The sequence below is a fragment of the Bidens hawaiensis genome, unplaced genomic scaffold (genome assembly GCF_021521415.1).
Source record: "Bidens hawaiensis isolate Kalapana, Puna unplaced genomic scaffold, B.hawaiensis_p1.1 tig00008152_1, whole genome shotgun sequence".
In the NCBI taxonomy this organism is placed as follows: Eukaryota; Viridiplantae; Streptophyta; class Magnoliopsida; order Asterales; family Asteraceae; genus Bidens; species Bidens hawaiensis.
Window position 1 is genome coordinate 840,688 of NW_027491581.1, and position 60,948 is coordinate 901,635.

A 60,948-nucleotide genomic window follows, 5' to 3' on the forward strand; every position below is an offset into this window, starting at 1 on the left:
GATTCAATTGTTGGTGTTTCTTTTGGTTCTTCAAGACTTTGTCTAACATATTTTTATTATTCTTAATGTGGGCCCTTGAATAGTAGTTGGCGGACCTTGACTTTGTTGTGGTCTTCATCTGCGAAAACAAACAACAATTATATGTAGTAATAATTAAAAAAAATGTAGATCATATAATTCTCTTTTTATAAGTAAATAGACACTTTACACATTAAGTAAAAATAGTTATATGAAGGATCATAAAAATTGATATAAATAATATAATAAATTCGACCCTTTACTCGTTTGTCTCATAATTACCAAAAGTACTCTATTCTAGCTCGTTGTTTCTTGAAACCTTTAAATCCAAATATGAGCCAAATAGAAATTTAATTCAATGAAACCAACACAAAATAACTAATCAAAAGTGTAGAAAATAGTTATAATATTTATATATAATTTAGACCACATTAGGAGGCATAAGCTATGACCTTACCCAGCAACATATGTAAACAACTAAATCCTTGATAAGAGGCATTTGAATAAATTACCAATTCTTCAACTCCTCTTGGTAGAGTTAGTACTGGAGATGAGTTAGACGTTTCTTTAGTTTCTGGAAAGCCTTTCCTTTTTTTTTTTGGTCATTGCCCCATACATAATAACCTTTTTTTGTTAATTTTGTAATGAGTGTTTCTAGCATAGCAAAAATTTGATAAATCGTAGTTATCCTAAGAAAATTCTTGCTTTAGCAGGTGTCTTGAGTTGTTTCCATTCAATTATAGGTTCTTTCCTCATGGGATCTAGTTGTATCCCTTGAGAATCTATTACATGCACTAGGAACTACACCTCTTGTAACTAGAATTCACAAATAAAAAAAACTTGGCATACAGTTTATTCCTTATTAAGGATCCTAAGGTTTACCATAAGTGACATTCGCGCTCATTACAACCATTGGAGTAATACCAGAATATCGTCCATAAATATGATACAATATTTATCTAACATTGGCTTACATACCTGATTAATCATGTCCATAAATGCAACTAATGTATTTGTTAATTCATAGGATATGACTAAGAGTTCATAGTGTTCATACCTAGTACGAAACATTGTCTTTGGAATATCTATGTTCTTAGTATTCAACTGATGGCTGACCGTAGGTTAATTTTAGAGAGCCAACATGCTTATTATCAATGGTCAAATAAATAATTAATCCTAGGCAATGGATACTTATTCCTGGTAGTTAGCTTATTCAACTTACGATAGCATAGACACATACTAAGACTGCCATCTTCTTCTTCTCAAATTGTACTGGTGCACCCAAAGGTGAGATACTTGGTTGAATAAATCATTTGTCAGGTAACTCCTATGTTTGTATCCTTAGTTAAATCGTAATGGCATGTATCAAAGATGGTTTTCAGTGCGGCAATCTACCTTTGACTTTCTAATGGTCCACTCTTCCCTTAACATAAGGTCTTTGTACTTGCACTTAGTTGATCAAATGTCAATTCATGATGTTGACCTTTCACAAAGTTTTATTTATTTATTTCTGACACACCTTTGTGCCTCTCGATGAAACTCCAAACATCTAAGAGAGTTGTATAACTCGGCTAGAAAGGGAATGTTGGCTTCGTACGTCTTTTCTACCTCTACTACAATTTGACTACGGATCGACTATAGGACTTGTTTTATATTGTTCTTGAGGTTATGTGGAGACACCGGTTTCAGATGGTTGCCTTCACATCAAATCTCTGAATTTTGCTTTCCTACCATGATCCCTTGTCGGTTACCATATACGTTTTCTCACTCAGTTACTCAAAACACATGCATGGAATATTCAGTTTAGGCTTTATACCATTCTACAAGTTAAATACTATGGGATTTCAACTAAGGAAATTATATATGCATATTTATCTATGCATTTTCGTCTTCTTGCCTACTATCTGCTGATTTCAGTACAATACAATGTTTGCGAAATCATAGTGATGCCATTCATTAACCTTCATACTGGCCAGGCATGAAAGCAATCTATGATACACACCATGATATTCCCAACTACTATATTGTGCCTCATCATACAAAGTTAATCACATATAACATTCTTTCTTTCGACAACCTTAGGTTAAATTCCGTCTAAGAATCCTTATTCATATATACTTAGTTATAGTCAAATCTTAATATCTCAGTCATTGCCACTCTTGCCCCCTAAGGTATTCTGGTCAAAGCCTAGGTATTTTCACTAAATATCTAATTCGCTAAAACATGTGGCTCTGATACCAACTTCACACCCCTCCCAGGATGGGGTATTTACAGTGACCAGTTAGCACAGACTTATAATGGAAACGTAATTTTATATAAAAATTAAAATATATGTTACATATAAAAATTAACTATTACGCATACTACAAAACGTAATGGTAATAGGATAAAAGTCTAAGCTCTTCCAACACTTAGCAGCTAACTCCATGCCCTTATTTATCAACTGTAAAACATGCTTGGGTAAAAATACGTCAGCACAAAGCTGGTGAGTCACATAAACTGACATATTTAATAAACTGACACTCAAAACAATTTCATTGATCAAGTATGAGCTCATTGCATGTCATGCCATAATTATAACCCGCCCACTTCACGTTAAAGTCGGGTCAGCATTATATATTTGCACATACAGACTTTACGCACGTCTGCTGCTGTATAAAGTGCATGTCCCATCGGGAAAATATAATGATCATTATAATATGTATAACACCTTGGGTGCCATACCATATGCGCCATGCAAATACAAGATCAATCACAGTCCAAACAGTTTTATGAGCATGTATCAAAGATTTGAAAATAGTTTAAGTAACTCACCTGAACAGGCCTTCTTCAGTTAGTGGGGCTCTTTCCACTTCAACTGAAATCTAGGATTAAATATACTTGTTTATTTATTCATGTCCAAAAAGTAGCATTCAAATACTTATAGGCCTTTCACATAACGACCGTTATTATCGTGCACAACTATTCCAGTCCAGACAGCGCTATGGTATAAACAGCCATACCCACAAATTTACAATTCATGGTTCTCTTAACCATTTATCACCAAAGTGGTCATACAATACCACAAAACTAGTTGTGCGCTAACTAGACATGTTATGCTAAGGTCATACACCTTATTTTAGTGGGTTGTTGCCCTTAAGTCTTCGGATAATTTATTATTAAAATATTAAAGGGTAAAATTTTAGATTATGGTTACTGATGGGTTCCTAAATTGTTTATACTAGTAACTATATTATTATTTTATAAGTATTATAAATTAATTAATAAATAATTTGACTAAGATATAAAGCATACATACCTTATGATGTCGATCTTCTTTTGTTAGAGATGTTGGAATTTTGTATGAAGTTCAAATGAATTACAATATATATAACCGAGGTGTCGGCCGACTTACATCTTAATTGTAAATGAAGATAAGAATTAACTTACATGTACACGTGCACCGATTTTGACATATGTACGTGCGCAGCAAAGTTTTAACAAACTATTATTATTGTTATTATTATTATTATCATTACAATTTCATGTAAACGATATCTTAACAGTTTTATTATATTATATTATTATAATTAATTTAATTTAAATTTTATATTTCTTATAACTTGTAAAATACAATGTTTTATGAAGTTACAAATATTTCGTTGGAACAGACTCATTTTTCGCTATGTTTCGATTTAAGTTTCAATTAAAACAGAACAATGTCAAGTAAAATATATTTTATTTTTATTAAATGGCATCTCATAATACGCATCATTTGTCTTAATACCTCACACCTCAGATAATCATTATAGTCGTTTATCGATTATAGATACTCGTCTAACCATTTTATATTTTAAAGCTATGTTGCCTATAAATAACATTGTTTAACCATCCTTGAGTTTGAACTAAAATACTTTATTTATGTTCAGAAACAGGATGTTACACAAAGAATAATCATACATATATATATATATACCTATATATATTTTCATATTTCTTTTCTTTACTTCTTTTCTTTGTTATATGTTTCTTTTGTTTATCGAGGTATCGAGTATAACCTCGACTTAGGGTATTAAGCCTTTATAATATTTTATTATTATTTTGTTCGGGCATTACTCCTACCTTTACTTGGATTATAAATCCCTAGATAGTCGAGCAGCACTTCGACGGCTCTTTTTTTCACTCTTCCTTGATCAAATACTTCTCTTCGGCACGCGAATCGAAACACCAACTCTTTCACGACACGAACTTCGGGATGATCGTCGGGACTTCACACCAATAAAATATTCTTGCTTATAACATCGACGGGAGGTGTCACGATTATCGAGGTATCGCACGAAAATCGAGGAATCGGGGCACGCTTATCGAGGTGGATCAAGGGCACAATTATCGAGGTTTAGAGAGATGTTAAAGAGAGAGAGAGAGGTATGTGTGATTTGAGTGTGAAAATATGAAAGCCCGGACTTGCTCTTTATAGGCAAAATCTTGGAACCCATCGCAGTACGCGATGGCCTCCTAGGCACCCGTCGCGTTCCGCGACGTAGCCCTGGTGAGTCACACAGTAGGCCTGCCACGTGTCGCCACGTGACAGACGGTGTGCCACGTGTTGACACGTGGCGTGATGTTGTGCCACCGACTGACACGTGGCACACGTGTCACGACCTGTCAGGCCACGTCATCGCGGTACGCGATGACGTTGGTTAAACGGTGATCGTGTATCGCCGTTGACTACTTCAGGAACCTTTGACCAAGCCCCATCGCAATACGCGATGGGCTTGTCTTTTGTCCCGTCGCGTATCGCGGTAGGATAAAAAAACAGAATTTTTTTTTAAACCCTAGAGTTTGGAATTTGACAGAATCGGTCCATTGACTTTTAAAACTTGACATTTTTGACTCGAAATTTCCGTGATGTTACAAAGATGAAGGTTTATAGGGTTGAGGGTGTTTAGTGGTTGAATAAATGTATTGTTTTGTTTGAACCATGTGTCAAATTGGCTTGGTTTTTGTAGTCTTTGATAGCTAATAAAAAAGTCAAAACAAGAAGAACAGGGTAGAAGATGGTCAAAACTGTCATAATAATCTTCTAAGTTCTCTGTTTGGTTGAGAGACTTGGGCTTTGATAGATATGCTTATCTTCTCATTAACAGCATTTATACCAATGTTAGCGCTTGAGAATGAATAGTGAGAAGAAGGTAATTCACAATCAAGCTACGTTTGTCTTCTATGTTGCATGATAATAAGTAGAAGGACCTAAACTGTAGTTAGCCAATTGTGTAGGGACTCAGTTGTAGTTAGCCAATTGTGTATGTTTTAATTATGCTTTCAGCTTACAAGAAATATGAATATTAAAAAAATTGTTTGTATCAAAAAACAAAGATTATGTGAAATAGGTAGCAAATGAGCTAAGCCAAGCCAGCTTGGGCAGGGCTTGACTCGTTTATCCTAGCAAGTTGACATGTTAAAGTCAAGTCGGCTTGTAAAAGTACGCTGGCATACTAGATTTTGAGAGTTTTATCTTTTATGTAACACCCCAAATTCTAAATTTTTACCTAATTGCTTGAAACAGTCACATTATTGTTCAAACTTGAGGGACGTTTTTGACACTTTACTCAAAAATTAAACAGCTTAAACTTTTGTTCATCAGACTTTCAAAACGGTCAACAAATATTTTTCTGGCAATTTACTATGGTTTACGCAAGATAAATCAATGCTGGTAATCAAGACATGGATGTATAATTCAGTTGGGAACAATCCCAACATGGAAGTAAGTAAATCTTATTAGTTTCATTTATACCCTCAAAAACTCTCTAATCGTTAATATACAGGTGTGTGCTGGGCTTTTTCGACTATAGCTTCCATCGACCCTGCATTCACAATGATGACAAGAGGAAGAAATTGACCAGGTTTTTTGTTCAACACTATGTTGTGATACTAATAATCATGGAGCTGAGGATGGCCATGTGGAAAAGGCCTTCAAGTATATTATTGAACAACGAAGGTCATGCTAATTATGTTGCAGACTACCGATATGTTGTCAAACAAGAGGAATGTAAATGTCACACCCTCCATCCAACTGCCGTAATTCATGGGTATGAGCGGATCCTACCACGCCGCGATGAGGAGGTGCTTAAAGAAGTTGTGAAACAACAACCGATAATAGTGGTGATGTCTGGTCGAAGAATTGAAGACTATACAAAACACATTGTAAGTTTTTCAACATCTTTAGAGGTGCAAACGAGTCGAGCCCTAGCCCAACCTCGCACACTAAATGTGACATTCGTCATTTTTCGGTTTTGATTGTATTTGTTTACCCGACTTGGATATGTAATTCGGATCCTCTACTATCAATAAAATTGAGTATTTATTAGTATATATTTAGGTTTAAATTTATTTTATATTGTTATGTCTTCTAATCATGTTAATCAACCCTTAAAATCGCTTATTTTGGGCTATAAATTGCATTTCTGGAAAGTGCACGGACCAAAACTGACAGAATAGCCAAGTATGGGAAATCACCCCTTAGCGTAGCGCGAAGGGGATGATCCTCATGTCTTCGCGTTGCGTGAATAAAACATGCAGATCAATAGTTTTGTGTTTTAGTTTGTTTTTGACTTGTTTAAATCAAATTCTTCATCCTAATCTCGTTATAATTCAAATCTTTGAGTTCCAGAACATTCCTAAGTATATTCTATCATGAACTCATAAATTTTATCATCTAATTTGGGATAAAGATTCAATTTTGGTGTTTATTTTTATACTTTTAAGTTTCAAACGAGTTATCTCACAAGTTAGAGCTTAATTAAGGTGTTTTTCACGGTTTGACTTTTAAAAGTCAAACGGGTCTCGCAATCGTATTTCTTCTAATTCTTCCACCTATCTTTGAGTAAGTTTGTGTTTTTGTTGTTAGCTATCAACCCTTGAACGAAAGCTCTCATCTAATTTAATTGATATTGGGGGATTTCAAGTTCAAATGAATAAAATATAATTCAGGATTTATGTTATGAACTAAATTGGGGTTTTACAGTTAGATCCTGAATTGACCCGAATTAGTTTATGTTCCTTTAACGTTTTATGTTTTCATTTGTGTTTTGGTAGTGTTGGATCCGAATTTGACCTCAAATCAACATTTGGGTCGGACACGAACCGAACACTCGCTTAAAAATGAAGTTTCTGTTTTTTGGTTATAATATCAGATTTTATTATTTATTCTCTTTATTTACCATTATTCTCATTTTTTTACGGCTTTAACCTTATGTTATGTATTTTGCGTTGAGCTTTGTTGTCAATGCGTTTATCTCATAATTCAAGTTATTTTACTATATATCTCTCAACTCGCCTAATTGCAAGGTGAGTAATTCACATCCCATTTTTTTATTATTTGGGGACTACAAGTATACCACACACATCAATATAGTTATTTAACATCTCCAACCAAAAATATAATATATGTGTTTACGTGTATTGCACGATTAACCATTATACGTTATATAATTTACTGTTTATTGTATTATTTGTTGGTGGCCTTATACTTGTCCTCGATAGTAAGATCTTACACCTGTCTTAGTAGCTTGACTTAGTGTCATGATGAATGGATTTTATTTGTTATTGTTTCGATTAGTTGTTCGACTAAGCGTCCACATGAGAATTGAATTATAATTATTATATATATCAAAACCTCATGTATATTTATTTATACATGTTTCAGGTACATATATGAGATGATCAAGACAAGCAAGTAGTTACTGGACTTTAGGATATCAACAAACTAAATAATTATCGTGATGCTTTGTTTGAAGTTTGTTTATCTGGATAATGTTTATTTGAATTATGTGATGTGTTTGGATTTTATGAAATAGAATTAGTTATCGTCATTATTATTAATAGTGTATTATGAGCTATTGCGCCACATTCCGTCCATCGCAATTCGCCTGAGCCCATGCCCGTGCGCATTGGGTGCTTTGCACCTGTCATACAAGAATATTATCGTATAAGCTCTATTTCTTATAAATAGCTTAGAAATTTTGTAATCTATGATGTTTTTGTCCACGTTAAGTGTCCTTGGAGAGAGGTTGCTTCTCAAAAGTAGATAAATTAATTTCGGGTTAACAATTTGCTCACTTGGATCATGAGTTAAAAGTTACTTACTTTAGGATTAGGCTAAGGGTAGTGGGGCTTGATCCAACCCCAAGTGATCCAATATATTTACGCCACGTAGGCGCTAACATGGCACATGATCAAACCCCAGAGGGTGTAGTTACTTACTTTAGGATTAGGCTAAGGGTAGTGGGGCTTGATCCAACCCCAAGTGATCCAATATATTTACGCCACGTAGACGCTAACATGGCACATGATCAAACCCCAGAGGGTGTAGTGGTCAAGGTGATCCAAGGCTTGATTGAATTTATTTTTTTATATTTTATTTTTGTTATACATACAAATATAAATTAAAATACTTCATGAAAACATAAATAAAAAGGTAAATAAAAAGAAAAATAAAAAATACATAGAAATAACGTTTTTATTAATTTGTCGTCAATTCCTCCCGAATACGATCTTTTTCTTTCTCCATTATCGCTTGATCATATAGCGGTAGGTGGCTAAAGTCTTTGGCTAGAAAAGTCAAACTCTTGAAACGGTTTTTTTTATGTCGAGCTTCACCAATTGATAGAAGACCACTTGACAATTCCTTAATTTCCTTTTTATAGTCGTCATCAACAACCGTTTTTTTCCCACGATCCTTACCCGGAGGGCGGCTACAACCTTGGTCTTTCAAATGACCTTCGGACAAGTTTAGGTTGAAGTCAATTTGATTATCCGACCCGCTCGAAGAGACGTATGTGCTGGACGCACTAGTTTTTGTACGTTTTGCCCCTTCGGCAAAGTCCTCCGCACATAGTTGCATCCATTTTGAGCACTTGCTTAACACCTCCCACAAGTTGCCCTCGTCAAACGTCTTCACCATCCGGTACCTCCTCAACACCTCTTGTTGATGTGAATTGGTAAACCGAGAGATCATCGGACCCACTCGGCCGCATTCGGTTAGCATTGCGGTTACGAAGGTTGGTAAACAATCCTATAAATTTACGAGTATCGGTCCACCGGCCCGATATCATATTTTCGGTACGAGCCCTACTCCCCACTTGATTATAAAAACATTCACAATCCTTGGCCCAAAAAACTCGAGCTCTTTGAAAGTCGGCTACATAAGAATTAACAAAAAAGTTAATAATTGCACACAAAACTGAAAAGATATATTAAAAAATAAAATTCACGATGTAAATTACCCGCGTTCCGATCTTGTGATATTTCAATCCAAGATTTTGCCAACGCAAGTTTCTCTTCTTTAGACCACAGAGTAGACTTCCGCTTAGCCGGTGCCGAAGGACCATCCGCTTCTCCGGTTTTCTTCCCCTTTTTGTGGGATCGTTTTGCTGGCTTCTCCGGTGTCGGCTCCGGTTGGTTTCCGGGACCGAATATTCGGATTGTGACATATCCATGTTTGAAACGATTCGTCGTCCAAGTAGTTCAATCATTCGGGAAATTGAGGGTCGTTGATGTTAATATTACTGTAACCCGAGCCCGACATGGTTTTAAATTTGATAGACTTAGAGAGATTTTTAAATTAGAGAGAAAGGGAGTGAGAATGATGTGTTATTTTTATAAAATTGGGTTGTTATTTATAGTGAAAGTGGTAGGATTTGTAATTAAAAAAATAAAAAAATTTTTTGCCTTTCAACAACTATTTTTTTCCCCACACTCCAACGGCTATAAAGCCCCGCGGTCAGCTCCACGCCGGCCAGCCGCGCCCGTTGTCCACGCAAAGGTGTAGTGGTGTGCCCGGCCAGCCGCGCCCCACTACCCTCAGTCTTACATTGATCATGTTACACAAACCAATAAGGTATTTATTATGGTAACAATGTGCAATAATGTATGAACAAGAAAATTACAAGTATAAACAACAAAATTTACTTAACTTCCCAAAAAAGAGAGAGAAAATAATTTGTGTGCACTCATATATACGTGTTGCCATTGTTAAAGCCCTGAATATATGCTCGACGGACTTGATGTTATGATCAAACCAAGTCTTTTTGCAGTCCATGTCACTTTCGACATGCTTCTAAGATGCATCACCATCAACTTTTTCTCATCATCCGAGATTTCTAACCGAAAACCTGTCAAAAGTGACAAAAAAAAAATCATTAAATCTCATTGGCCAAAATTGACAACAAAACATGATATCTAATTGGACAAAAGTGACTAAAGTGCGCACATGCATGAGTTGATTTGGGTCGATGCTTATCAAACTGAACAAAAAATCGAAAATTCGGCTTTAAGGCATTTGAAAATGGTTCAGCTTCTATCTTTTTTTGGTTCTCGGTTTTCACAAGAAGTTCGATTCAGTTTTAGATTTTTAGTTTTGTCATTTGAGCTTAAAATGTTTAGGATGAAAATGGCCCAAATAATTAATCTAGACGTGAAACTTTGGGCCTAACTTTTATTTTTGTTATTTAATATTAATTGAAAATTGCACATTTATATATATATATTTTGGGCTATACCATTTATAATTTTTTATATAAGTTACTAAATATTCAAAATCAAAGATTATAATCTATAAAATAAAAGTAGGTTCTTGAAGTATTTACGGTTTCGATTCGGCTTTTATGGTTAGCTTTTCATTTTCTTTAAGTACTTACATGTCAGTTATTTCGGTTTCATATACACTCCTAATCAGACAATCAGTGCCATACGTACCTGAACTCTTGGAAAGAGAGAGCAAAGAAAACGAAGCAAGAACGCGTTCTTCAATCGTGTTGTCACTGTTCAAACATTGTATCAAATGTTGTATGAGAGTTGAAAACTCAATGCTGTTAACAACATCTCCATCACCAACCGTGTGCACAAATTTGCTGATCCATGCAACTGTCACAAGGCTTGCACGTGCCAAACACGCGAGCCCGTTAGCTATTGACTCACTGAGTGCCCGGATCAGTATTTTGCCCCCACTCATCCATAATGACACTGCAGCTTTCCTTTGCCAGTGCTCTATCTCATCTTCATTGTTCTATATATCACATGTTTGACAAATTCTCATTATTTAACATATCAACTACCAATGTTCATGGTTTGACCTAAAAACATCAAAACCGGACCGTGAATAAATAGTAAAAAACTTTGAATCCTGGTTTTTGATTACCGAGGTTTTAGATCCTTGGACGACATAATATCTGCCATGTAAGCCAACGGCCTCCAAGCTCATATCATAACCGGCTTCTTTTAAGATCCATTTTTCTGCTTCCGGTGTACCCGTGTAAGAATACCTGCTTCCTAATATCAATAAAGATTTGGCTGCTTGTTGTTGAACATTTTCATTACATATTTCACAATCTAAGGATTCGATTATAGCCTCGATTGCCTCTTCACGATAAGCACTACTCTCGAGAGGATCTCCCTGCAATGAACCGCGATTAAATGACAATTTCGTCTAAAACAATGATATAATAGTTAAGAAATGTTTACCATAAGATCAAGCTGGAACATTATAGCAGCAACCAAAGGGCGTGTTTCTCGTGTAGCTCTTTGTAAACAAACTAATAAAATTTGCATAGTGTTCAAGCAGTCCCATCCCCTTAGTAAGTTGTCGAAAAGCTTTGTTCTTTGCTCAAATCTGGTGAATACATGAAAAATAAAGAAACGTATCGAAGCATGTCAACCAGAAGTTGAATAAAGTGTATTTTTAATGCAGAAAACATCCTAACGCATTTTATTTCAAATATTAACTAGACGTCATTGTAATTTTGAAATATTAAAACATTGTAATTATATCTTACATACTAATCATATGTAAATAAATAAATAAATAGAATTAGATAAAAAAAAGTCTCTGATCAGCCCGGACTATTTCTATTTTCTAACATACCCAAGAATAGTTGCAGTTCATAACAAAATATAAAACAGAGTTAAATACGAATTGTCTATGCGGTGTGAGCCAAACTATTTGTACCTATTGAATTAATGTACTTTATTTTTAAGTGAGTCCCAAAGATTTATAATTTTGACTATGCAACACAATAATCTAAGGGTATTTTGGTCTTTAAATAAAAATGTAACAGAAAACTTGAAAGGGGTTAGTGAAATAATTGATATGAACATGCAACAGTTGGACTAAAAAAGTCAAATTTATACTAATGGACTAAAAGAGTTATTTGGGTCAAACCACTGGGACTAAACTCCTATATAACTCTATAAGCTATATTCATATTTTGTTTGTAATAGATATATACATATAGTTTTAACTTATTATAATATTTATGGCACATTTGGTTCTTAAATCCAATCTGACTAGTGGACTAATAAGGCGACTAGTTCGCTGCCTAGTCCGATTCTGAAGACAATGACCAAGAATTACATGTTTTGAACTTTACCTATGGAGACATATTAACTCAATAAGCAAATAGATTGTGGTCTCAATGCAATCTAGCTCTTTGGCATGAACCATGACCTCAAGAACGAGCTCGAGGTTCAAATTATCTGCTAAGTAGTGCCGACACCTTCCATCTGACAGTACACATCGGTAAATGACAGAAACGCCCTTCATCTTCTCTACAATATCACCACTGGTCATTCTTCTCAACAGCAAACTCAACCCTCCAAGTGAGATTACCTGTCTCCCATTCTCCATATTCCGGTCTTGGTCAACCCCGTTAAGAAGTTGGTCAATGAAGTAATATGCTGCAACTTGAGGACTGCAACGAACACTGTATAATGTTTGCGTTTGGTCTCCAAATTCAAGCACACGTAACACTAACGGAATCCATTCAGTTGATACCATTTGTTTGCCTTCTGGCTTCACTAAATGGAGTAAAGATGCTGCTTTTAAAAATAGGCTGCTGTTTCTCATGAGATTCATAAAACCCTCAAGCTGCGGGTCAAAGTTCGTTATGATCTTGCAGTTTGACTCGTTTCTAGTAACGAATTCGGTTAATAATGAGATTGCTAGTTCTAAGACTTCCTCATTGTTGGAAGAAAACAACACTTCTAGCATACCTTGTATTATTAATGGTTTGGATAATGTTTTTTCAATCAGTGGATCGTCTAACCATGCTTTAGCCATGACCCGAATAGCCATTTCGCACTCGGTTAAACTTTGTGAACTGCTGATAGTGGAAATGGCTTGAGTCAGGTCTGATGAAGATGAAGAAGAATTCACATGTAAATTTGTCACATTGGTTTGTCTTTTAAAGCTTTGAGATGGACGATCAGCCAGTCTACTCTGTCAGTGTTCAAGAATACCGATTAGTGTGACAGTTATTTTCGTAGTTTGAATAATAAATGTAAGAGATTTTGATTGACGTACTTCAATATTGATTTGTTGGTTGGTGTTGTAATCATCCAAACAAAGTTCTTCTTCTTCTTGTTCTTCCTTATGTGTTATATCTTCATAGTCAAACTCCATTGATGGTTGTTTCTCGACATCATTACCAAAAATAGCACGGTGTCTTCATGGTTTGTTTACACATGTTATGAAAGACACAAAATAGATTCAGGCAAAATTGATTATAAAGCTTATATAACCATTCTTAACTATATAACTTACTAAGGAAAACTTCATCCAACGGTAACCAAGTTTCTTAAGTGTACCATTAAAGCCACCCAAAGTTTTTTAGTCCATTTAAAGTCACTAAACTTTCATTATATATATTTTGAGTAAAGTTAATAATTTATATTTTCTACTTTTAAGGAAGTAGGTTTAACCGTTTAAGTGCTTGTGTTTATAAGTTTATAAACAACGTCCAAAGATAAAGATTATACCCGTATATCATTATAAACTTAATAACACATGCCCTTAAACATTGATTCTGAACCAACGAAAAGCACATATAAACAGATATTTTAATTGACACTTACAAAAAGTTATTAAACGATGAACTGCTTCGTCTGCGTGTAGACGAAGACGGCAACAAGTTGACCAAAGGCAAAGGCACAAAAGGGAGATTAGCAGGAGGCTGACCACCAGTTTTAAGCCACTCCTTATAATAAAGAGCAAACTGAACCGTACCCGTGTTCAGATGATCTTCATAAACCTTTCTCAAATGTTCGACCTGTTGTTCTTGATCCTTTAACAGACTTTGTGTCTGTTTATTATACCATATTTTAAGATGCAGCAGATGTGGCAGAAAGAAATGATCCCAAAGATCCGGTAGCAAATGTGTCCGTGCTAACTGAGGCGAATCAACAAACACCTGGAGTACATGGGTTGCACATATTCTGTCATTCTTGTCAATCTTATAAACAATGGATAGATAAAGGTGTGCACAAGCTGACAGCTGGGAATTGGATGTGTTGGTGTTGGGATTTCTAGATTCTTTTGAATTCAACAAGGCAACAATCGTTAAAAACCCGATGGAATTCCTCAGCAGTTTCACCTTCATATCCTTGATAGTTCCGGGATGATTCTCAATCAGCTTCTCCACACTCTCAATCCCCAACTCCATATTCCCGAAAACCACATTGTCCGAAAACAAGCAACACTTGTCCCGTAACGAATCACGACACTCCTTGTCTTTCAGGTACCTCCCAGCGTACCCGCTTAATATCGAGATCACGGCTTTTGTGGCGACTTCGTCAATGGCGGGCTCGTCTAATCGTCGGGCTTTCGATGAGGCAACTGATGATAATGACGATCTCCTGTGCTTTGGGAGGTCGAAGCTTTTGCGGCGGTTATGACAGATGTAAATGGGTAAGGCAATTAAGTCGTGATCGGTTACTGTTTTATTGAATTTGACTTTTTTTTTATTTGAATTGGAATTTGTGAATCCTTCTTTTGATAGAAGGTTGCTTAAGGAATCCATGAAGAAGCATAAATTGAGTTGTGGAATAGGAAAGAAGAAGAAGAAGAATAATGGAAGGAGTGGTTATCCTTGTTTCAACAGCTGGTGGTGGTGCTGGTGTTGGTTATCATGTAATGTAATTATATCATCATATTCATGTCCCGCCAAACTTCTTTCAACTTGGGTTGTGTCTCATCAAATTAGATATTTTACTAATTAAGAAGAGTTAATAGCCATTTTTGTCCCTGTGGTTTGCTACTTTCGCCACTTCAGTCCAAAGTTTGAAATTTTGTCAATTTAGTCCTTATAGTTTTAAACATTAGCCAATTACGCCCCCCTGTCTAACGGCGTCCAACTATGCCGTTAGTTTTAGGGGTATTTTTGTCTTTCTCCTGTTTATTTTTAGTTAATGGTCAGTTTCGTCCCTGTGGTTTGATACTTTTGCTACTTCTGTCCAAAGTTTGAAATTTGTCAATTTTATGTTTAATTTAATCAGTTTTTATTTTATTTTATTTATTTATTTATTTATTTTTGCTACTTCAGTCCATGATGGAATTCATTGGTAAAGTGGTCAAGGTAATTACATAAAACCGAACTATACCGAAAAAACTAAAATCATTTCTTTGATTAATGCATAATAGTTAGGGTTTAGAGATTAACATATCGTAGTAAACATTTGGGTCGAAATCAACATCAGGAGGTCGAATATCCCACATTTCCATGTTTGCTCAAGAAATCGATGCACTAAATCGCATGTGTGTTCTTTAAATCATGGTATTGTTCTTGAATTCGTCGAATTCAACCCTAGAATTGTAGTCGATAGGAAGAATTCAAGAACAACAGCACGATTTGAAGAACACACATGCGATCTAGTGCATCGATTTCTTGAGCAAACATGGAAATGCGGGATATTCAACCTCCTGATGTTGATTTCGACCAAGATGTTGCTACGATATGTTAATCTCTAAACCGTAACTATTATGCATTAACCAAACAAACTACTTTAGTTTTATCGGTATAGTACGGTTTTAGGGAATTACCTTGACCACTTTACCAATGAATTCCACCATGGGGAGAGTTTAGAAAATGTCTTGAAACTAAATACGAGGGGGGTATGATTATTGTTATCGACAGAGTAAACGTAAACCTGTTTTGGTCGATACTTGATGGTTTTGGGCTTGGATTATGCTTTTAAGGGCTAGAGACAAAAAAAAACTATAATTAATTAAACATAAAATTGAAAAAATTTCAAACTTTGGACTGAACTAGCAAAAGTATCAAACCACAAGGATGAAACTGACCATTAACTAAAAATAAACATGATAAAGACAAAAATACCCCTTAAACTAACGGCATAGTTGGATGCCGTTAGATGAGAGGACACAATTGGCTAATGTTTAAAACTATAAGGACTAAATTGACAAAATTTCAAACTTTAGACTGAAGTGGTGAAAGCAGCAAACCACAGGGACGAAAATGGACATTAACTCAATTAAGAATAAAATAAACTCGAGTTTAAAACGGTAATTACTCAAGTTATTTATATATTTAATAGGTTAATTTTTTTGTACCGGATCCTACCACTTGCAATAAAACTCAAACTTATTGGGAATACTCGAAACCCCAAACAATTGGACATGTATTATATGGGATGAGTTTGGGATTACTTTTCAAACTTTTATCGGGTTGGGTATACCTGATGGGTTTTTTTATAAAACTAACATGATACCTGATACCCAATGGTAGATTACCATATATGAATTTTGAAATACCTAAACTCGTATCAAACCCGACTCGTTATCATCTCTACCATCTATTTTGTATGTCTAGCTATCTCTGGGATTTCTAAAGCTTTTCATTTACTTCACTAACGTCATCAATTTTTACCGTTAACTGAGTGGTACCGATGTCCTTTTAATAATAATAAAATAAATAAATGAACACCCGCCCCCCGCCCCCCTTCATCTCGATTTTAATCCTGGTGAATTTTCACATATTTGAAATTAAAACTTGGATTTAAATTTTGTTGAACCTGAAACTGTTTAGAAGCTTTGATATTTAGTTGGCTTGAGAAGACGGTGACGGTTCATATCTGCTTGGGGGAAAAACGCGACAGATCGATTATGAGAGATATGTGTGGTGTTGGTGGTCTTCATCTTAAAATATTCACCACACTTAAATCGGTTGTATGACAATTGTTCTGTTTAACTAGTTACATTGATCGCTTAAAGTTCCGACAATTGTTCCGTTTTTGCCTAAAAGCTCGAGCATTGTGGCCGGGTTATATCCAGGTAAGGAATAGCGTCTTACCTTTGATTCTCGGAATCGTTTTGCCAAGGCCCAACTCACAGTGCTCTTCCCCTTCCAGCTACTACAGGAACTTGTCATACCTGTGACATCTGCCCGATCCGACCCGACCCAGGTACCCGTTTCTCTGACCCGATCTCTTTCTTTTATGATTTAGTATTTATTTATACTTATATTTTACTTTTAAAAATAATATATATATTTTCCTTCCCGCCTCTCTCTCTCTTTCTTTCCGCCGTCCCGTCCCTCTCCTTCTCTCTTTCCGCCTTCTTTTCCCTCTTGTCGCCGTCCCGCCCTTAAGCCTTGTTTCCCTCTTTTTCTTCTAACTCTTTGCTTGTCCTTTGTTCCTTCCCGCCTAAGGTTGTCTGCGCAGCTCCACGCGCCAGACTCCCTTACAAGGAATCCTGCGTGAAGACCACCTGTACAGCAATTCGCGAGACGAACTCTTCTCGCAGCGCGCTAAGAATTGTAATTCTTCTCGCAGCGCGCTAAGAACGGTAGTTCTTCCCGCGACGCGCTAAGGATTTGTAGTTCTTCTCGCAGCGCGCTAAGAATCGTAGTTCATCCCTCGACGCGCGAAGAATTATAGTTCTTCCCGCGGCGCGCTAGGAATTTTAGTTCCTCCCGCGGCGCGCTAAGAAATGTGATTCTTCCCGCGACGCGTTAAGGTTGGTTCTGTCTGCCTTCGCGCTCGCGCTCTCTTGACCTTCTGTGTCTGCCTTCGCGCTCGAGCCTTCTCGCGCTAAACCCCCTTTGAGTTTTCTTCTGTTTAATCTAGCCGTTGCTTTTGAGTTGTCTTATCTTTTGAGCTGTTGACCTAATCTGCTTTATGTTTGAAAAGTTACTTTCGGCGCAGCATGCGCACCAACCCCATTGGTTGGCAGATAAAGTGACTGACATAATCTTTTGAGAATCTGCTTTTGCCATGCTTGACCAGTACTTTTTCTGGACCGCCCATGCCTTTTTCTGAATCCTGTCAGCCTTTTTCTCTTTTTCCCTGCTACCATATCTTTTGATATCTTTACTTTTTGGAACTTTTTACTGTTGATATCTTTTCTTTTACTTTTGGAGATCTTTTCTAGGGTTTGTGTTCCCTAGGGTTTGCCTATATATAGTACTATTTTCATAACACATCACACACAAACACTTAATCTCTCCTGTTCTCTTGCCCCTTGCTCTCTCTGCCGCCTCCCTCTCTGCCTCCGTCTTCCTCCCTGTTCTACCCTGCTTTTCCGGTAATATATATTATATATAATAATTTACTTATTAATTATGCTAACTTATAATCAAGACTTAAAACAAATCATTAAAACAACAATCTTATTTATAGGTTAACTTGTGCTTGTTTAAAGTTGGTTCTTGCTTTATCTTACACCGCACCGATTATCAAGTGAGTAATCTCGTACCTAATCCCTTTTTGCTTTTAATGTTTTGGGATGTTCATGTGTTCATACAAACTTAGAGTCTTAAACTTGTTTATGAACTTTAGTCGCGCAGTATCCCATGTGTTGAGGACGTAGACTTGGCTGTTTATTTGTATGTGTGGATCATTAACCGTTTTGTCGGTCTATTCCGCAGTTTTCATGGTACCATTAGATGAACACGGGAGAACTATCGTTTATGATTTTCTCTTTTGTTACACTTGCACAGTTAGTCTTGTTTGTGAGCTCAATTGTGAGCACTGGCAGTCTTGTCTCTTAGAGTTGGTCCCGATCTGATTACACCCTTGTTGAAACCCAGACATACACATGTTGCGCGCAGATTTATTGTTATCTATGTATTGTATTAAACTTGATTTCTCACCAACACGCAAGTGTTTGACGTTTATTTTATCACATGTTCAGGTTTGCAGTAGCTGTTTTGAAGCTTGTGGACACATAGGAAGTTTCTTTATTTTGGACCTAGATTAAAATGTATCAAGACAAGTTATTGCTGTTCGAATATTATGATTTATAATATATTGATTTATGATGGTTTATGTTATCTTACTTTTACTCTGCGCGTGCGCGAATGAATGTATTTATTAAATATTGACACCCAATAGTGTCACGAGTAATGAAACAATATGTGGCGCCCCGATGTATAATCCGCCTTTGGTCGGGGTGTTACAGATTGGTATCAGAGCTCGTTGACTTTAGGATAGGTGGTTAGACGTAACGGCCTAGAATACCTAAGAGTCCCTTCTCGCGCATGAGAGAAATCTCATGTTTGCGCGCTTATTGTTAATTACTCGTTATTTGTGAATATGCTCGCGCTTGCGCAGTATATGATTTTATGTTTTATTTCGCGATATTTCGATTTTTGCTAAATTTCGATTTTTATTGATTTTTCTTACATATTCGTTTGTTGGGATTGAAAATCCGAAAAGTCATGGTGATACATGAATAGTTGATTTTCAATTTCCATTTACGATTATGTTCTGAGGTTGGAGACTTGAAAAGTCATGGTGATACATGAATTGTCAACCTCCAATACTCATTTTCTTGTATGTTTTATATTGAAGATTGAAAAGTCATGGTGATACATGAATCGTCAATCTCCAATACTCGTTTGCTCGTATATTTTAAATTGGGAATTCGGAAAGTCATGGTGATACATGAATTGTCGATTCTTGATTCGAATTCGTTACCTTTATTAAGTCTGCAATTAGGGTCATTTATTTTACTTTAACTTTTGATAGCATCTAACTCCGTGAAACCAAGCTTTATAAGATTAAAACTTTGCGATAAAAACCAAGATATTAACTAAAATTAAAAACTTTTATAGAATGCCTCCGCTATCTCGCCGATTTCAGAGAAGAGAAGCCTCGCGCATGCGTAGACAGCAACGTTCCCAGGAAATGGCCGCCGCGATAGCCCAAGCCTTGAGCCAAAACAATACCTCCAGTTATAACATTAAGTCCTTTAACGCGGGTAACCCTCCAAAGTTCACAGGTCTTGAAGGAGCCACCGTGATGCTCCAATGGCTCGAAAAGATTGAAAACACTTTCCTCCATACCCAATGCCCCTCAGACAGACGAACCCTGTATGCTTCCAGTGTCCTGGAATCTAGAGCGCTTACATGGTGGAATGGAGTAGCTCATGCGCGTGGCGCAGAGGCTGCTTCTAGCATGACATGGGAGGAATTCAAGGAAATTCTTACGCGAGAATTCTGCCCTCCCAACGAAGTTAAGCGCCTGGAGGAGGAATTTTGGAATCTTAAGCAGTACAGCGGTGAAGCGCGCGAGTACGCGACGCGCTTCCACGAACTAAGTTTGCTTGTCCCTCACCTTGTTACCCCTTCCCGCCGAGCCATAGAGAAATTCCTTGGGGGTCTCCCCATGGAAATTCAAGATTCTGTATGGGCCAGAAACCCAGTAACCCTCTCTGACGCCATCGAGTTGGCCGCTGTGCTCAGCGACAACCATGTCAGAGCAGGAACCCTGTTCCTGCGGGGAACAGAAAAGACCAAACTCACCAAGACTGTCACTGAACCAACAGAAACCAAACCTGAACCCTCGAACCGTAACAACCTCAAGCGCAGGCGCAAGGCCTATGCGCTTACCAACCCGCCCATTGTCCAGCAACCCATTTACCAACCTCCAGTTTACACGCCTAACCCACTATCAGCCTACCCAACTCCCCCTGTAGTTCACAACTATGCCCTAACCAATCCAGCACTCCCTGCCCCACCAACTAAGAAACCTTACACAGGAAACCACCCCTTTTGCCCAACCTGTAGATTTCACCACCCAACCCAAACCCCGTGTCGGCTTTGTAACCGATGTGGCCGTACTGGTCACACTGCTGAGAACTGTAGAGTCCTTCTCGCCAATCCAATTGCGCCAACACCACCAGTCTACCCGCAGAACCCACAACCAACCTACCAAAACCCACGACCCAGATCGTGCTTTAACTGCGGTGATCCCAGTCATTTCCGGAACGCGTGCCCGAGACTACAAGTGCAAATCACACAAGCGAATCCGGTGAACCAGATTTCGAACCAAGTGACGCGTGGACGAGCTTTTAATATAACCGCGCACCAAGCGCAAGCGAATAATGACGTAGTTAATGGTACATTTTTGCTTAACGGATTTTATGCTTCTGTACTTTTTGATACTGGCGCCGATCGAAGTTTTATCTCTCGCGCCTTCGAGCAGAAGCTTGCGCGACCGCGCAACGATTTAAAAGAAAATTTTTCAGTTGAATTGGCTAACGGTGAAACTGTTTTAATTAACTCGGTGATAAAAGATTGCACGCTTAACCTTAACGAAAACGATTTTCTAATCGACCTCATCCCTATGCCTCTTGGAAGCTTTGATGTTATCATTGGTATGGACTGGCTCTCGAAGAATCGCGCCGAAGTTATTTGCGCCAAGAAGTTGATTCGCATTCCTCGAGAAAATGGTGATCTTCACATCTACGGCGAAAAACCCTCCCGCGGTCTTAAACTTATGTCTTGCGCCGAAGCCCGAAGACTCATGCGGAAGAAGTGTGTTGCATTCTTAGCCCATGTGGTTAAACCTGCTGAAGAAAAGAAGCTTCGCGATATCCCTGTTGTGCGTGATTTCCCTGAAGTTTTTCCTGATGATCTTCCTGGTATCCCTCCCGCTCGTGAAGTCGAGTTTCGTATTGATCTTGTCCCTGGTGCTTCCCCCGTAGCTAAATCTCCTTATCGTCTTGCACCCGCTGAGATGCAAGAATTGGCAAGTCAACTTCAAGAGTTGACCGCTAAAGGATTCATTCGCCCTAGCTCTTCGCCCTGGGGTGCTCCGGTGTTGTTCGTTAAAAAGAAAGATGGATCGTTTCGCATGTGTATTGATTACCGCGAGTTGAACAAACTCACCATTAAAAACCGGTATCCCTTACCGCGTATTGACGACCTCTTTGATCAACTCCAAGGTGCCTCTTGTTTCTCGAAGATTGATCTCCGCTCTGGTTATCACCAGTTGCGCATCCGCGATGAAGATGTTCCGAAGACTGCTTTTCGAACTCGTTATGGCCATTTTGAATTCTTGGTCATGTCCTTCGGTCTAACCAACGCACCCGCCGTTTTCATGGATCTAATGAATCGGGTGTGTAGGCCTTTCTTGGACCGTTTTGTGATTGTGTTTATCGATGATGTTCTGGTGTATTCTAAGACCAAGGCCGAGCATGAGCAACATCTCCGATTGGTATTGCAAAAGCTTAGAGCTGAACAACTCTATTCTAAGCTTTCCAAGTGTGAATTTTGGTCTGATGAAGTACAGTTTCTTGGTCATGTTGTAAACAAGATGGGTATTCATGTCGACCCATCCAAGATTGAAGCAATCAAGAACTGGTTTACGCCATCCTCTCCTTCTGAGATCCGTTCCTTTCTGGGCTTAGCTGGTTATTACCGGCGCTTCATTTCGAACTTCTCGAAGATCGCTTTGCCTTTAACAGCTCTAACGCACAAAGGTAAACCATATATTTGGGGCTCGAAGCAAGAAGAAGCCTTTCTAACGCTCAAGCGTTTGTTGTGTGAAGCTCCTGTTCTTGCGCTACCTGAGGGTAATGATGATTTTGTCGTGTACTGCGATGCCTCCAACCAAGGTCTCGGTTGTGTTCTTATGCAACGAGGCAAGGTTATCGCTTACGCATCAAGGCAACTCAAGGTTCATGAAAAGAATTATACAACTCACGATCTCGAACTTGGTGCAGTTGTTTTTGCCTTGAAGATCTGGAGACACTACCTTTATGGTACTAAGTGTATCCTTTACACCGACCATAAAAGCCTTCAGCATATCTTTGATCAAAAGGAACTTAACATGAGGCAACGCCGATGGAACGAACTCATCAGCGATTACGATTGTGAGATCCGGTATCATCCTGGTAAGGCTAATGTGGTAGCCGATGCGCTCAGCCGAAAACCCTGCCAGCTTAACTGTATCTTGCCGCGCACCCAGCTTCACTTCGCGCCGATTCAAAACAACCTTGAATCGCGTATTCGTGACGCGCAGCGCGCATCCATCAGTAATGGTAACCTTCGCGCCGAGTTAGCGTGTGGCGCGGAAGCACTCTTTGTCCCTAATCTGAGTGGAATTCTCTGCTATCTCAATCGCATCTGGATTCCCTTTGATGAGAATCTTCGCGCTGATATCCTGAGTGAAGCGCACAAATCTCGGTATTCTATTCATCCTGGCGCTGATAAGATGTACAAGGATTTGCGCATAACTTATTGGTGGCCCGGTATGAAGAAGGATATTGCTGTGTTCGTAGCTAGATGTCTGACTTGTTCTAAAGTGAAAGCTGAACACCAACGCCCATCTGGTTTGCTCGAACAACCAGAAATTCCTACGTGGAAATGGGAATGTGTAGCAATGGACTTTATTACCAAGTTACCTTTGACAACAAGTAAACATGATAGCATTTGGGTAATAGTGGATCGTTTGACTAAGTCTGCTCACTTCCTGCCCATTCGTGAAAACTACCGTGTTGAGCAACTCGCGCAGCTTTACGTCAAGGTAATTGTCTGCCGCCATGGTACTCCTTTGAGCATCATATCCGATCGCGATGGCCGTTTTATATCTCGCTTTTGGAAATCTCTCCAATCTGCGCTAGGAACTCGCTTGGACATGAGTACGGCATATCATCTCAGACTGACGGTCAGTCTGAGCGAACTATTCAAACTCTTGAGGATATGCTCCGATCTTGTGTTCTTGATTTTGGAGGTAATTGGGATTCGCACCTGCCTTTGATCGAGTTCTCTTATAATAACAGCTATCATTCCAGTATCGGTATGGCCCCATTTGAAGCACTTTACGGTCGTAAGTGCCGCTCCCCGATTTGTTGGAGCGAAGTGGGTGAAACTCAAATCACAGGACCCGAACTTGTTCAAGAGACAACAGATAAAATCGCCAAGATCCGTGATCATCTGCTGACTGCCAGAAGCCGACAGAAGAGTTACGCAGATCGCAGGCGAAAGCCTCTCGAATTTCAAGTTGGTGATCTTGTTCTCCTCAAAGTGTCGCCCTGGAAAGGTGTTGTCCGCTTTGGGAAGAAAGGTAAGCTTGCTCCTCGATATGTTGGACCATTCAAGATTCTCGCGCGTGTGGGAAAAGTTGCCTACAGACTTGACCTGCCGCCCGCGCTCAGTAATGTGCATCCAACGTTCCATGTATCCAATCTCAAGAAGTGTTTAGCTGACAAGAACCTTCACATTCCACTTGATGAAGTTCAAGTTGATGAATCTATGCATTTCGTTGAGAAGCCTGTTGAGATTATGGATCGCGAGGTTAAGCAAACCAAGCGCAGTCGTATCCCTATCGTGAAAGTTCGCTGGGAGTCCAAGCGCGGAGCCGAGTTTACATGGGAAAGGGAAGATCAAATGAAGATCAAGTACCCGCACCTGTTCTCTGCGCAACCTACTTCGAGATAAATTTCGGGACGAAATTTCTTAAAGTAGGGGAGACTGTGACATCTGCCCGATCCGACCCGACCCAGGTACCCGTTTCTCTGACCCGATCTCTTTCTTTTATGATTTAGTATTTATTTATACTTATATTTTACTTTTAAAAATAATATATATATTTTCCTTCCCGCCTCTCTCTCTCTTTCTTTCCGCCGTCCCGTCCCTCTCCTTCTCTCTTTCCGCCTTCTTTTCCCTCTTGTCGCCGTCCCGCCCTTAAGCCTTGTTTCCCTCTTTTTCTTCTAACTCTTTGCTTGTCCTTTGTTCCTTCCCGCCTAAGGTTGTCTGCGCAGCTCCACGCGCCAGACTCCCTTACAAGGAATCCTGCGTGAAGACCACCTGTACAGCAATTCGCGAGACGAACTCTTCTCGCAGCGCGCTAAGAATTGTAATTCTTCTCGCAGCGCGCTAAGAACGGTAGTTCTTCCCGCGACGCGCTAAGGATTTGTAGTTCTTCTCGCAGCGCGCTAAGAATCGTAGTTCATCCCTCGACGCGCGAAGAATTATAGTTCTTCCCGCGGCGCGCTAGGAATTTTAGTTCCTCCCGCGGCGCGCTAAGAAATGTGATTCTTCCCGCGACGCGTTAAGGTTGGTTCTGTCTGCCTTCGCGCTCGCGCTCTCTTGACCTTCTGTGTCTGCCTTCGCGCTCGAGCCTTCTCGCGCTAAACCCCCTTTGAGTTTTCTTCTGTTTAATCTAGCCGTTGCTTTTGAGTTGTCTTATCTTTTGAGCTGTTGACCTAATCTGCTTTATGTCTGAAAAGTTACTTTCGGCGCAGCATGCGCACCAACCCCATTGGTTGGCAGATAAAGTGACTGACATAATCTTTTGAGAATCTGCTTTTGCCATGCTTGACCAGTACTTTTTCTGGACCGCCCATGCCTTTTTCTGAATCCTGTCAGCCTTTTTCTCTTTTTCCCTGCTACCATATCTTTTGATATCTTTACTTTTCGGAACTTTTTACTGTTGATATCTTTTCTTTTACTTTTGGAGATCTTTTCTAGGGTTTGTGTTCCCTAGGGTTTGCCTATATATAGTACTATTTTCATAACACATCACACACAAACACTTAATCTCTCCTGTTCTCTTGCCCCTTGCTCTCTCTGCCGCCTCCCTCTCTGCCTCCGTCTTCCTCCCTGTTCTACCCTGCTTTTCCGGTAATATATATTATATATAATAATTTACTTATTAATTATGCTAACTTATAATCAAGACTTAAAACAAATCATTAAAACAACAATCTTATTTATAGGTTAACTTGTGCTTGTTTAAAGTTGGTTCTTGCTTTATCTTACACCGCACCGATTATCAAGTGAGTAATCTCGTACCTAATCCCTTTTTGCTTTTAATGTTTTGGGATGTTCATGTGTTCATACAAACTTAGAGTCTTAAACTTGTTTATGAACTTTAGTCGCGCAGTATCCCATGTGTTGAGGACGTAGACTTGGCTGTTTATTTGTATGTGTGGATCATTAACCGTTTTGTCGGTCTATTCCGCAGTTTTCATGGTACCATTAGATGAACACGGGAGAACTATCGTTTATGATTTTCTCTTTTGTTACACTTGCACAGTTAGTCTTGTTTGTGAGCTCAATTGTGAGCACTGGCAGTCTTGTCTCTTAGAGTTGGTCCCGATCTGATTACACCCTTGTTGAAACCCAGACATACACATGTTGCGCGCAGATTTATTGTTATCTATGTATTGTATTAAACTTGATTTCTCACCAACACGCAAGTGTTTGACGTTTATTTTATCACATGTTCAGGTTTGCAGTAGCTGTTTTGAAGCTTGTGGACACATAGGAAGTTTCTTTATTTTGGACCTAGATTAAAATGTATCAAGACAAGTTATTGCTGTTCGAATATTATGATTTATAATATATTGATTTATGATGGTTTATGTTATCTTACTTTTACTCTGCGCGTGCGCGAATGAATGTATTTATTAAATATTGACACCCAATAGTGTCACGAGTAATGAAACAATATGTGGCGCCCCGATGTATAATCCGCCTTTGGTCGGGGTGTTACAATACCCGCATGCTTTAAGGTGCGGGAGTAAAAACAAAACGAATTCCCCAAAATAAAAGCAATTTACTAATTTATTTTAAAAAAATCTTTTGAGAATGAGGCATAGCCTAGAGTTTTTGTGTGTGTATGATATAATAAATAAATAAATAAATAAATAAAAAAGTTGTAAACACATAAAAATAGAACACATTATGTTGTCAAGTAAGTACGTATGAGGTCCTAAGCATGTTACTAGGGAACCTCTAACGACCTATCTTACAACATTCGAATCTGATACCAATCTGTCACACCCTAACTTACTACGAAAATGTCGGGGCGCGAACCGATTGCTCACAGCTCATAAGGTACTATCATGCAATGTAAATATGACAATATCTAATTAATTATTTATTAAATTCAACATTTCATACAAGTACACAAGTTCAAAGCAAATTAATCTTTAATCCCAAATTAACACAAATAGTCTTGTTTTTATTTTATCTTAAGGCATCTTTATATGTTTCTTCACCTTAGCTTCAAAACAAAGTATAACCTGCAATATGTGTAAATATATATATATATATATATATATATATATATATATTGTATACAATATATTGAGTGAGAAAATCACCAGTTTTCGACACTAAATACAATATAAGATAAAAATTGCAAACCAATATCGTGAGTATCAACAAATAAATGAAAACAAGTAATTGGTGTAAGTTAACTATGCCTCACGAATGGGCTATGGCTACTATGATGACATGCTAGAATCAATGATTGACCTATATGAGTGCTAGAATTAAACAGATAAGCATGCAAGCAAATAAACATTTAATTGATCAACAACACAATAATCATGATTTACTAGTATGGATAACATGTAGTATGAAAAATAAGAATATATACGCATAAAGTCCCTAAAAGTATTTGAAAACGGTAAAATAGGGGAGTGATTACTCACCTTGATGATTAAGCGAGTAAACCGAGAGATAAAATAAACGAGCAAAGTTAACGCGACGATTTATCTGACTCAAACAAACCTGAGGCTTATACAAAGTAAAATAGAGTCAAAACCAATATCATAGCCATTAGAATCAATCCAAACGGGTGTATAGAACTCCGGTTATGAGATTTTTAATAAATAAGCGAGTTGGTACTGACCGGAATCCAAACATCGATTCAGAAGTCGGGTTTTGGTCAGTACACTCAAAATCTCAAACGAAATATAAAAGTCTTCTGTTCCGAAAGCTAGTTTCAGCTAGAAGTGTTAGAAATCGATTAGTCAGTCTTGTTGACTATTTTGCCCTTAAACGGGTCGGAGTCCAATTGACATGGTAAATCCCCTCAATTTGAGAAATTAATTGGGGGTTATTGATTATTGAATAAAAGTGAACAAAATTGCATAAGATAACTTACCCAATCACGGATTAGGATTAGAAGAAACACGTGGTCAAAGAGTCTTGAACTTCAAAGTCAACTTAGTAAATAAGAACTTGATCAATTATTGAAGAAGATGATGAAAAGAGGAGAGGAATTTCGTGGGTTTTGCTTGAGATAGCTGAGATAAAAGGTTTTATGGTTTATGATTGTGTCTTGGTTAAAAATGAAGATATTATAACTAATTGTTTTAGAAATAATTTAATTAATGTAACCGAAAAATGTAATTATGACAAAATCGTTTTATAAAATACATAGATTAATTCTTGTAGAAGGGGAAATGAATGTGGACATATACCATGACTAAAGAGGTTTTCTTGGAGCTTAAAACACGAGATTTAGATTAAACCTGTAATTAACCAAAAAGCTGACCTCAAGCCTTCCTCCACGTGCGGCGTGGCGTGGTGGTGGTGGGAGGGAGGGGGGGTATGCAATTTCTGGTTTGGTTTGTCTTGGTCCCTAATGTTCTAAAAATGCATTTTTAAGTCATTTTAAAGATTTCTAAGCATTGTTCAACAAGTTTAAAAGTTATTAAAATAAAAATTATTTAAACCAAGTTAAATGCTAATTAATACAAGTTTTTATTAATACGAAAATAGGTCTAGTTTAAGCAGCAACTTGCCTTGATAAAATTGCTGTAATTTCTTGTTTCAAGCACGTATTTTTTGGTTTTTCATTTTTTTAATTTAAAAAAAGAATAAAAATAAATGTCCTAGTCATTGTTATCGTGTGGCCCCCACTTACTTTGACGGTCCATTATTATTATTATTATTACTATCTACGTGTCCGCGCGATGCGGCGCGGTATGCATGCAAACATGTCATCGGATGCGTAACCGGTGTTACTGTTTCTGTATTAGTATGCGCGTAACCCGAAAATAATATGTTCGTATTGCGGCATTTGAATCTTAGCCGGTATTAGTAAGCATGTCACACAACGATTGTACGCGTGCAATCAGGTGTCGATGTGCACTTAATGCTGCATTGAACTCGTCTTTACTTGCAACCAGTTCCGTTTGACATTGTTCTAATCCGAAATCCGTTATGACTTGGCCCTTTTCAACCCAAACCCGTCCCGTCCCAAACTAAATTAACCTTTTTGTATCGACTCATTCCAACCTTAACCTTGTAGACCCATGGCCCGAACCCGCCTGATTCGTTTGTCGGTCTTTAATAGTAATCACGTAACACGTTATGTTTTTAAAATAGAAAAAGTATAGCAACACCATACTCAAATTAAAGATAATAAAATACTCGTTTTTATGGTATAATGTTTTTAAAAAAATATTAGTGTGTGAAAAAGTTATAAACGTGTAAACGTCGTAGGGATTGTTGGTTTAAAATATGGGGTATATATGTAACTATGATATAAGTTAACAAAATATGACTAAAGTTAAAGGACCAAATTTTGAATAACTTAAAAATCAACCGTATAATTTTACTTTTGCTAAAAGACAAAATTGTTAAAAGACAAAATTGCCCATAAAATGTCTTAATTTTATGCATTGTAGTTTGTACTAAAAGCAACAAGTTTGGTAAATCTTAAAAAATTAATGTTTTATATATGCTTTATACATAGGATAGATTATTATTATTATTATTGTTATTATTATTATTAATAGAGGAAGGTTCATGTACATTTTGATCTTAACATGAGTATGTAGGAAATAATGTCAATTTATTTAAAAATACGAATGTAAGAAACAATACCAACTACAATACCAATCTACATAAACAATGACTTATAATAACAAAGAAAATAACCTAAAAACTACAACAAAAGAATCAAAATCAATAACAAAATAATAACAACATATATCAGGGAATACATATAACAGCAAAAGAAAACATTTAATAATAACAACAAAATATAAATAAGCAAATACTTATAACGTCTCATAATCGAAAATTAACAAATATAAACAAAAAATAGAAGCAAACAGCTATAAAAATAAACCTAATCATAACAAGAACCGTTTTCATATTTGTTTCATTATTAATATTATTATTATTATTCATAAAAATACAAACTTGTTCAATCGGATTTGGGGGAAGCTTACGAAAACGTTCGTTGAGGTTCATCTTCATCTCGATTTACGATTCATGTTGTCAATTTTAATATTATGCATTGTGAATTTTAATATATATATATAATTATATATGCATGCGAGTACAGGAGATTGTATATATGAAGTTTTATTCAGATGTAAGTAAATTAAGCGATTGATCATGTTTAAGGTTGTTTATTTTGGTGATTTACATTAAGGAGATTAAGTTAAGTGTATAGAATAAGCTTATGATCTTTCGGCATGATTTTTAGTAGAATTTGTTGGCAATTGAACTATAATTATGTTCAAATTTCATTTCAAGCTGTAAGTTTTATGTTTTTGGAACAGAGGTGAGCAAAAACTCAACCATGACCGAAAACCCATCGCTTATGGTTAGGTGAATATGATTAACCGACCATTCGGTTATGGTTACGGTTAAAGTATTGTTGTTAACCGAACCAAAAAATATTTGTTTTTGATAGAATATTTTCCGCGTTAAAATTCTTTTACTTTTGTTGTATGTTGGTCAATGTAATAGAAGAGTTTTCTATATTTAAATTTCTACTTTGATCATATTTATTCTTCATATTTTTATCAACATATCTGATAATGTTTTTTATTGTATGATGAAAGGTGTTAAAAATGTGAAGAAACACATGCTTTCGAATTACACCGACCACTTTGAATCGAATCACCCTTGTGACTGAAATCTGATTCTAACTATCACTCTATCAGTAATAAGGTGTGGAAAATTAAGGTTTAATAGGCATCATAAACTCAAAATGCAACAGAAATAATTAAATAACCATAACTGCCGGTTTAACTGAACTACGGTTAACCGACCGTTGGTTATGGCTAACACTTTTCGGTTAGCTGACTTTGCACACCCCTACATTCTGTATGTGAAGTTAGATGCATACGGTAGTTTTTGCGGTTAGGTTTCTTTTGTAACTTTTATCTGATTTGTAGTTGGGGGAAATTAGAAACATCAGTTAAGGTATTTTCAACCTTTTTCTGTGATAACAGTGGTTTACTTTGTACCTTCATTTGTTATATTTAGATATTGCATTCATCTAAGATAAGAGTGTTTAATCCAAATGTTTAAACATCCTTAATGTATTTTTGTTCTAATATTTATATTCTACCTTAACACATCTATGCATTGCTAATGGGTTATTTACTGTATCAGGTTAAATATGCCTCATTATGATGATCGATATGGTACAACTCGTTTATACGTGGGTCGTTTATCTTCAAGGACGCGTTCTCGTGATTTAGAGTATCTTTTCAGCAAATATGGGAGGTAAGTGTTTCTTCAATCTTCAATCATCTTCTTTCTAGTTTTATTTTGTATGGCATACAAATTTTGATTCATAGAAAATAGTCTTGGGTGAACGCATGAGTGGCTTATATAGTTGTATTTAAATGCTTTAGACTTGAGTTTTTAAGGGTTTGTTTAATCCTAATTGTTGAATGATTGAGAATAGATTTGAAGGAACATTAGAAGAAAAGGAGTGAGAAAAATAGGAGTGACTAAAATACCCTTTAACATGAATGAATATGTTGAAGGTTTTGGAGGTCAAATGATGGGAAGTCTTGGCAGAGTGTTAGGGGACTTATGATGTAGTCTTAGTTGGTGTTTTTATGGAATTGTCAACAAACCAAAAATGGTGTTTAAGTTTTGACGGGCGATGATGATGTATGATGGCCTTATTGTTTCTGGCAACCGTTTTGGCAGAGTACGCGATGTGGATATGAAGCACGACTTTGCATTTGTTGTATGTAACCCTCTGTACCCTCTTTAACTTTCTTTTAAAAAAGAGTTATTTTTGTTATTTAAGAATGATGTTTTTATTACATGATTATGTTTTTTTTGCTCTTTTTGTATTTGTATTTATTTATAACAGGAGTTTAGTGATCCTCGGGATGCCGATGATGCAAGATATAGCTTGAATGGTAGAGACTTAAATGGCAGTCGGCTTCTTGTGGAATTTGCAAAGGGTGTAAGTGATTTCAGTTCATGTATTATAATAATTTAATATATGGTAAGCTTTTGAAAAAGAATTGATATACGAAAAATTATGTGTCAGATTTTCTTTATGTGAGTTTTGACATGTACGGCCTGTTATCTTTGAAACCTTTTTTCTTATAAATTTTACTTAATTTTTCTGATTTGACCTTTCATGGGTAAATAAGGGTGCCAATTGTGTCGGCTTGGCGGGTTGAATTTTTTAACCCGAACACAACCCATATTTTTCTGTCCCAAAAACATCAACCCTAACCAGCACACACATACAACCGTGTAACCCGAACATGGCCCGTTTAATCCATTTATCTAAACGTGTCAAACGAGTTGGCGTGTAGTAATCAAGTTGTAAACATGTCGGTGGGTTGTAAAAACTGGTTTTAAACGGGCTAGTGGGTTGATCTGTTTAACTAATCGGGTTGGTGGGTCAACCCATTTAACTAACCCGGCCGGTTAATTAAACAGGTTAACTTGAACTGTTTTAATTATGCAAACCTAAAACCTGATAATTTTCGGGTATTGTTGGAAATTGTCACCTTTAGTTTTTTAGTTGTAAAAATTCTAATTCTGTATTTACAAAATCCCAATTGTGTTTTGTTTGGTTAGTAGGTTGACCTGTTTACTCGACCCGCTTAAATAAACAGATCAACCAAACCCAACCTGTGTATCAGCAGGTTAGATATGCTAGTCCAAACCCTTATATTTTCGTGTCATGTCAGAAATTGTCATAATATTCTATAGCTATAGAAATTTTGAATATGTATTGATAAATGCTCCCAATTATGTTTCGTTTGGTTATAGACTCCACGTGGGCCTGGCGGTTCTAGAGAACATGTAGGAAGGGGCCCGCCTCTCGGGTATAATCAGGTTAGATATGTCAGTTTAAACTTTAAACCTTAGTTATTTTCATGTCGTGTAAGAATTGTCATCTCTAGGTCTATACTCAATAGCTTTAGAAATTTTTAACCTGTATTGATAAATTCTCCCAATTATGTTTTGTTTGGTTATAGACTCCACGTGGGTCCGGTGGTTCTAGAGAATATGTAGGAAGGGGTCCACCTCCAGGGTCGGGTCGGTGTTTCAACTGTGGGCTTGATGGTCACTGGGCCCGAGATTGCAAAGCTGGCGACTGGAAAAACAAATGCTATCGTTGTGGTGAAAGGGGCCACATTGAAAGACACTGTCAAAATAGCCCCAAAAAGCTCAAGTTAGTAATGCTTATTAAATATTTTTTCATCATTTTTTATTTCTTGATACAACAAATTGATCATATTAATAATGTTAATTGTTTTGCAGACGTACTAGAAGCTTCTCAAGGTCACCAGTTCGGTCACGCTCTCCTCGTCGCTGCCAAAACCGCAGCCCAAGTTACAGTCGAAGCCGTAGCTACAGGTAGAAAATAGAAGTGTAATTATAATTACAAAAAGTATATTTATTTTAGTAATTAACTAGTTTAGTGAATAAAATGATTTCATTGGTCTTATGTGTCGTGGGGTGTAAACGAAATGGGCTAGAGCTCGCCTAAGCTCAACCTTGGCGTGTAAGAGAACTGGAGCTTGGCTCGGCTCGTTTAGTATTTATTAATTAGTATATTATAAATTAAAATGCATGTATATAACATGATAGATTTTCAGTTAACTTTGATTATATATTTATATATTAACAGTAATAATATATATCTAGTAAATTTGTATTAAGTATATAAAAAATTATATAACTAATAGGATTCGTTTAAGTTTGGTAGCCTAGTCGACCTCCATAAGTATTGTTTTTTTTAAATCTTTTTGACAAGAGTTAACAAATTTTTGTTCTTGTTTGGTGCCAGTCGTTCTAGATCTCCCGAAAAGAAAGAACGTATTGTTGAACATGAAAAGAGGTCAAAGAGTCCCCGTGACTCCAGGAGCCCGAGCCGCAGTCCCGAGGCACGCGGTTCACCACCTCCTTCAAAGGGAAAGAACCGCAGCCCAACTCCTAATGAAGACAGGGCTAGCCCGTCTCCTGAGCGTGTTAACTCAGAGTACAGCATGAGCCCACAGGGAGCAAAAAGTCAAAGTCCAGCTGAAGCCAATGGTAGGAGCCATAGCCCTAGCCCTGTGCATGAGCAACAGAGCCCGGTTGACCGTGACGTGGATGCGGCTCAGAATAGCCCGGTTGCTGAAGAGGGTCCAGTTGATGAAGAGGGTCCGGTTTATGGTGATGAAGAGAATTGAGAGGTGAGCAAGGTGTCTTTTTTTTTAAGTAGTTGAAAGTAAGACTTTTGAGAAATATCGTTTATGGTTAACGTGTTTTGGTTTTGAGGGATGGTTTAAACGAGGATACATTTTCGTGTTGGTTAATGTTGGAATAATAATTGGCTTTAAGGCACTTGTTTAGGGTAATCTGCGTTTTATTTGATTCTGTTGGTTAGTTTTGGTGGCTTGTCAGGGGTTTCTAGTTTCGTGATGACGCGTTTTCACTTTTCACTGTAAAGTTTTAAAGTGAACTTAAAACAGATTGCCTACATTAATGACCATTGTTATTTGTTTGTGCCAACCACCTGCTCGTTGTCATAGGCATCACCGCCACCTTGCAATCGATGTTGTCCACCGACACACCCACTGTCTTGCAACAGATTCTGCCGAACTACCTGAACAAAATTTATATTTCCATACAGCGACTTGCCAACTTATTTTTACCCGTACTCATTTACATTTTACCCAAACTCCTTTTACTCAGAATCCGTATTGTTGTATTGACTAAACCCGTTTTAACCATCACCCTTGTCTGCCCAGTTTACCAGGCTTAATAAAACCCAACAGATTATAAAAATTCAAAAACCAAAACATCAACTATAAGTTTGACTTTAGCACACCAAATAGCCCTAAGTTCTAACACATTTACTATTTTCTTTTTAAAAAATTAACTACATCCTCAACATATACAGCACTACCTAACCATATCACACATTCACATCCAAATCTATCATTACCATTTCAAATCTATAATCAAATCTACATATATACTGTAACATGTCACAAGTTCAAACAACATTAAAGAAAATTGTTAGATTGAGTCACTAAGCGGACCAATACCCAACTCATCTTCTATTTCATCGGTATCTTCAAACAGTTTCAAAAACCGCGCATGTTCATGCTCTCTTTTCCTTTTTAGCCAATACTTGTAACCAAAAATTAATCCCATGATTAGTCATCATCATCATCATCATCATCATCGTACTCAGTATATCCCACCAATAGCAAAGCTATGGTAGGGTCTGAGGAGGGTAAGATGTAGGCAGCCTTACCTCTACCCCATAGGGATAGAGAGGCTGCTTCCGATGAGACCCCCGGCTCGATAGTAGTTTTGCATCAAGCCTTGGACATAAGGCACATGGCACTCAATCATCGGGACACCGGCTGATCGGTGCATGTACCCTTATCTTTCAGCTATCAACGCCACTACATGATGCCTGATTAACCGTCCGTCACTTTTAACGTTATTTTCACGAGATTAGTAAAATAACGTCAAAATTAGTGCAATTTCACTTTTGCCCACCCGAGGGTTCACACATATATACATCATATGTTCACACATAATCCCATGATTAGTAGTACGGTTAAAACCGTCACACTTATACCAATGATTAGTTTTGTGGACCAATGCATCCCGTTTTCTTCATGAGCATGCGAGGCATTATCCGAGCTCTTGCCCGTGCCTACAACAATTATTTTATTAGTGTCGCAAATAGTCAAACAATTAATTAAAAGATCACTAGATAGTAAGATTGTTGTGGATTTAGTTATGAGTAGGTTGACTCGGGTCATGTTTTATCTCTAACGGGCCAAATAGGTATATATAGTTTAAAAATAAAGGGTTCACATGGGTGAAAAGTATCCTACACTTTATTTTTTATGCATAAAGTGATAAAACCTTATAAATCAACCTTTTCAAGACATTAGTTTATAAAATTATATGAATTTTAATCATATTTGACACAAAATATTTATAAAAAAATGAATTCTACGGATTAAAATAAACTTGTTTAATAAACGAGCCTGAGCTCAAGCTTCACTTATCGAGCTCAAACTAACTAGTGAATCTAAGCGAGCCTATTATTTATATAATTTTTATTTAATGTATTAAATATATATTTATATAAGAATATTTATTATATTTAAAATTATGATAAAAATAAGTAAATAATAATATATAGCATGTCATATATATAAAATGACTTAAAATATACAAAAATAATTGAAAATGTATAATAATGAATTAATAAATAACAAAAGAGCCCAGGTCGAGTTTGAAAAAATGACTCACGAGCTGAAACAGACGGAGGTTGAGCTCACAAAAGTCAAAATGAGCCAAGCTCGACCCACGACCTAGTCGAGCTGTGGCTCGGCTCATTACACCCCCAACAAATTCTATGTCTAATGGGTATTCTAAAAGGAAGCAGCTAAACAAAGGGTTAAATGGGTCAAAAGTCGCCTTAAGAGTATTACTAGTGCATACAACCTTCTAAATACTTTTTGACAAAACATAGAATAAAACAAAACATAAACTTTAATCATATTCATACAAGTTACACATAAACTTCAAATATATTTGACACAATCTGTTCCACTTCCACTTTAACCCAACCCAGTCGGTTTCAAGCCACACAAGGATGCACCTGTTTTTACTTATCACATCTAAATAAATTACATGTTTACATGATATGCATATAAGATATTAGAAAGAAAATACCTTTTTTGACACACTCGTGAGACAAAAACGTTGCATTAAACTCCTTGCTTTTGGCACGAACGTACTGACCATCATCAGATTCAAAATCAGACGGGCAAAATTCCCACTCGTCAAACACATCATCAGATGTAAATCGATCCTCTTCATAAAATCCACATCTTTTGCATTTTGTACTTTCAAAACTCGTAAGCGGCTGAAATAATATTGCATAACTTAAAACTCGTAAGCGGCTGAAATAATAATAAACAACTTAAACTCATTTCAAAAAAATAAAACAGTAAAATTGGTGTTACATACCTGAAAAGATTCTTCACCCTTGAAAGTATATAAATTATTTTTCTTCTGGTAAAAGCGTCTTGTTCTCCCCATTACATTTAAAGTAGACTTTGGGCGTTGATGCTAGTATTTCATAGGTTGTATATATTTCAAGAGATTGAAGTGTAACAACTGCTGATAATAATAGTTCTGCAAACAAATTGGGAATCCATGAAACCAACAGTTATATACATAAATCTTCAACGCATGATCATATTAATTGAAACCCTAGAATTCGCCATTGGAGTAAATCAATCAATCAATCAATCATGGATAGTTGTTGTTGTTATTAGGATATTGATTGACGGAAGGAACAAATTAATCCATCTAACTGTTTCGCCGGACCTTGTGTTAATGGTCACCGTTTTCTTTTCTTAAGTCCACTTAACTAGTTATCGCGGTACGTTTGACTTGGAAATTCAGCCTTCTTAAAATGCTAACATTTTGAAAAAGGAAAAGAAAAGAAGCATTTTTCAAACCAAGCTTAATCATAGCCATAACCGAGCTTCAGTTATGAAAGATTGTTTGACTCTAACCTTAACCGAATAGTCGGTTAACCGTTAGTTATGAGTAGGTTTTGGTTATCTTTAGTTAATTGTGCAGTGAAATTTTTTTTATATATTTCTTACAATTAAAAATGATTTGGTTATTGTGTTCAAAGCTCATTTTGACGATTCGAAGCTCAAATATGTCAATTCCAAAATTGGTTATAGTGTTCCAAGCTATGTTATAATCAATTGCATCGTATACTTATATGTTTGAAGCTATAAATGGACGTATAAAAGATGGAAATAGAGGTATAAAATTTAGATAAATACAAAATACATGGTTAATCATATTATTAGTTGTAAACCAAAAACGTAAAATCAAGAATTGTGTACTGTGTTCTGGAGTCTCATTTAACGAGGGGAGGGGAGGGGAAGGAAATTAGGAGAGCAAATAAATTAGACGAAAAACTTTTTTTTGTGTTCCCGAGTTTAATGAGAAAGAAAGGAAAATCAAGGAATTTACATATTTCATGTGTTCCCGAGTTGAAAGGAAAAGAAAAGAAAGTTATAATTTTACTATTATACCCAATGTTGCAAAAGTTGCTAGGCGGTCCTTAGACGGTTGACCCCCTTGGAGGGAGTACTCGGACATGATAAATATAAAGAAAATTAACTTTTGGGTAATATATATATTTCAAATATCATAAGTTTACTAATACTTATAACGAAATAAGTGAATGTCAATATAAACAAACTAAATACATTTTTGAACACTAAATTATTCTAAAAAATATTAATCGTTAATTAAAAAAATGATATTCGTTCTTTAGTATTATAAAAATACGAATTATGTTGCATTTTTTAAGTTAAAATAGACCCAAGTTAACCGGTTAGATGTGATTCTGGCTAATGTTGATCACATTTGAACAATTTTTAGTAACTAGGCGGCGATAAAGAAACTCTCATCGGCACCCATACCTTGTAGCGAGTACTCGGAGAGTACTCGGCCTTATAGACCTACTTTTACAACATTGATTATACCCTTTAAGTAAAACTAAAATAAATTAGTTTAAAGGGTAATTTAGTAATTGATAATATTTTCTCTCCTAATCTCCCCAATTTGGAAAGATTATAAGATACTCAAATTTTCTAGCCTTTTTCCCTCCTTTCCCCTCACTTCCCTTTCTTAAAAAAATCTATGGAAGACCGGAACATGTTTTTTTTCTTATTTTCCTCTCTTTTGCTTCCCTTCCCCTCCCCTTGTTAAATGAGACTTGGGAACACAACTACATGTGTTCCCGAGTTTCATTTAAGAAAGAAAAAGGAAGGAAAATTTAAAAGAGGTGTTCCTGAGTTTCATTAAAAGAAATAAAAGGAGGGAGAGAAGGGAAAATGATGAGTAAAATAAAAGAATTTGTGTCTTTCCAAATTGGAAAGATTTGGAAGGAAAATAAATTAAAGAGAAAGAGAAGATATCAAAAGAAAATATAAGAAGAGTAAACTTTCTTTTCCTTACTTTTCTTTTCATAAATGAACTCGGGAATATGTTCAGCAGGTCAAGTCACATGAAGAATAATGTTATGCCACACCCCCATCTTAGGCCTAGGAGTGTGACCAATAGTTGGTACCACATTTGTAAATAAATCAGAGTAGCGATTATTAGCGGAAGTCTTATAAAATATAAGGATCGATATTATAAATATTTACATTACAAAATACGAGACGAAAATCTCATTTAGTTTTACTTGTTTATAAGTTTTTTTAAAAAAACATCACATTTAATATTTTAAACAAAAATATCCGAGCCATCGGATTCTTGAGCCCTTCGTCCTTCAAGCTCTATTCTTGGTTTCCTGCAAAATGTTAGAAAATACGTCAGCAACGAATGCTGGTGAATATGCTGACGCTTAAAATATTTTCTTTACTTAATCACCCCTCGAGACCACGTAAGTCTCGGCCCATCTTGGCTTAGGAATAATCAAGATAAAACAAATATCATTATAAATTCGAGTCTCTACACTAGGTCACCTCATCAAAACACCGCAGCGCTTCGACATAACTTAGGTACCATAAATATACACATAGTCAGTCTCACTCGAACGTAACATAGGTCCAGCCCATCGTGGCTGGAGTAGAGGTGCACAAATCGTTTTTTTTTTTAAAACCGGTCCGGTTATTAACCGGATCGGTTTTTTTTGGCCCGGAAAAAAACCGAACCGGTTAATAACCGGACCGGTTAATAACCGGTTTTTGTATGTCAAAACCCTAACCGGTCTAACCGGTTAGAACCGGTTAATAACCGGTTAACCGGTTTTTTTTTTAAAATAACCGGTTAATAACCGGTTTTTTTCATAATAACCGGTTTTAAAAAAAACCGGTTTTTACATTAACCGGTTCGTTAACCGGTTTTGGATCTAAAACTTGTAACCGAAGTACAAACCGGCGGTTTGTAAACCGGTCAAACCGGTTTTTAAAAAACCGGTTTTTGTAAAAACCGGTTTCCGGTTTAAACCGGCAAACCGGTTCCCGAACCGGTTTTTTTGACCATCTCTAGGCTGGAGGTCGTGACCAAGCGTGGTGCGATGTGCCCACCGCATTCCACATATATAAGGATCCAGACAAACGTATACTACAACTTGAAGGCTAGGCTTATACTCTTATTTACAATGTTTTTAGAGACACTTAGTCTCATGTAAAGTTTTACACATAATCAAGTTGACTCATTTGAAATCAAGTTTGTAAAAGTGGGGCGTATTCACCTTTAAAATGGGATCGGCTTCCAACACCGTCCTTGGGTCTTTCCCTTGTTATCTCGCACCTATAGTACGAGTATAACTTTTGTTAGTCGGATACACGATCCGGCTTAAGACCTTTAGTCTTATTTATCTCGATGAACCTTTAGTTCCAAATTCTCTTTTACTTTAAAACCTTTAGTTTTAATAGTAATTTTATAAACCTTTAGGTTATTATTAAACCCTACGTTTCTTCTTCTTTAAGACAAAGAATATAACACACATATATAAATATATATATATATATACACATATACATATATATATACTTCTTTTCTCTTTATTTCTTTTCTTTGTTATATATTTTTCTTGAGACATTGAGTATAATTTCGACTTAGGGTATTAAGCCTTTATAATATTTTATTATTATTTTATTCAGGCATCATACCTACATTTTCTTGGCTCAATAAACCCTACACACTCGAGCATCACTTCAACGCCATATTCTTTTATCAACCTTCCTTGATCAACACTTCACTTTGACACGCTTATCGAGACGCCAACTCTTCATGGCACGTACTTCGAGATGTTTGCCGGGACGTCGGAACAGTATCACCTTCTTGATATACACGTTGTCGGGTTAGTGGCACGAGTATCGAGGTATGGCACGTTTAACGAAGAATCGGGACACGTTTATCGAGATGGATCGAGGGCACGAACTTTGAGGTTTAGAGAGAGGTTAGAGAGAGAGTTGTATGTGTGATTTGAGGTGTGGGTTGTGAGAACCCGTTGGCCTTCTGTTTATAGCCAAAATTTGGACCCCGTCGCGGTACGCGACGGGCCTTGGCTTAGCCTGTCGCGTACCGCGACATAGGCTTGGCCAGTCACCCATTAGACCTGCCACGTGGCGAAACGTGGCAGCGTTGCGACACGTGGCGGCAGACGGTGCCACCATGTGCCACGTGGCACACATGTCAAAACGTGTCAGACAACCCATCGCGGTACGCGATGGGTCTTTCTTCTGATCCATCGCGTATCGTGATGGGTCAGAAAAACAGAATTTACAATTTAGACCCTGGAGTTTGGAATTTGACAGAATTGATCTCTTGACTTTGAAAACTTGACATTTTTAGCTCGAAATTTTCATGATGTTACATGTTATGATCAAAAAATTTATAAATGTAATTTTTAAATTACTTAGTTTTACTATTTAATAAAGGCGCGGTTTGTTGCCCTTTTGTCAATTGTAAGTTAAAACACTTACTCTTTATTTAAATTTTTGAAATAATTGGTTTCGTAAGTATGGTAATAACAATGGTAGAGGATATCACTAGAATTTGTCATTTTTTTATATATGAAAGTATTTTTTTTTATTGAGAAAAACAAGATTCAGCCCCTTTATTGTTTATTGTAGTTGGAAGAGATGGGACCATGTAATAATTCTCTAACTAAAAAGTTTTGATTCCACCATCGTTATTAAAGGGTGCCAGGGTTCTTATGGTTAATAAAATAGAAGTTTTTTACTCTCTAAACTATTCAAATATACAAACAATATCTAAAGAAATTTTTATACAACAAAAATGAAAATTCCTAGGTTTCCTAAAATTAGTTCAATATATTCTTGAAGTGGTTGGTTCTTTTATCAGTTCACCACTTCCTAGTATATTACAGCCTTACATGGTTATGACATGTCCCGTTAATATTTGAACTCAGCCGGTTCGTTTGTCTATCAAATGGCAGCTTCGACACTCCACCCTGTCAATTGATCGCCCGGGCTGAAAACCAGTTGCCCAGGCAGACGGATTTTCTTATTTTGTAAACAAGTTAGTTCTTTTTTATCTGATCAATTAGCTCTTAAGCACTAGACTAACACAATGAAGCAGTTTAACTGATCAAAGAGGTCGTTCAGTTTTCAAAACACTGATTTCAGCATAATAGGCTGCTGTTTGTCCAGTTTATTTTGTTAAAGAGAGTAAAAATGTGCCTTTACTTTTATATTTTATTTTATAGAAACTCTATAATGTTCTGCTAATTCTCTTAAAGCCCAGACCAAACTTGTTTTCAAGATATAAATTCTTAACAAGCTTGTCAAGCTTCTTGGCCCGAGCCATACTTAGCTCGAGCTCCTTCATGAGCCTGCTAGGGTAACGTATCGAGGCTTCTTGAACCTCGTACTTATAAGTTGCTAGCATGACTATCACATAAGGGGTTTAACCTCAATTTGTACGAGGTAAAACCAAAATTTTACACGGCAAAACAAAAACAGCATTTGAATATCGATAGTATGTGATCTATGCCCGTAACAAACTACAGTTCAATTAATGTCTTAACTATAAAAACATCTCATCAGGTCAGACACAAATTGTACATGGTACATAAGATCAGTCCTGTTTGGTGCTTGAAAGTCTAGCACGGTGTTTGAGTTCTGCTCGTTTCCACTTCACGATAAGGTGGCATAAAGAAAAAAGTGTGTTCACCTGCAAACAAAAAGTGTGTTGTTAACTAAGTGTACTTTATTTGGCATGTTTGAGATAACATAACCCATATAACATAATAACATATTGACCCAATCATAAATACCCGTTGGTAGAAATTGCCGCTATCAAAGATTAAAAGTAAACGCCCTGCTTGCGGTGCGCGCATATAATGTATATATGTGTGAACCCTTGGGTGGGCAAAAGTAAAATTGCACTAATTTTGACGTTATTTTACTAATCACGTGAAAATAACGTTAAAAGTGGCGGAAGGTTAATCAGGCATCATGTGGTGGCGTTGATAGCTGAAAGACAAGGGCACATGCACCAATCAGCCGGTGTCCCGATGATTGAGTGTTATGTGCCTTATGTCCAAGGCTTGATGCAAAACTACTATCGAGCCGGGGGTCTCACCGGAAGCAGCCTCTCTATCCCTATGGGATAGAGGTAAGGCTGTCTACATCTTACCCTCCTCAGACCCTACCATAGCATTGCTATTGGTGGGATATACTGAGTACGATGATGATGATGATGATGAAAGATTAAAAGTAAAGGAAATGAAAATAAAACACTGACCAGAATTATGGTTGCAAAAACAAGAAGAGGACCGGACCAGAGCACTGAGAGGAAGACTCCATGGCGGTCAAAATAATTTTGACCCGCAAAGCTTTTCCAGTTATTACTCAACACAGTGTTTAGCCTTTCAGCAAGATACACACCAGCCACTGCACCAATTTAATCAGACAATACAATCAATTCAATATAACCATCATTGATGTTTAGATATGAAGTCAAAGGTTATTCTAATTGTCATTCAAATTTACACAAACTAAAAATTGTTAAAGCTGTTTGCTTGGTTCTATAAATTATGCCAAAAATAAAATAAAATTACTCGAGACATATCAAGTTAGTTGAAACTTGAAACTTTAAGCTAAAAGCCTAAGAGTCACCTATTTGTCAGCATTACAAATGTTGATGGCGTTGTCAAGACTGAAGGGTAGTATAGACATTTGACCAAAAACAATTTCCTCAACTTGTAATATATCAGATACCAACTCACACTCTCTAGATGAATAAGCATCGTTTGAATCAGAATAGGGAAAGCATATGATGTTACTAGAGGTAATCATTTCAACCCATTTACTTAAAAAGGGTTTATTTGGATTTAGGTTTCATCTAATGACGGGTCATATTGGTTGGTGATATTAAATAAAAAGCTAAAACAGAACTGGTCAAAAGTCTCCCAAAGAACTAACTAGATTATTGTTCAAATAATGGATATTGTTAGTAAACAAACCGAATGAACATGAACGAGGCATGTTCGTGCTCGTTTGTTTAACTTTAACTTAACAAATGATCGAACAAAAACAGTTAACGAACGTGGTTTTCTTGTTAATGTTGATTCATTAAGAAAATGAAGGTGTTCATGTTCGTTTATGTTTGTTCACTAATAGTATAAACGAACGGTTCACAAACACAAACGAACAAATGTAAGTGAACATAGATGAACGAATCGAACCTAACATAACTGAACAAACACCAATTAAAAGTAAACGTGTATATCAAATTATCAATCCGTCGGGCCTAAAAGTTTAACAGAACTAGATTAAATTGCAATGGGTGATATTTTAATTTAATAAACCACACCAAATTGTAATGTACCCAGCAATTTAAATGAATACATAAATGATCAAACTTAAACAAATGTAAACTAGCAAACATAACAAACGTAAATGAACATAAACTAACATTCATGATCGAGACATCAGTTAATTCAAGAGATGATAAACTTACATGATAGAAGAAACAGGTACATCTGAAAGTTGATATTCTTTCTCGAGGTGAAAATTATTATTAGCACTATAAAGTGAAACGCCACTAAGCCCATTAACCAAGGTTCCTGAAAAATAATTTTCAAAACTTACAATCAGCTTTCGAAGATAGATTAAACAAATCGTTATCTTTAATCTTGAAATTTTATTGGTACTTAGTGACCTTCCAATCAATGGCATGAAAGAAGCCAATGAAGTTATCCATAGCTGGTTGCATTCCAACTCGAAGCTCAGAAAAAATTTTCTCAACAATTTCTTGCATCTGATCCAAATGGTCATTCATTGCAGTCTTAAGTTCATCCATGATTCAGTTTTCTCTCAAGTCACTGCACCAGATCTTGAATGTTTGCTGCGATAACGATAACATAGCATCAGCAATCAAAACAACTTTTACCGATTCAGATTGATGGAAGATATAAATAACAACAAATTTATGTAAATACAAACTTCCTTAATCAAAAGTAACTTTGGCTAATTCATAAATTTAAAGGTAATCCACATAAAATGAAATGCAGGCCTCCTTTAGCACATATGGAATATATAAATAACATACGTTCCGTTTCAATTTTGACTCTATATGTTGTATCTAGGGTTGTAAACGGACCGAACTGTTCGGTGGGAAGTTCGTTTAATAAATGAACAAACAGGAACAAGGAATTCCGTTCGACTAACTAAATGCACGAACACGAACAAAGGTCATGTTCGTTCAACTGTGTTTATGAATGTTCGATAATGTATTCGTTTACGTTAGTTCATTAAAGGTTTTTAATGTTATTTTTTATTTTTTTTAATTATTTTTCTAATCTTATCTTATAGATTTAAGCAATTTTATTAACTATAAAACAAAAATACATGAGTATTATGTAAAGTTAGCATGTGAATATGAACGTTAGAAAAAACACCAACACAAGCTTGGCAGTCGGATCGAACCGTTGACACTGACCATTTTCGGTTAGCCAAATTAAATAAAACCTTTTCGTTCATTTGTGTTTATGATTCATTTCCTTAATGAACAAACACAAACATATAATTTCATTCGATTAGCTGCTCTGTGAACCGTTCGCTTAAAGTTTAACGGGCAAACATGAACAACTCCTCGTTCGGTTTGTTTCATTTATAGCCCTAATAATATCAGAATAGACATTCCAGAGATCGAAAACCTAAAAAACTTAGAAGCTATTTATACCTTCAATTACACAGCACAAGCAACAAAACTCTTAACAGAACTCCAATTAACATATAAATATCAATTTATATGTAAAACTAACATATCAATATTAATGTTAACAAAAAACACCAACACACATACTCGGTGCCCGGATCAAACTGTCAACATTGACCGTTCTTAGACAAATCAAATAAAAAACTGTTTGTGTTCACGAACCGTTAATCTTCTTAATGAACGAATACGAACAAGAAATTCGTTCTGTTAGGTGTCCGTGAACCTTTCACGTGAACATGAACAAGTCCTTGTTCGGTTTAGTTCATTTACAGCCCTAATTATATCAGAACAGACATTTCAGAGATCAAAAACCTAAAATATTAGAAGCAATACAAAACTTCAATTACACAGTACAAGCAATTAAACTCTTAACAGAAGTCAAATTAACATATAAATATCAACTTATATGTAAAATAGCATATCAATATTAATGTTAGCATAAAAACCAACACAAACTCGGACCAGGCCATCGGCACTGACCGGTCTCGATTAGCCCAATCAAATAAAACTTTTGTTTGTGTTCATAACAAGAAATTTAATTCTGTTAGATGTTGGTGAACCGTTGGCGTGTCTGACAAAAGCTTGTCGGACGAACATGAACAAGACCTTGTTCGATTAGTCATTTCAGAGATCGAAAACCTAAAAACGGAACTATTTAAACGAAAAATTGGAGTATTAGTCAGTACAGGCAATTAAATTCTTAACATAAGTCAAATTCAGATCCGTTTAACGGATCGGAGATTACAATTACAATTACAAATCAAATTAACTCAATCACATATCAGATTGTTGGAATCTAAACACAATATTACTAAGAAGAGAGTAAGTGATTGATTACAGTGTACAGATGCACGAGATCGCCGATGTGCAGTGATTTCAAAGCTACCTCCACCTTGTTCTAGAAACTAGAGACTTAAATAGGGGTTTTATCACTTGTAATTTATAAAGAGCCCGGTCCTAGTTTTAAGTTTTTTTTATCTTTTTTAAGTTTGGGTTTTTCTCGTTTATTGTTTATTAGTTGATTTATATAACAAGTTTAGAAGAGTTAAACCATAGATATACACCAGGTTTGTTAAGACTTAACGAACCTAAACGATCTTCTCGTAGGTCGGGATTGATAAGTCAATAACTAAACGAGTTTTTATTTGAGGCTGGGTTGGATATGAGTAAGGATTGGCTTGTTTCGAGTCTTTTTATTAATCTAATCTTGAGAACTGTTCGGCTCGTTTGCATCCTTGTTTGTTACACCGTACGGTTGTATAAACTTTTTTTTTCTAATCATATGAGTCGTATGGTGTTATACAACCAGGATGGTAAGACGAGAAAGGTCATGCAACTCGTATGGCTTTGTGGTCATATATATAATTTATTTGTTAATCAATAAATCATGAGTGTAATGTTCGACCCTCATAAAACCTGTATGACTTTTTCATCATATCATTATCATATGACTCATATGACTACTAAAATGATCATTGTGACTACTTCATGTTATACATATCATACAGGGCCGCCCCATAGGGGTGGCGGGGTGGTCGACGGCCACGGGCCTGACATCCCGTTATGCCCGAATTATTTTTAAAAAAAGTTATATTTATTTTTATTAAAAACAATTGTATATTTAATGTTTAAACTTAATTACATAACCACTAGCTTTGTCTAGTGGCAAAAGGGTATTACTTCTAACAAAAAGATTATGAGTTCTAGTCTCATTTGAAACATATTTAATCCTATATTTATACAAAAGCTTTTTACATAACCCAAATTGTAACCAAGTAAACACATAAAAATTTAAACCAACAAAACACTCATTTTTATTTAAGGCCTAAAAAAAAATTTCGCATTCGCCCCAAAATTTTTTTTTCTTTCTCGGAGCCGGCCCTCATATCATATGACTATCAATATGACCATTTTTCGCCTTATCATCTAACATTTATGATTATACAGTTTGTGTGCCGGACTGCCGGTGTATGAATAACATATTGTGTTTGTTTATCGATGGCACTCCATGATATGCATATTGTTGGAAGTTTTTTGAAGTGTGTGAATGAAGTCTCAATTAAAACCCGAGCCCGCGTGAGACAATTTTGGAATTCGGTTTTGAAATTCAAAATATGTTGCCTTGTCAAGATAATTAATAATCATTATGATAATGATTATTGTTTTTGGTTTTCAATTATGTGACCATTATTTATTTGAATATTATTATTCTTTAATTGTCATCAATTAGAATTGATTATGTTTAATGGCCATTATTTGAATATTATTATTATTTAATTGTCATCAATTGGAAATTGATGATGGTTATAATTCCTTGGTTATAAAACCATGACGAGTGCATCATTTTGACTACACCGAAAATACACCAACATACACACTTCTTCTTCTTCCTTTTTCTACAACAACATTGTTACGGTTTTCGTTTCGGGCAAGTGATCAAGTCCGGCAGTACTACGCTTTTGCTTCGAAACGGAGTACCCTGGGAACAGACCGCGAATCTGTTTAAGGGAATTGTGTCAAACACAAGCCCGGTTCACCGTTTCTTGATTATTTCTTTTCTTATTTTTGGATTCTATGCTTATTATTAATACAAGATTTCCAACAAACTTAAACAGAGTTCGTGAGATTGTTGCTACAATCTTAAAACCTTATTTATAAGGATTTTGGGTTCACGAAATGGTTTGAAATAAAAATATTTAGATATTATAATCTTATAAATATTTTCTTTTGAGAAATTATGTGCGTAGTACAACTTGGTGTGTTTGGATTTTAGAGATCATGATGCAATCTTAATCCTATACAATGTTACAAAATGTAATATTTGATCAACCGTTTGGTTTTAGAAAACGTTTTGTGTAATCGTTTGTGTTCTAACGATAGTGTTAGAACTGATCTTGTAAAACCGTAGGGATTTTATTAGTTTTGTTTGACGATTTTTGCAATCGTTTGTGTCTATCAATTGTATTAGAACTGGTTTTGAGTAAACCATTAGTTTCTTGTAAACGTTAAATATCTAACATGCGTGTAAGATACGATTTATTTATAACGTTTTGTGTAAACGTTAATTTTCTAATGGATGTGTTAGAAAAATTCAAGCTTTGCTACTTAAGTGTAGTAATTGTAACAAGTTGATGTTATTTGAACATATTTGTTCAAGAGTATGGTTTCAAAAGTGAAACGAGGATATGAGGATATGTGTGCATGGATTTCTATTTGAGAGAATACTTGTATACATAATATAAAACGATATCACTGAGATGAGTCATGTCGGATGACGAAAGTGTTGAAGATAATAACACTTGGAGATTTGATGTGTAAATGTCGTCAAAATAATTTCGTATAATAAACAACTTGTGAGTTGTTGCGAAGATTAAAGTCTAAGATGAAACATCAAATATATAATCACATCATGAGATGGTAATAGAATAACGAGGTGAATATACTAAGATGAAATTAAAAAAAAAGTGATGTGTAATTTCTTGGAAACTCATTGAGTGTGAATTGTAACATATGATTTAATATATGTTAATGACAAATTCACTAAGTGTGAATTGTAACATATATGACGTATTAACTCTTTAGAAATTCACTAAGTGTGAATTGTAACTTATGAATAAATATATGTTAATGACGTATTAACTCCTTGGAAATTCACTAAGTGTGGATTGTAACATATGAATTAATATATGTTAATGACGTATTAACTCCTTGGAAATTCACTAAGTGTGGACTGTAACATATGAATTAATATATGTTAATGACGTATTAACTCCTTGGAAATTCACTAAGTGTGAATTGTAACATATAAATTAGTATATGGTAATGAGATATTTAAATCCTTGGATATTCATCATTGAAGATTCGCCGAACCCCTCGAGATGATTCACACCGATGTGTGTAATCTAAAAGCAATTCCTACTCGTACGTGGTTGGAACAAGTACTTCATCACGTTCATTGATGATAGAACAAGGTATTGTTATGTTTACTTACTTAAGAGTAAGGACGAGGCTATTGATAAGTTTATCTTATTTAAAGCCGAAGTTGATAATCAACTAAATCGAAAAATCAAAAGAGTAAGGAGTGACCAAGGAGGTGAATATGTTTCACATTTTATTAACTTGTGTGAAAAAGAAGGAATCATACATGAAGTCACGCCTCCTTACTCCCCTCAATCAAATGGCATAGCGGAACGTAAGAACCGAACCTTGAAAGAAATGTTGAATGCCATGATGATAAGTTCTGGGGTAAGCCCGTACATGTGGGGGAAGCAATCTTATCGGCTAATTATGTTTTAAACATGATACCGAATAAGAAGAAAGATCTAACTCCATATGAGTTATGGACGAGAATTAAACTACCATATAAATACTTGCAAATGTGGGGGGTGCCTAGCCAAGGTAGTGGTGACTACACCAAAACGCCTACTAATAGGACCCAAAACCGTGGATTGTGTGTTTATAGGATATACCCTTCCCAGTGGTGCATATCGATTTCTTGTGCATAATTCCAAGAATCCGGAATAAACAATGGCACCATAATAGAAGCAAAGGATGCATCATGGTTTGAATATAAGTTCCCATGTTTGGATAAAGGAAAACCTAGCTATTCTAGACCGGTTGAGGAAAGTATTCAAAACGAGAGTACTGGAGATGAACCTCGGGAACAATCTGAGACAGAGGAGGTTGAAATCATAAAAAGTAAACGGCAAAGGACTGAAAAATCCTTCGGCCCTGATTTCCTTACCTACATGGTAGAAGAGTAACCTCAAACGTATCAAGAAGCGGTGAATTCCGCTGAAGGACCTCAGTGGAGGGAGACCATCAAATGTGAGATAGATTCTATTTTACAAAATTATACTTGGGAACTAGTGGATCTTCCTCAAGGGTGTAAACCACTAGGATATCGATGGATCTTCAAGAAGAAGATGAAACCTGATGGCACCATCGATAAGTATAAGGCAAGGTTGGTGATCAAAGGATATAAACAACGAGAAGGTTTATATTACTTTGATACATATTCTCCGGTTACGCAAATAACATCTATAAGGTTGGTGCCTGCCATTGTCGCAATTAGAAACTTGGAAGTTCACCAAATGGATGTAAAAATGGCTTTCTTGAATGGAAATCTTGAGGAAGAGATTTACATGGAACAACCCAAAGGTTTCATAGCCGTTGGGCAAGAAAAGAAAGTGTGTGAACTTGTATGGATTGAAACAAGCTCCTAAACAATGACACCAAAAGTTTGATCATGTCATGCTTGTTGCTGGGTTCAAAATCAATGAATGTGACAAATGTGTATACGTGAAGGACACATCCGATGGATATGTCATTTTGTGTCTATACGTAGATGATATGCTCATTGCTGGAAGTGATGACAAAATCATAACGTCCACTAAGAACATGTTAAAAGCAAGATTTGACATGAAGGACATGGGTTTTGCGGATGTGATTTTGGGAGTTAAAATCACACGAACCCAAAATGGACTTGTTTAAGTCAATCCCATTACGTGAGCAAAATTCTTGAGAAGTTTAATGCGAATGACTCTAATGTAACTAGAACTCCCATTGACACGAGTCAACATCTAGCTAAGAATAGAGGTGAACCCGTTAACCAGTTGAAATACTCAAGAATTATTGGCAGTTTGGTGTATCTTATGAGTTGCACTAGACCCGACTTAGCATATGCTGTGAGCAAGCTAAGTAGATACACAAGCAACCCAAGTTCAAGTCATTGGAAATGTGTGATTCGGTTGCTTAGGTACCTAAGATACACTAGAGAATACGAGTTACATTATAACAAATATCCTGCAGTTGTTGAAGGACATTGTGATGCAAATTGGATATCTGACACGAATGATTCCAGAGCAAAAAGTGGGTATGTATTCACACATGGAGGTGCTGCTATATCGTGGAAATCGTCTAAACAAACGGTTATAGCTAGATCCACGATGGAATCAGAATTCATCACCCTAGATAAAGCGGGCGAAGAGGCAGAATGGTTACGTCAATTTGTTGAGGATATACCAAGATGGCCTAAGCCGAAATCGGCCATCTGTATACATTGTGATAGCCAATCGGCAATTGGCAGAGCTCATAACACAATGTATAATGGTAAGAATAGACATATTAGACGTAGACATAATACGGTACGACAACTAATATCTACTGGAATTATTACTGTTGACTACGTGAAGTTAAAGGATAATATTGCGGATCCGCTAACAAAAGGCCTAAGTAGAGAGTTAGTTCAGAAGTCGTCCATGGGAATGGGACTGAAGCCCTTGAAAAATTAAAGTTCATGCGAAGGAAACCTAACTTAACAGACTGGAGATCCCAAGAGTTGAGTTCAATAGGAAAACCTACTTGTATGAATTAGTGTTGTCACTGTGGGGGGGGGGGGGGGGATAACCCTACAATTTTAAGAGGGAGTTTACCACGTGGCAAGGTAACCTTCCTAGTCCATTCATAAAAGTGACAAGTGTGAGGCTAAGCATATGGCTTTTAGTGATTGGACCAAGGTAGTCATACATGGTGAATCACCTATGTGAGAGAGAAGTGGGGTCGCTTCGAAGGGTGTTGTTGAGCACAATACTTAATAGCTCTTGTAGAACCAGGCGTATGTTCATGACCATAACGAACATGACTATGAGGACTTGACTTTGTTAGGGAGAGTCTTGTGTGAAATATATTGTCGTCTACACAAACGGCAGACGAGTTCAAAGACATCACCGTCTACTCAGAGCCAGTGGGCTAAGTATGTTTCATAAGCAAAGGTTCAAAGGATAACACCTACCTATTGTATGCAAGATTCAACTGCTGAAATCTAATCGAAATAATGTTGTTTCGACCTCCATTCATGTGGGGGATTGTTGGAAGTTTTTTAAAGTGTGTGAATGAAGTCTCAATTAAAACCCGAGTCCGCGTGAGACAATTTTTGAATTCGGTTTTGAAATTCAAAATATGTTGCCTTGTCAAGATAATTAATAATCATTATGATAATGATTATTGTTTTTGGTTTTCAATTATGCACTAATGACCATTATTTATTTGAATATTATTATTATTTAATGGTCATCAATTAAAATTGATTATGTTTAATGGTCATTATTTGAATATTATTATTCTTTAATTGTCATCATTTGGAAATTGATGATGGTTATGATTCCTTGGTTATAAAACCATGGTGAGTGCATCATTTTGACTACACCGAAAATACACCAACATACACACTTCTTCTTCTTCCTTTTTCTACAACAACATTGTTACGGTTTTCGTTTCGGGCAATTGATCAAGTCCGCCAGTACTACACTTCTGCTTCGAACCGGAGTACCCTGGGAACAGACCGCGAATCTGTTTAAGGAAATTGTGTCAAACACAAGTCCGGTTCACCGTTTCTTGATTATTTCTTTTCTTATTTTTGGATTCTATGCTTATTATTAATACAAGATTTCCAACACATATTTTGATTTTACATTTAATTTAGGGAAAACCAATAGAGACTTGTGTAATACTTGCATTGATAAAAGTATTGTCACTTAAAAAATCACAGAAAAAAGGACTTTTGTATCTCTAACTTTCATGTCGTTTAAAAAATAAAATAAATAGAGCATTGTAGTTGGGATAAAAATCAATTGAAAGTTATAATTGACACTACGATTATTGTTAATATACAATACTATAAACTCGTTGGACGTGATAACATGACACGGTAAACATTTTATTGTGACAAAGCCGAAAGTTTAATTTCAACAATGTTTGATAACACTCCGTCCACCCAAACAATGTGATCTGTATTTAAATTTCATAACTTGCCTTGTTATCAGTTAGGACTCGTTTTGGCAATTGTGGACTAAAGCTTCAACAAGTAAAAAATCCATAGTAGATGATGTGAGCTAGAGCCACGAGAAATACACTATGATGGGTAAGTCGGGTGAATCTTAACATGTACGTTTATGCGTAAAATGTAGTTGCCAATTTGAATAGTTAAACTCAAACAAGACTCAATTAACTCATTCAGATAAGCAAGTTAAATAGATTAACTAGTAAAAACTTGAAAACTTAAATATTTTGACACGCATAATAAAATTAATTATAACTAAATATAATAACTTTTACATATATCAACACTTGCAAAAAGTGTCAATTAAAATCAAATGGTTTCAACTCCCATATAAAACAGAGTTGAAGAACACAATAACCATTGCATATAGTGTTCAATATTACATGCATAATTTCCTAGCTGCCTGCACCTCCTTTAATAGAGAAACTTGAACTAATATTCATCAAACAACGATCGAGATAGACAACCACAACCGTAATATCATCATGAAAATGTCTCCTCACCCCTCTTTCGATTTTCATCAAATCCGAATATCTCATTTCACGTTTCCTTGCAGCTACTTGAAGTGCCGCTTTCACTAGTCTTTTAGCAATCCCCTGCAAACACAAAGAAAACGGATTAGAGTTGGTTCTAAATGGGCACGTGTTGTAAACAGGCCGATCCATGTAGCTCGTTTAGTAAACGTGGTGTGTGCATGTCGGGTTGTGAAGAAATGGGTTAACGGGCCAGCCCGTTTGAAATTAGAACTAGACTAGAAGAATAAAAAGAAAATAAGTTCAACTTATCAACCCATTTACAACCCGATCACGATCCATTCACATGAACAACCGGTTTACAACCCACCACCCCGTTTAAAACATTAAGATAAACATATTAAATGGATCAAGTGTGTTTTGGTTAAAATGGACATAATGTGTATAACTCCTAAATCATTTTATTTAAAAAGTAAATTATCACTTAAATACTATAACTTCGTAATCATATTAATCAAACTAGTTAGGTATAAAAAAAAGTGAAATTATTTAGACATTGAGTATTTTGTGTCAACTCAACCCGACATATTTAACACAAACGAAAAGATTATTCGTTTTGATCTTTATCCAACCCGCCCATTTTCCCACCTTTTGGTTTCTGGTTTGTTATTTTTCAAAAATCCCCCCTAAACATGTACAACCTTCTAAATATTTTTATTAAAAAACTAAATTATAGTTGAAATATATAACCTTATAATAATCATATTAATAAGACTAGTTATTTACCCAAAAAAAAAACGTGAAACCCATCCACCCATTTTGCCACCTTTTGGTTTTCTTATCATTACTTCTCAAAAATATTATGAACTTACATTACGTGGGTAACTGTGGACAATATTAACGGCTTCCTCATTGCTAATATGCTCCCATAACCCATCGGATGCAAATATAAGAAACTCATCTTGCGGGTTAATTTCATGTATGGTAACCGAAGGTTGGGGGCTAAGGATTTGCTTCGAAAACGGCTTTGAAACCCGAAACTTTCGTAAAAGCGGCTCTCGGTTGAACTCGGGACTCTTCAGATAGGCATCCCCTATCGATCTCGAAACCTAAAACTCGAAAATAAGTTAAATCATTTTCATAGTAAATAAATATAATTGATCATAATTTTTTTTTTGCACAAAACCCGTTATAATATAGCTCGTTTTGATCTGTTGCCCAACCCGCCCATTTTGCAACCGCTAACTAAATTCAATATACAATACCTGAATGAGGCCTTTAACACGCCAAACGTTATGTTTCTTAATTACAATATTTGGATCCTCGGGATGCAAAGAACGAAGCTCGGCTCGTATAGGTTCACGATTCACATTATGTTCTTCGGATAATTGAACCGCTAAGATTCGTCTACCACCTCTCTCCGCCCTCCCCAAAACCACCCTTGAGTCCCCGGCATTTGCAATGTATATTAGCCCGTTACAAATAACGCCCACTAGACAACACGTGCCCACCGAGGCGAGGTGTGGGCCCGAACGCCATTGGTCTCTAACAAGCGATATAAACTCGTCCTCGGTTTTTAAGAAAGATTTTCTAATAACATCCGCGGACATTTGTTCATCTTGAGATACAAAATCTAAATCAAGAAAACAAAAATAATTAACATCAAATAACTATTGCAAAACACATATATAAAAAGCATGTAATGTAACATAATATAACATGGCATGGCATAACATACTCTTAAGGTTGGAGAACAAGTTTTCGTTCACAAACCGCGACGCTTCGGGCCCACCATGACCATCATAGACCCCAACAAACGTCCCATATAGCCCGTTTATGAACTGGCCCGATTCGACTTGGCTTTGATCCTCCAACATATTGTTAGCCTGAATAGCGGCCATTGAGAAGTCTCCGCTGACGTGACGGCCTGAATCCTTGTACCGCAACAACCCATTTATTGTTGCATCTTGTACCACTCCTAGCCCTCCTTTCCCACAAGGTTTAACCATATCTAAGTAACTATGACCCGAAACGAGTTTTGCCTATATATTATCTAAAATATTCATCAATAACAAACTATATATCCAAAAGGAACGAGCACGTTATATTTAAGCCTGGAAAAACGGGTCGGTCGGGTCGGGTCAGGTCAGGCAACAAGACATTTTAATTTGTTTTAGAAAAGGTTATTTTGGTTCCGGTTAAAAATGGTTCGAACCAAAATGGGGTCGGGTTTAAGAACAAGATTTATCAAACTAAGACCATGAATCTTGCTTATGTTCTAACCCAACGACCAAGATTCTTGAAAGTTGAAACTATATAGTACCCACAAAGATTAAGCAACCTAGACAACATTAATGTCTAGAACTTCAAATGGGCCAAATGGACCAAATGGGTACGTATGGGTAAAAATTTACAAAAACAATTTAATTAATTAACTCAAAAAGACAATTTAATTCAGAGAATATGGAGATGTGTTGTTGAAGTACAGACCATGGACCAGTTATATATGTAGTGTACCTAGAATTATTAACTATTTGTCCACTTTCATGAACATAGTGAGCTGTAAAACGCATAAAATAATATTATTTTGTGATAGGGTGTGTTTATGGGTTAGATGAAAAAAACAAAGGTTTCGACAGATGATAGCTGTCGAATGGGATCTGTAAGATTATGGGAAGCTGGTGGCGTATGAGGTTTAGAGTACGGAGACAAACCGTAGACTGTGTCTACGCGTCATACATTAGCTCTTATATTAGATTTTCATTCATTATGCGTTCTTAACCATATCTAAGTAACCATATATATTTTGTTATATAAAATAGACGTGTGTATTTATAGTTTCATAATTTTCTTTTTTTTTTCTTTTTTTTTTGTTAACTCGCAAGTTTTATATAATTTACTATAAAACGATTACAATAAAGTGGCAGGCAAACGGGCAACAAGCTGCGCCGCAACCCCCTTTTGAACAGCAAAGCCAATCCTGCTAAAAACGAAGCTTTGGGACCTAGAAGCTGAAGAGGTTCCGTGTACAACGCGCTGAACCCTACTCAAAAATTTCACAGCCTCTGGAGCCAGAAAACCAAAAGTATCAAAGGCAAATGGTAGAAAGACATGTTCATAATTTAATACATTTTATTCTTAATATCAAAGCAACAAGAACTAATTTGTTATTATCACTAGGTTTGTTTTTATAATTGTTTGTTGTTATTTATTGTTTGCATTTGCTGACTTCCGATTATTAGAGTTATAAGTATTTGTTGATTTACATTTTGTTGTTATTATTAGTTTTTTTTGTTATTATAAAGCATTGCTCGTGTAGATTGGTATTGTAGTTGGTATTGTTTCCTACTTTCTCATTTTTAATAGATTGATATTGTTTTCTACGTTTTCATGTTAAGATTATTTTGTACATGAACATTTCCGTATTTATATATAAGCAATTATAAGAAAACATAAATAATCTAGTTAAATAGTCAAAAGATCAATAGTTTAAAATTACATAATGTATCTCTAATTCTCGTAACTCCATTTAACGTTCTACCTACTTACATATTTGATTCTATATCTAATAATTTTGTCACAATCTTGTTTGTAAAACCGGTCTAACCTATGAACCAATAAGGATGTTGATTTGATCATTTGATAACCGGTATGATTATATAAACATAGTGTTGTATTAGATTATTTTTCTTGAATTTGATTTCTTTCAATCTTTTTTTTTAGAAAAATATTGACGCTAAAAATCACAACCATCAAGGACAAATGGAATTAATATGAAAATTATATATGTGACTTCACACAATCACACTCATTTTAGATGGATGATGTACAACACAAGTACACAACACAACATATTCCTAGTTTATTTAATTTTAGCTATGTTACAAGTAGAGTTTTGTTCATAAAATCTAAGTTGTAACTATTTTTTTAGGTTTCCAAGTACGGTTGGATAACATCCCTTTTACCTTTTAGACCTACAAACCCATAACCTTGTGACTTTCACAACTCCCTTAATTCTTCTTCCAATGCATAAGAACCAAGAAGTTCACTAACGACCAAAAAGAGACCATTTTTTCACATATGAGTTCACATACCAAAATACAAAGAACTCACACGAGTACGACAGGTTCTATAAAAAATATACAACATCAATTCACCGATGGTCTTCACTATAATAACGACATTGAATGATACTCCCACATGTTGCATCGTGCACCAAAGGTCAAAAGACATGGGCTCGATATGGATACCTATCCATTTTGTCTCTTGGTAGAGATTATCGTCAAATATCTTATCCGTGTCTTATTGGTCTATACGATATTAAAGTCCAGTATTATAAAACGATTTTGAATTTTATAATTTATGATGCTAGACTGTATTGTTACGATGTTAAAAAAATTAAAAGGTTTTAGTTGTATAATTCTATCATGTTATGGTTATTATATATATATAGGTTTGGTATTTAAGAAACATATGCTTTTGTTTACATAGGAAAATGTTTTGAATTACTTGTTTTCTTATATTAAAAAGGTATAAAATATATAACATATACGTGTGTATGTGTTTTGTGATCATGCATTCATGCACAACATGTTATGGGCTTAGATCAGTGGCATTGGAGACCCAATGAGAGACCAAAATGCATGTTGGGTTCAGAACTTAGTCTCCTTGTCGACGTTTATGGCAGCACATTAATTTTTTTATTTTTATTTTTATTTTTCCGTGTATTCTATTATATGCATAACTTCTATGTAAATTAATTCATAAACTAATAATAAATTGTGGAAGTTGATTTGTGCAGATAATCAAGGATTTTGCATAAAAAACATCTATATGATATAATATAAGATTTTGCATAAATTGAGTTGGGAATTTCATGCCTTTTGAGCTATTTTTGATCAATTTGATCTTTTTGACATGCTTCCCTTATAATATTTATTTTAACATGCTTGACGAGTTAAAGATAAAATAGAACATTAAAAAGACTAGAATCAAAAGTAACCAAAATGGTCCATGTTAACATAAAGATGAAAATAAAGAATTCATTGATGTGTTGAAGTACTTTTTCGTTAAATTTACTTATTCCACCATTTGAATCACACTAAAAATGTCCTTAATCTTGAAGAGAATTGAGCAGTATGATATGCCTTAACTGGATGTTACAAAATATATATAACTAAATAAATAATGTGATGTGACACGAGTATTCTTGTACCCAATGGCTAGCACTCGTCACACGGGAACTTAGTTGAATAAAAAGAATAGTAGCATATGAGGATATCATTTCTTTTCCGACTGCTAAAATCACCTACTTATTGTGTGTTGTCAACTTGTCATTATTGCAAACAAGAATGATGTCAAAATGGATTAAGATTGTATATTTTTGTTACGGCTTAAAGTTGTATTAATAGTTTTTGTCAGTTGATCTTTTCGACTTGTTTCAATTAAAATGATTGAAGAGGTATGTACCCGCCTCAACACCGAGCAAGGCGGGTCAACCCACAAGATAAAGACATTATGAAGGCACAAAGCCAAAACCTATGCGCATGGCGCATACAAAACATGCTCAGGCATCATATGCCCAGGCACACATATGCTCGCGCATCACATATGCGCGCGGCGCATCAGCGCGCGGCGCATATCACATGCTCGTGCATATCACATCTGCCCAGGCACACATATGCTCGCGCATCACATATGCGCGCAGCGCATCAGCGCGCGGCGCATATCACATGCTCGTGCATATCACATCTGCGCATGAAATATCTGCGCGTGAGAATAAAGAGAAGACCTCGCGCATCCTCAGGATGGGCGCATATCACACGTGCACATAATCAACCTCGTCCTTATCCAAATCAGGATTAGGGCAACCTTGATTGTGCACGTCAGACAACCTTCCAGAAGGCATCTTTTTAAGGAGTAAGAATATGCTGATGTTGACAGCTGCCAAATGAAAGGTCGACAACTCAGCATGACACATGTGTTACCACGTGATTACAACCAACGAGAAAGCGCCAGGTGTCCCAGAGGACACGTGGCGCAGTGCGATTGGAGGAGGCCAACGAGGTTGAGCCCAATCAGTGGAAACCCTAGCATTATAAATACAGCATCAACTCCACTTTGATGACACATTCATACTCAATCATTGACAGTTACAGGCAGTGATATCACATTCAATCATATTGAATTACATTCACTCACAGTCAGTTTCATACAAACACACAGTCTCACAATCAGAGGGTATTCAGCTATTAAGCAATACTCTTGAGATTCCCTTACACACATTATTATCTTCTCCACCATATACTGATTCTCACGCCGGAGGGTTACCCCAAAGAGGACCCCTCTGTCCCTTTCTGAGGGGTAAGCAACGGCGCTGTTCATTTTGTAGGTGGAAGAACACGGATCCAGGAGAACCATCGGTGAAATAGTATAATCACACCCGAGGAAAGTAGATCTGCTACCAGTGAGTAGATCCACGTTTCTTCATTGGCGCCATCCACTGTTACATCGGCAATCAGATCTCATCAGATCTACATAAAAAAAAATCAATCACCATGGTTTCTGGCGTTCGTAACGTTGATCAAGCTCTGGAGGATATTGAACGTGAGGGTGTTAACGACGGACAGCAGGTTCTGAGGGTTCCGCGTGATTCTACGCGTACCACCAGCAACCGTCCCTTCGTCACAACCCCTCACGGCCAGACTGAAACTCCTCCAGACGATCTCATGTTACAAAATATGGCCGGCGCGAAACTGAAAGGACCAATGGGTCCAGA

The 60,948-nt window shown here is 36.3% G+C and overlaps 6 protein-coding genes across 9 annotated transcripts; 1 reads left to right on the forward strand and 5 right to left on the reverse strand.

Annotated features, from left to right (window-relative positions):
- Positions 1 to 9,765: 9,765 nt before the first annotated feature.
- Positions 9,766 to 11,074, reverse strand: LOC143637207 (uncharacterized). Its single transcript, XM_077104652.1, has 2 exons — positions 10,753 to 11,074; positions 9,766 to 10,169 (listed from the first exon to the last, which is right to left on the reverse strand). The coding sequence occupies exons 1-2, from the start codon at positions 11,006 to 11,008 to the stop codon at positions 10,030 to 10,032; spliced, it is 396 nt and encodes a 131-aa protein (XP_076960767.1). The 5' UTR covers positions 11,009 to 11,074; the 3' UTR covers positions 9,766 to 10,029.
- Positions 11,075 to 11,107: 33 nt separating this feature from the next.
- On the reverse strand, positions 11,108 to 14,935 carry LOC143637244 (uncharacterized). Its single transcript, XM_077104684.1, has 5 exons — positions 13,906 to 14,935; positions 13,355 to 13,496; positions 12,423 to 13,270; positions 11,518 to 11,665; positions 11,108 to 11,449 (listed from the first exon to the last, which is right to left on the reverse strand). Exons 1-5 carry the CDS (start codon positions 14,847 to 14,849, stop codon positions 11,108 to 11,110), a joined length of 2,424 nt encoding a protein of 807 aa, XP_076960799.1. The 5' UTR covers positions 14,850 to 14,935.
- Positions 14,936 to 31,225: 16,290 nt separating this feature from the next.
- On the forward strand, positions 31,226 to 34,429 carry LOC143637228 (serine/arginine-rich splicing factor RS2Z33-like). Of its 3 annotated transcripts, none has more exons than XM_077104669.1 (7): positions 31,226 to 31,343; positions 31,610 to 31,818; positions 31,948 to 32,043; positions 32,868 to 32,933; positions 33,077 to 33,273; positions 33,363 to 33,458; positions 33,892 to 34,427. In XM_077104669.1, exons 2-7 carry the CDS (start codon positions 31,732 to 31,734, stop codon positions 34,274 to 34,276), a joined length of 927 nt encoding a protein of 308 aa, XP_076960784.1. In that variant the 5' UTR covers positions 31,226 to 31,343; positions 31,610 to 31,731; the 3' UTR covers positions 34,277 to 34,427. The 3 variants fall into 3 exon arrangements, with proteins under 3 accessions (XP_076960784.1, XP_076960783.1, XP_076960785.1); XM_077104668.1 differs by having other exon boundaries at positions 31,232 to 31,343; positions 31,779 to 31,818; positions 33,892 to 34,428; XM_077104670.1 differs by lacking the exon at positions 32,868 to 32,933 and having other exon boundaries at positions 31,232 to 31,343; positions 31,779 to 31,818; positions 33,892 to 34,429.
- Positions 34,430 to 35,623: 1,194 nt separating this feature from the next.
- Positions 35,624 to 37,272, reverse strand: LOC143637246 (uncharacterized). Its single transcript, XM_077104686.1, has 3 exons — positions 37,092 to 37,272; positions 36,795 to 36,987; positions 35,624 to 35,760 (listed from the first exon to the last, which is right to left on the reverse strand). Exons 1-3 carry the CDS (start codon positions 37,161 to 37,163, stop codon positions 35,624 to 35,626), a joined length of 402 nt encoding a protein of 133 aa, XP_076960801.1. The 5' UTR covers positions 37,164 to 37,272.
- A 5,290-nt stretch (positions 37,273 to 42,562) lies between these two features.
- On the reverse strand, positions 42,563 to 46,808 carry LOC143637208 (uncharacterized). The gene is made up of 5 exons (XM_077104653.1): positions 46,696 to 46,808; positions 44,799 to 44,984; positions 44,598 to 44,703; positions 43,380 to 43,528; positions 42,563 to 42,806 (listed from the first exon to the last, which is right to left on the reverse strand). Exons 2-5 carry the CDS (start codon positions 44,937 to 44,939, stop codon positions 42,711 to 42,713), a joined length of 492 nt encoding a protein of 163 aa, XP_076960768.1. The 5' UTR covers positions 44,940 to 44,984; positions 46,696 to 46,808; the 3' UTR covers positions 42,563 to 42,710.
- Positions 46,809 to 53,968: 7,160 nt separating this feature from the next.
- On the reverse strand, positions 53,969 to 56,875 carry LOC143637209 (putative protein phosphatase 2C 38). Of its 2 annotated transcripts, XM_077104655.1 has the most exons (5): positions 56,668 to 56,875; positions 55,909 to 56,157; positions 55,436 to 55,803; positions 55,043 to 55,279; positions 53,969 to 54,293 (listed from the first exon to the last, which is right to left on the reverse strand). In XM_077104655.1, exons 1-5 carry the CDS (start codon positions 56,741 to 56,743, stop codon positions 54,093 to 54,095), a joined length of 1,131 nt encoding a protein of 376 aa, XP_076960770.1. In that variant the 5' UTR covers positions 56,744 to 56,875; the 3' UTR covers positions 53,969 to 54,092. The 2 variants fall into 2 exon arrangements, with proteins under 2 accessions (XP_076960770.1, XP_076960769.1); XM_077104654.1 differs by lacking the exon at positions 56,668 to 56,875 and having other exon boundaries at positions 55,909 to 56,593.
- Positions 56,876 to 60,948: the final 4,073 nt, after the last annotated feature.

Bases quoted from the DNA above. Each gene is read 5' to 3' on its own strand.
- LOC143637208 (XM_077104653.1), bottom strand. From the start codon at position 44,939: ATGGATGAACTTAAGACTGCAATGAATGACCATTTGGATCAGATGCAA. The intron at 44,704-44,798 runs GTCACTAAGTAC...ATTATTTTTCAG, and splicing joins TTCATGCCATTGATTGGAAG to GAACCTTGGTTAATGGGCTT. The intron at 42,807-43,379 runs GTCAGTGTTTTA...TTTTGTTTGCAG, and splicing joins TTTTTGCAACCATAATTCTG to GTGAACACACTTTTTTCTTT.
- LOC143637244 (XM_077104684.1), bottom strand. From the start codon at position 14,849: ATGGATTCCTTAAGCAACCTTCTATCAAAAGAAGGATTCACAAATTCC. The intron at 13,497-13,905 runs GTAAGTGTCAAT...CAAACCATGAAG, and splicing joins TCATCGTTTAATAACTTTTT to ACACCGTGCTATTTTTGGTA. The intron at 13,271-13,354 runs GTACGTCAATCA...GAACACTGACAG, and splicing joins ACCAACAAATCAATATTGAA to AGTAGACTGGCTGATCGTCC.
- LOC143637246 (XM_077104686.1), bottom strand. From the start codon at position 37,163: ATGGGGAGAACAAGACGCTTTTACCAGAAGAAAAATAATTTATATACT. The intron at 36,988-37,091 runs GTATGTAACACC...ATATTATTTCAG, and splicing joins AGGGTGAAGAATCTTTTCAG to CCGCTTACGAGTTTTGAAAG. The intron at 35,761-36,794 runs GTATTTTCTTTC...TAATTGTTGTAG, and splicing joins TCACGAGTGTGTCAAAAAAG to GCACGGGCAAGAGCTCGGAT.
- LOC143637207 (XM_077104652.1), bottom strand. From the start codon at position 11,008: ATGAGTGGGGGCAAAATACTGATCCGGGCACTCAGTGAGTCAATAGCT. The intron at 10,170-10,752 runs GTACGTATGGCA...CACTTTTGACAG, and splicing joins CTCTCTTTCCAAGAGTTCAG to GTTTTCGGTTAGAAATCTCG.
- LOC143637228 (XM_077104668.1), top strand. From the start codon at position 31,237: ATGCCTCATTATGATGATCGATATGGTACAACTCGTTTATACGTGGGT. The intron at 31,344-31,778 runs GTAAGTGTTTCT...CCGTTTTGGCAG, and splicing joins CTTTTCAGCAAATATGGGAG to AGTACGCGATGTGGATATGA. The intron at 33,274-33,362 runs GTTAGTAATGCT...ATTGTTTTGCAG, and splicing joins AATAGCCCCAAAAAGCTCAA to ACGTACTAGAAGCTTCTCAA.
- LOC143637209 (XM_077104655.1), bottom strand. From the start codon at position 56,743: ATGCGTTTTACAGCTCACTATGTTCATGAAAGTGGACAAATAGTTAAT. The intron at 56,158-56,667 runs GTCCATGGTCTG...CTTGTGGGAAAG, and splicing joins GTACACTACATATATAACTG to GAGGGCTAGGAGTGGTACAA. The intron at 55,280-55,435 runs GTATTGTATATT...TTCGAGTTTTAG, and splicing joins GTGTTAAAGGCCTCATTCAG to GTTTCGAGATCGATAGGGGA.